We start from the raw sequence: 72,089 nt of genomic DNA on the forward strand, positions 1-72,089 counted from the left end.
CAGGCTGCCCAGGGAGGTTGTGGAGTCCCCTTCTTTGGAGATTTTCAAGACCCGCCTGGATGCAGTCCTGAGTAACATGCTCTGACAAGCCCTGGGTGGTCCTGCTTTAGCAGGGGAGTTGGACTAGATGATCTCTATGGTCCCTTCCAACTCTAAAAATTCAGTGAAATTCAGAACAGGAGCTTTCTCAGTTCACTTCTGTGACAAGAGGACTGAACTGGAACACCTGCACTTATAGCTGGGGAAGGGTCAGCTTGAATGCTCAGTGCCCTGTATCACATGCATTGATTAACCACTCTTCCGCATGAGTGTAAAACAATGTTATAACAGAATGCCTCAGTTTTATCTTGCTTTGCTGCCTTTTCAGTGCAAGCCCGTGAAGTGCAAGTTGTCGGTTTTTCACCCTGTCTATCAGTTATCAACCATGAAACTATGAAAGATGAGATTTTCCTCACTCTTTCCCTGAGGAAAGTAGCCCATCTTATGCTGTATGGGGGGCTGCAGGCTGGCAGCAGTGCCAGAGGAGCCAGACCAGGCTGCAGCCTGTCTCTCACCGTGGGAAGCAAATTAAGTGTCAGTCATACTCACACTCTGTTCCAGTTCTGTGTTGAAATGCAAGCTTAAATTGAGGATGAATAAATTCATATTGGTAGTGTTGAAAAACTGCACAAATGGCAAAAGTGACTAGTAATTTTTTGCTGAAGTCAATGTCACATTAAGCAAGAGAAACACAGTTTAGTGACACCTAACACACAGTACTTACAGGGAAAAACAAACAGATCAAGATAGTCCTTTTTTCTTTTTCTCTTTTCTCTTATCTTCAATTTCATTATCTCCTTTATCAAGCAGCAAAGCAGAGATAACAGAACACACTGCGCAAGTTTAAAGTTTTGTTTTGAGCAAAATGGATTCTCTCTGCTCCATATGCATGTTCAGGCAGCTTCTTTGGACAAACATTTTTCTTTCCAAGGAGGGAGGAAGAAGATGGAGGAGGGAGTCAAAACATGAAACATACCCACCATTTGTAGATGAGACACTTCTGCATGTCACATATCCTCATGCAGAGATGGGAGCTGCCATAGCTGGTGCTGTGCCTGCACCCACGACCCAGTGGTAATAGTCTTGCCAGTATGGCCATTAAAAAGGGCCCCCAGAAGGTCATGTTCCCCTGCACAAAATCAGAGGTGACTATTCTTTAAGACATTTTTACTGTGCCAGATTATATTCTAACCTTGTTCACCATGTTTAGGAACTTTCTATAGCATTTTAGTGAACAGATTCCAGGAAGAAGATATGGGCCACATCGGCTCATACCCCTATCAAAGGTCATGAGCTTATCTTCACTTCAAAGACTACATATTTTCTTCCTCTTGACAAGAGGTGCACAAGAAAGAACAGGCAGAAGCTCAACTCTAGACCTCCTCTGTATTCCCTCCCAGGGAAGGCATGACTTTGTCTCCCAAAAGCCCTCTTCTCCACAGGCAGACAAGGCAGCACCTTATCCTCTCTGTATCCAGTCTGGAGGACTCCATGCCAAGGACGAGGTCACAGGGCAGGTGAGGGGGGGGACCTGGCAATGCCAACCCAAACACTCGTCCAGCTGGCATGCCTTGAGAGGTCAAGGGAAGGATGTAAGAAGGGGACAAGCCTAGCATGCAGCCTCCCCTGTCTGGCTGTCTGTAGCTCAGGGGCTTCCTGAGTCACAGCACTGTGCTTAATAGTTCTTGATGAATCAAGGATTGCTGTATGAGATTTTTTAATCACCTTTTGACCCGATGTTGAATGTCGACATCCATAGCACTCCTTGGCAAAGATTTTTACAGCATAACAATGCATGTTGTTGGAAGAGATGTATCTGATTTTTTTTAATTTATAGCCAGTTTTTTAGTTTATAGCCTGTATAACCATCCTTCCTCTTAACTACCTCTCTTCCAGACTGAAAGAACCTAGTGCCTTCTGAGGTGCAAGCTATTTCACACCTTTCACCACTGTTGTCTTTCGCTTTATAGATTTATTGTATTCCTTTTAGGTTGGAAAACTGGACCTGCATACAGTTTTTGAGCCACTGATACACCCTGATTTTTTACAATGTCATTATAATATTTTCTGGTGTGTTGTTTATTACCTTCTTAGTAATTCCAAACATTTTTGAAACAAATAGATAAAAAACACACCCACACACCGCATAGGAAAAAACCTAGATAGACCATCAATTTGTCTTGACAGGATGTTTGTGTTATGATCCAACAGACCAAATTGCTGCTTTATATCAAGTATCATCTAGCTTCAGCAAAAAATTAAACAAAACAGAAACAAAACAAAACCCCAGAAAACAAACCCCAGCCAGTCAACCAAAACTAGTATCTTTTAATCTTGTCTCCTGTGTGATTTCTGTAATATTGAAATAACATTTGCTATTAAATAGCTCCTGCTTGCACAATTTTATGGACTTTTTAAGCCATGGAAAATATATAGTTACCCTGATGTGATACTCAGGTGGTATCTACCTCTCCTTCCTTCTATGGAAGAGTCAGGACTCTGAAATCAGTCTCTACCTTGCTGTGCTGAACAGACAAGCTTTGTGCAAGAACCATACGCACTTCCCAGTGTTTCAATGGAATAAAGAAATTGCATATAATCAGTGAGAACTTTGTTATTAATTTCTTTGGGAACAGTATTGGTGTACCCTCATAAAATTTACATGACAGCTTGATTTGCATTCACCAGAAGTGCAAAAACTATATTTTCATGACAGAGAGCAGTGAACACATCTTTAGGATGTGTACTACCACAGAAACGTGTTTTATGCTTTTAAAATCAGATATTTAATAAAAGTGTGTTATTTCCAAACAGCTCAGTGCTTATCCCACTTGGTTTCTTTGACATATAATTGTAAAACTATTAATTTTTTTCAGAGAGCCCTTTCACTCAGCTTCACCTAAGAAAACATCTTCTTCTACAGAGGAAAAAAAATTCAGCATTTTGAGTAAGTGAATTCTTTTATTCCTTATTGATTACAAAAATAGAATTTAGTCTTCAATGTTATATTAAGTACAAAACATACCAATCACTTCATTTGCTGAATACAAAATGAATGCATAGTATATTATGATTTTGATAATTTCACTTTTCAGAGTAGTGTGTCTTCAAGAATTTTGAGCCTGATTTATTAGGTAAATGAGGTTGGACTGCTCATGCTGTGTGTGTATATGGACCTATGTCTCTCAGTCACCTCTTCTTTTTTCCTTTGAATCCTGCTAGCCAGCTTCATCCAGAGTTTGACTGAAGGTAAAAGACTGATAAATATTCAGTGTTCACAAACATTAAAGAAGTAGTCATCAAGGGAGAGGGTAGAGTCTGTGTCAGGCCAATTCATTCAACCTTCATAGCCATGAAAGTATCCCCATAGGCAAAGGATGTAGAGTTCTTTTATTACAGTGCTCATTTGTTTTACTTCAGCAGTAAAACACCAAATTCAGCCTCATATAGACAGTTTGGAACAAAAGACACACATGATAATTTGGAAGGATATAGTTTTATGCTTATGGCTGTATCTCACAGATCAAATCAGCTTAGTATCACATGCTTCATGTTCTGAACTCCGATTCCAAGTGAGGCATAGACAGTACTTGTGACACCAGGTCGATCTTAGGCTTCAAGAAGATAACGAGCCCAAAATTTATCTCCCTTTTCTGAACTGACTTTAGATGGAGCCATAAATGACTATTTCAAGCAATCAGGGGAACATTTTTGGTGACAACTATCAGTCTTGCACCTGCTCAAAAGAAGAATTATGAAAATGACAGAACTTTCAAATTAGCAGGTATATATGGTCAAGATAGGGCACCTTCTGATAACAGGTCTGAGGACACAGGGCACCTGAGAGCCATTATCTTATTCACCACTACACTGCTTTCCCCCATTTTTTCCTTTTCTACCTTTTAACTATGTTTTCTGTTTGTGCTTCTACATCTTTGATTTAGCTAATGTTTTCCCCTTATTTCCTTTCAACTACCTTTAAGTGCTGAACTACAACTCTTGCAGTAAGCGGGAGAGTATAAGGGAGCTCTTGCAAATCTAAGGGGAAAAGCAGAAGGAACCAAACATCCTCAGGGGGAATGAACCATCCTTTGGAAGTGTCTGTCTTCCTCCATTGGCTACAGAAGGGTTCTGGTTTTCTAACAGAGGCACCTCACTTAAGTGGGATGAATCTGTGTATAGGTGTTTGCATATTGCTCCTCACAAGGCAGCCTTTGTCTTGGTAGAAGGCTTGCTATACAAATATGTCTAGTTTTTTATTGATTTGAGGGGCTGTCATGGCCATCATGATGATGTGCAGGTGAAAAACTACCCTGAAGTAAAGGGAACAAGGAAAGATATCCAAGTGATCACAGCAGGAAGACAGGTACATAGATGAGGAACTAATTCACCTCTGTTTCTTCCCATCACCAGGAAAAAAAGTACTAAAACCCTGATGTGAGATCAAACAAACTAAATAATATTAAAAAGATCCAAATGCAGTGATCATCTAGACTTCAAAGGGACTGGTTCTCCAGTCCCCTCGCCTTCTGCAGTGACCTATGCTCAGGCGGGATGAGTGGAGAGTGGGTGGAAATGCAACTGCTCTCGCAGGGTAGCCCTGCACATGGCTGTATTCTGCCTCACAAAGTACAGAGCAGTGAACAATCCAGCTCTGTTCTTTCAGCCTTATGCTGTTACCTGCCTCCTCTGGCAACATGTCCTCAGCGATTCTTCATCCTGTGGATTGACATGTGCATAGAGCTGGACTAACCCAGCCTTTGGTACCCCAGGATCAGGTAGTTGAGAGCAGCATAAGCCTAGGGTCCTGAGATCTCAGAGGCTGGATGAATAAAAAATGTATGCTGTGGGGTTAGCATGTCCTAAAATTTATCCTCAGAGTCTCATGGCAGAGATGCAGAATTTTTAAATATATGTCTAAAAGAGTAGAAATCAGAATTGTAGAATACATTTCTTCATAATGCTCTGGAGCAAGTTTCCATTTGAGCTACACAAAAGCATTGAGTGTTTGAAATCATACTTGTGTATGGTTCCCGGAAAGAACGATAGTCTGAGCTTGTTTCAAGAATAGGTAACAGATTCTTTGAGGAGTGTTGAGATTTCTGAATCAAAATGTAGCTGAAGAAAATAATAAAAAACTCTGTAACTACGTAGCCAAATTTCAGACACTGGTTAGATGACCCAGAGGATGTTTGTGCCCTGACATCTAGTGGAGCTGTGAGCATTTGAGCCAGGTCCAGGATGCAATGGAAAGGGAAAGCTGGGTGCCCAAGTCACACAGTGGAGAGGCAGCAGGATGCCACCCTACATACCCATGCTGGGAGCTCAGTCAGGACATATTAGTTCAAGTCCCGAGGCAGTATGTCTGCAGTTATGCAGCAGCGCTTAAACAAACAGTTCCTCTTATATATCATTTTTCTATGGAGACAGCTCGGGTATATCTCCAGCTCTTGTGGTACAAGATCACTAAAAACCAGTGCCACAAAACTGAAGAACAGCAGTGCCTCTTTGCTGGAGGCAGGAGAACTGGCAAAAGGAGCAAACTAAACTTTATTGTCAACACAAGCATTTTGCTTAAATGGCCCTCAGTTGTTACAGCGGTTTGACTGCAGGCATAAGTTTCTGTATGCCAGTGATGCTCTGTGGGGAGCAACCTCTGAAGGTCAGAAAAACAAGAGGAGTCCGTAACTTCATGAAATGCAGAAGCATGACCCCTTGCCCAGGTGTCCTACCTTGGCTAGGAGGAAATGCAGAAGAGCAGGAGCGCTGCTTGAACTCCTGTTTTTCAACCTAGCTGACGGTTTCTAAAGAAACTTAAGTTTTTTTACAAATGCTCTGAAAGCTGGAGTAGCATGGGTGGTTCACCAGAGGAATTTACCAGTCACCAGTACCATTAGACAGGGGACTAACAAGGATTTTACAGAGACAGTGTGAATACTCACTACAGTTGTGTGCAAGGGTCTTTTTACAAAAGGGTTTTCTCCCCATTCCCTGGCTCTGGGATCTCTGTGGCTGCTAAGCTGGCCTGTGAAATAATTGCTGCAACTGGCACTGGCCTTACTGCAGTTATTATTTAATGTGTACATCATTGTACATTCTCCCTTTAAAAGTTTTTGCTGCCAAAGACAAATGTGCTACAGCTTGAGAGCTTACTTTTGTGAGGTGAATGACTGACACCTAGTGTTTAAAATCTATTCACATGGAAAAAGGGATACATTTCCTGAGAAGAGCTTCCAGTTGTTTCAAAGTACCACCCCATCAGCAATGCTCCAAGTAGAGGCCTAAGGTGTCCTAGAAAAGTAGTATTTACTACACAGCAAATGGGTAATGGGTTACTAAATCAATAATCACCATGGCCTGATAATCACCATGTTTTTCACTTAGTGAAAGTCTGGAGTGTGATTTCTCTACCCCAAACTTCCCCATGCCACTACAACTAACCCATAGATCTACAGCTGGGAGGGAAGTGACCTGCCACTAACCAGTGGGGTAGCCCTGGCATCCTTGTGGTCCCACAAAGCCCAGCAGTGCCCCAGTTTCTACTGCTGGGAAAGTGGTTTCCTCACCATTTTTAGAACAAGTCCGTGTGCCAAGGATTATGGCAGGAGATGAACAACATAAATTCCGCAAACAGGTTATCTTAAAGCTTCTTAATTTCAAATTACCAGAACTAACAACTGCTCACCAGCCACAGCTTTTTCCTTTAACATACACTGTCTTCAATCTAAAGGAATCCAAATTATATGCTACATATGGGACAGGTATTCTGTTATTTTATTCTTTATTTGTTTTCATGAAGGAATGCAAATAATTTACAGTTTTTTATATAACCCTGAATACCTCATATTTCACAGACTCTTCAATCAAGTAGAGCAGGATTACAATACATCAAAGCTGACTACATTCACAATATAATGAATATATGTTACTGTAAATTCTCCTTTACTTACACTGCTGAAAGTGGGCACAATTTTGCTTGTGTCCATCTCTTTCTATTGTTGCCAGATGTTCAAACACTCCATGGTATATGCATCACTATTTCTTTTTATTAAACGTCCAAGAGGGATCAGGGATAAAGCTTTCCCATCCTGTGTGTTTCAAATAAAACATTTTGTTCTATAAAAAAAACCCTGTCATTCAAGATGCTACTGAAATTATGTAAATGGATAAAGCCCCTCTCCATACTATCACTGGAAGTCCAGGCTAATAAAGTTTCCCCACATTCACACAGTGAAGGTGAACTGGGTGACTTTATGAACCCACCCAGTTCTGAGGTTTTCTGGGTTTAGATGTTGGCTGAGCAGTATGTTTTGCTTATCTCCTGAAGACAGAAGTCTTACACTTGGTTTCAACACTAGCAGTGAGCTAGTCTTTTAGTTGGGAAACACATTATGATGCCTCAGCAGTTCCTCCAACTGCTCTGAAAATATGGCTGTAGTTGATCAGTCGAAAGGCTGACCTAGACCAGTGGTCCATTTTCTCTCTAATAGTGCCTATAGCAGGTGCCCAGGGTACAAAGTACAAAGAGGGCAGATGCATTCTCCCTGTGTCTTGCAATTTATGGGTGGGGGACCACATGAGACAGAGCTGACTTTGTATCTAGCAAGTCTTTGATAGATATTTTTTCATGCTTTACTTCAGTTTCTTTCTGAACCCATGTATGCTTTCAACAAGCATACAGCTCTATAGTTTAAAAACTGAAAAAAAGGTTTCCCCACATAGTAGCCTTTTGCACAAAATGAATGATGAAATGAGTATCTGGTAGCTATTGTGTTCTAGAATATTTACACAATCATTGCATTTCTCATTTTCTCCATTGGTCAAAAAAACAAATGACACCCAGAAGCCAAAACAAGCTTTAAAGTACAATTATAGTTCATCTGTATGAATGTAAAGTGGCAGCTTGCTGGATCCAAACTAATTTCGTGAGGTAATGAAAACATAATATTGCTGTATGGTCTGGAATACTAATTCTTTCATTCTTTCCCTCTATTTCCATCTCTTCATTCCTTCTTTTTTAATATCTTGCTTTACCCAGGTATTATGCATGTATTTTTTTATGCTTACGTGTTTTGGATTTACTGCAGATAGATAAGTGTCACTGTGTTTTTTTAGAAGTTTTTACAAACTTAGAGAGTGAATAATAGGAAAGCTGAGTAAAACTATGGTAATTTTGACTCAAAGGTGTTGACTGCTTTGCTGGGTCTATGTTACTTCAAATATTTTCCTGAACTAAATGCCAAGATCATAATTCTCTATTTGTCCAATGGTTAGGGGTTTGATCACTTGCCAGGTTCCAGGAGAACCAGAAGCATGGTGTCAGGCTTTACATGCAATTAGCATTCAAAGCTGTGACCTGGATTTTTTCTGAGATTATCAAAGATATGCTGACATTAATCTATTCCGATGAGATGCAGTAATACAACTCTTAGTGTAACGCACTGCTGTACCAGCTACCACAGCGTTTTTATCTTCTCAATGCATCTTTATCTTCAGAGCTACTTTGTAGGGGCCATCTGGTTCTTTTAGATAGAACAAATTGTACCAGTTAGCTAGCATTGGTTATTTAAATGACAGCAGATAATGTATATAACTTTAACGGGGAAATACAGGCAGTGTGATAAGAAGACAACATGCACTGTACACTTGGCCCTAATGAATATTTTTCCATACAGACAGCATTTCCTTGACCACGTTCCTTCCACGTGCACACACACATACCACACTCACAAGCTTTTTATCTGTTTGATACATTTCGCTTTGGTGAAACTTATAAAGATATAAATTATGTGTAGATAAAATGCTTGCGTCCTCCAGCATCTCCACTTGATAGTGAGAAGAATAAAATTGTGAAGTTCGGCCTAAATACTGTGTCTCAAGATTCGTTGCCCTTGATCTCGATCAAGGTTGTTTCTCAGCAAAAATGCTGTTACTGGCTTAATAATATTCATCTGAAACATGATGAGATATGAACTGTAACTTCTTTAACTGTATTGGAAAAATTCCCAAAAGCAAAGGCTACGCCTTCCAAGCCATTCTTTGGCTGAAGTATCTCCTTTCACCTGGGTAGGGAGAGCCAGAATAACTACATCAAGAAAAGCATGTTTTGCCAACGTAGGCATTTGAACTCAGTCTGATCATTTAGGGTCTGACAAGAAAGAGACCCCATCTCCAGAAGGGACAGTCATCCTGTCTTGGACATCTGTTCTAGATTGAAATGACTCATTTGCTGGAGGTCTTCTCTCAGTACATATCACAGGGCCCTGGCCAGCTCTGATTAGACACCCGACTTTGAGAAGGCCAAAATTAGGAGAGATGGATCTTGTCCCTAATGAAGGCCAGGTCTTCATGGTAGAGAGGAAGGTGGACTTCTTTAATTATCATATCGCAGTTAAAGCAGCAGACCTGCCTTGAGTTAAAGCAGTTTGAAAACATCAGGAATATTTCTCATTAAAAGCAGGTTGGTTGTACAGTAGGTGGCAGCAATGGACAACCTGACCAGCTTTCATGCAGAGTCCCAAGTCTGAGGGTTGCTCTGCTGATACCCTTCATCCTCTTGCAATTATCCTCCTTTCAAAGCAAAGGCAAGGGACTGTTGTGCCTTCAGAAGCTAAAGTAAGGCACACCTGATATCTACATAGTCACTGATGTTCAGGAAGAATCACAGACGTTGGATAATACCCTAAACCTAATTCCCTGTGTGCTATATGTACTCAGAATTGAAAGCATAAAAATAGTTAAGTCATGATTTCCCCCAAGGCTTTATGATCCAGGCAAAGGGATTTTGACTCCAGAGCCCTCTGCATACGTGTAAAGAGCAATCTCTCTATGTGCAATGAGCTGACCAGTGTCTCATCAGGTTGTGCCAGAATACCAGAAGGTGAAATCTTGTTCACAGGAGCTTCATTCACAGACAAGATGAAGGCAAGCACTTCATTTACAGGAGCAAGCCAGAAAAGCTGAGTAAGATTTTGAATAAAATTAAATGTTTATTGCCATACTGAGGGTTGCACAGTTTTGCTTTCAGATATTTATATTTCATCATGCATATATTGCACATTAATCCCCTATTGCAGTATAAATCTAGGATAGGTTTAGAATAATATTCTTATTTTAAGGAAAAATTATATTATTTTGTAAACAAATTGGACAAGTTTTGCTCATAAAGATCCAGGTACAGATTTTTTTATTTAAAAATTTGCACTTTAAGATTAATTTTCCATACAACTGATACTATAATATTACTTTTTATGTGGTGTGTCTCTGCAGGTGCCATGTATATACGGGCAAATTGTGTTTATTGTCAGAAACTGCTTGTAAGAAAAGAAATTTTTATGTAAAAGAACTCTTCTATTTTCAGGTGAAATAGTAAAATTACTTTTATCTGTAGGTTCTCTGTCTAATTTTGAATCCTGGCACTGGTTGTCGGCTTAAGTGATGCAAGCCAAAACTATATAAAATATATGTATATCAAATATATTTTAAGGAACAATATAATATTCACTGTGGCCTCACTTCTCTATAAAAAGTCTGGATTCCAGATGTGTTTGGCAAATGTGTGGTACTTCCCTACTCAACTTAGCTCACATATGTTCTGATTCTTTCATTATATCAGCTCTATATCCTCACCAAGAAGGGAATATGTAAGTTCATGACACTTGTTTTCTAATTACCTCCTCTAATGATTTTTAAATGAAGCAGTAATTCTTCCCCTTTTCCTGAGAAAACATGCCTGGACCATGGTTGATGGGATAAACTGCCTTGTTTACACACAAAGATAGTAACTGAGCATCCAGGAGAAAAATGAGTGTGTTGATTGCGGGTTTTCCCATCTGCACTCAAGACAGAGAAGGACAGATTACAGGAGTTGTCATTACTAAAACTTGATTCAGCACCTGACATCTTCCTCCTGAGGATTTGCATAGGCGTCAGGCTGATATGCATGGGGGGAGGAGGGAGGAAGAGCACTGATGTTCAAAGGTAAGACCATCCTTACCTTCTGTAAAAAATTCAACACAACAGGAAAGGTAACACTGCCTAGTAAAGTTGATTGTTTTTTCCTGAGGTCATGAACTTGATCCTATGGCAAACAAAGATAATGATAGTCCTTTTATTCTTCAGGCATTTCCAGCTTGGGCTCTTGGGATTTTACCAGCCTTTCTTACTATTAAAGAGAAAGAGTGCAGTCTTCACCACTGTGATGAGGGAGAAATTTTAGCGAAAAAAAAAGCATATTCAGGTGAACCAAAACTCTGTATAGCAGTGTATCTTATAAAATGAATGTTTCAAAAAAGCACAAACAGAAGTTTTATATTGTCCCTTACATTAATACAAAATATGTTTTTTCAAGTGTAATCAAATACTTACTTCAATAAATATTATTCTGAGCATGGAGAAATTTTACCATAAATGAAAACAAGATTTTTTTAGGTAGTTTCCAAGCTTTCCAGAAAATTAAGTCCATCATTTAGTTGTATTTCCTGCCCATAAAAAAAGTCTGCAGAAATATCTTCCTTGTAAAATCAAGGCCATATAGTCCTTCCTCTGTAGTCAAATAAATGCTACCTCAACTAAGAGTTAAGATAGTCTGCTCTGGTTGTGTACCTCAAAGTGAACTGTTATGGCTTACCATCTCATGGAAATGGAAAGAAAATTTTCTTTAAAAGGACATGGAAAAATAAATAGTAATAGTTGGTCAGTTCTGAACTTTAACTTCTCTGAGTTATACTTATTTAAACAATCACAATACAGCCAAAACTTTTGTTTTCTTTAACTTGTCTAAAGTTTTCTCCTTTTACTAACTTCAAAGGAATAAATCCGTCGCATGAAAAGGCCTTACTTACATCTTCACACCCCACTCTTCCTTAACATTGCTGTCTGCTTACACAATGCAGTGCCTCAGAAAGTATTATTTTTTTCAGCTTGAGAAAACTCTTGTGATCTTCTTCTGCTATTTCCAGAAACATTCATTGTTTCCACCATTCGTCATGACCAGTCAGATGTTGAATAACTAGTATGAGATTTCTATGAACAGCCAGTCTTCAAAGACATTGATTATCAGACAGTTCTTGGAAGCTATTGCAGCATTACGAAACACTAACTCTAGTTCCATTTTAACCCTAGTGGACCTCAATATTAGATCATATTGTCTGAGGTGCTGTAATTTTATTCGGCTGAAGATCAGCTGTTGTGAGGTGCAAACTGCAAGGTACTGCTTTGCCTTTGTGATCCAAAGTTCATTTTAAGAGTTGCACAATGTCAGAGTTCAAAATACTTCAAATTATTGGTCTCAGCAAACTCCAGTATCAGCTGTTCTTAGATCTGTCTGAATATTGTCCACCTCATAGAAAGGTAACTCTTGCATGTAGATTTAAAAAAGTGCATCCTCCCTACCGGTCTTCAAATCCAGATTCCTTCAAAAATTTCTGTTCTTGAATGCTCTTGTCTCTGTTCTCTTCTAGTATTGCCATAGTAACCTCTGAGTGCATCTCCACTTGCATTGACATTTGTTTCTGTTGAATAAAAGTAACATTATGCACAACATCTGCATTCAATGGTATTGCAAATTCTGCATATTGTTACAAACATGCTACTTATTTGGTGAACCTGGGATTAGTACAAATTACTTACTTTGTCATGATAAATGGAATACAGAGATCATATGAGTTAATCTCTCAAACAAAAGGTTGGTCACAGGCAAATTTTCTTAGTTTTTCTGAACCTTAATTTTGTTGCTTTTCCCACTCCAGGTTGATATAACTATGTACCTAAGGTTTATGTCAAAGACACAGTCTAGCTTTCAGGGGTTACATTTATTTGTTGGATAAAACAGATTATCTCAGCACCCAGTCTTCTTAACTCTTACAGTGTGTCCAAAGGCAGTGTCTTTGCTTTTTTAGGTACCAGCAATATTTGAGATACTGGTATGTTCCATACATTATATTCAATTTATCTTTCCTAGAAATGCCATCGACACTCATCTCAGCCACCTGTTGTAATCATCTAGACACTAATTACATGGTTATGCTAAGGCCTTCCTGTCAAAGGTATATTCAGTGCTTGTAATGGCTTGGGGACAGATATGTCTTCTTTCTCTGTTAGTGATATTAAATATATTTTTTGTGGTGATCATTGATTGCTGTGATTTTTTAATTCATATGTTGAATACAAAGACCTCTTAAACTGCAGTGTATGAAGTTGTAGGTTGGAGGGAGATGCAGAATGTAAGTTGGTGGTGATGATTTTATCTTTATGTTCTGCCTGTCCATATGTGATGGTCATAAAGAGTATTATTAATTAATTTGCACACCACTGATGGTGAAAAGAGCGCCAAAGGATTTTTGCCCAGAAAAGGTGGTAAATATGGCATCTTTTGGGTCTAATTTGGTCAAATAATTTTGGCCAGAAGTGTCATAGAAATTACTTTGAATATTGAGAATAAGAGACTTGGCTTTAATCCAGTTCTGGAGCTCTTGAGCTTTTCTTTTCTGGAAGAATGACTGTAAGGAAGAGGAGCACAGACTGCTCTTGAGACCCTGCTCAAGGCTTGTGGAATGAACTCCAGGTGCAAGTTCAAAACACTTCCATCTTTCTGTTTATATTATAATGTATATGCACATCAGTTTTTCCATAAATTTGCCTTTGAGAAGATAAAATAAACAAAACAAAATATCCCACTCCTCTTGCCTCATAATTCAAGTTGCGATTCATGAATTGAGATGGTCCATGGTGTCTGTCAGAGTTTGCAATCATGTAGGTATATTCATACAAAACCCCAAATACAATAATGGAAGGCATATATTTTATGCCTGGGAGAGAAGATGGCATAACTGCTCACATTGACAATTGTTAGTTACATTGCTGAATGCTTGCCTAAAAAAGATTTGATATTGCAGCATAATTACAGTAATAAAGTAGGAGAGAGTAAAAGTAATAGAAAACCTGCAGAGGCTTGGAACAAATGTTTTGAGTACATAGGATAGAGAAAATCCTCGTTGCAATTTTCTATTTCAATGATGTTTCCGCCCCCCCAAAAAAGAGAGTTTGAGCACACCTGCACCTTCTCGTCATGTGTTCCAGAAGAACCAGGACAGAGGCAATCTTACCAACCTTATCATGACTCCTGGAGCACATCTTCACCAGAGTTGTAGGGATCTAGAGCTCTGCCTGACTAGAGCATTTTTTCCTCTAACTTACACAATGACAAACAGTGATAAGAAGCATTGAATCTGCCAGTCAAGGTGCTCCATTAATGATAGCTACACAAATACTGCAAATATTTATATTCTGTTTCGCTCAATTGAATAAAGACTTGCAATTTGCCATGAGATAATCTATCATCTGAGTTTACAGCACATTATCTCTTCCAAAGTAAACACCTCTGTACAGGGTATCCTGCTGTATCCTGCAGTAGGTGCACAGGTGGGGTAGTTTATGTTTTGTGCTTTGAGGATCTTCCTCTTATTTGCCATAACAATGGAGAAATATTTTATTATATTATTTAAGAATGGAGAATTATCATTAAAAACATTTACAACAACATAACCTATGACTTGCAGATCTCCACAAAAACTTTCCTTTTGGTGACTTTCCCACATGCTTATACATGTAAAATCCCATAACTGACTATTCTGCAGGGAGTCAGGGTGATTGCTACTTAAAGCCCATTGAGTGTGGATATGCTGAAACACTTTTTGAGACAATGCTACCCTGAGGGTTTTCTCCATCCTGTCTACTGAGATCATTGTCTTGTAATCTCCACAAGCTTTCTCTTCTCTTTTGGCTTCACTACAAATATTCTCCATACTTTTTTCCCAGTTTGTCTTAAAACTGGCCTGCTGCTCCAAATATAATATGTACCATTCCGATCGCCAGTAGTATCTTACGTGTCAATGTAGTGAAAGAAAAAAGACAGACACACTTTACCTGCTGGCAAGTCTCATCTGCAGCTAACCAAGTTTTGATATTATCTGAAGGATGTGGAACAGGCATGGTTATAACTTCCAGGCATCTATACCTACAAGAGAGTGATACAGACATGCAACTCTTAAATGTCTGCAGGAACAGATCATTCAATAATACTTTGTAAGACATATGCTAATTAGACAGGCATCTACCATTTCTAAAGCCATTCTACCCTTTTTTGTTTCACTGCAGACCTTTTTCTCAGCATTTTTCACAGCTCTTCTTCAGCCTGACTGTTTTTAGTGGGAAGAACAGAATTGCTCTCTTGAGGGCAGTCACTTCTTACTATTTAACCAGAATATTGTTTTATGTTCGGATGCAGATGGCTTTCAACTACATGCTTTGTTTGCTTTGAGTATTTGTTTACTGAAATAAGATAAGAGACCATCATAACTTCTTTAATCTTAATCGAGAATCATATTTAGTCATTAATTAAATAATCCTATCCCGAACAATTTTTTTTTTCAGTTCAAGAAAGCCCTCTCAGGCATGTTGATAGGAAAACTATATAGCCGGGCAGAAAAACAGTGGCATGAATGCAGATGGCTGCATTAAATATTGGTGGGTGTAGAACCACTACTACTTGCTGTACTCATACAACAGCAAAAGAAATTCCTTCCATTACGTTGACTTTCAGTTTTACTTATTTATTGTAAACTGTCCATCTTAGAGTAAAAGACTGCTCTCAGTAATACCCACAGATTATGAAATGAAATTGGGCAATGTGGCAAATGTAATTCATTCTTGGTATGACTAACATCGGTGTCCCTGAATGCAGAACCCACAAAAGCATGGGGCAAAGTCACCCTAAGAGTGGAGAGACAGTAGTCAACGGTGAAAAAAGTGCCATTTATAGAGGCAGAGAGACAGCTGAGAGTAGGGTATGACCCTGGAGCTCCAGAGACGGTGATGGGAGCTGTGAGATGGCATTCTTTTGTTAGAACAATAGTTGGAAATACACAATGAATTGCTTCTTGTAAACATAACTTATCTGAGACTTTGTCTTTGACTTTAATCCATTGTATTGTTTGCTTACTCTCACCTTCACCTTTCTTCTTCCCTGACCTTTGTTCCACCAGAAATTTATGCTACCTTCCAGAAATGTACATTACCTTCTGCAAGCATACATCATCAAACCTCCAAGGAAAATCAGGAGGCAAAACAAGGTGAGGTTTAGCAGCATGACATCCACAGTTTTTTCTTAAAAAGAAAAAGGAAGGGCAGTGTTAATAATGTGGGAAAAGGTACTTCATAAGTGGACAAATTAGATATTAACTCATAAATATTGCACTATTCCTGAACTGCTACAGATTTAAAGAAACATTTCCTTGAGCTTTTTTAGGGGGAACAGGGGCTTCTGATTTCAGCACTGTTCCTTCCTCTTCCTTTTAGCCCTCAGCCTTGCTGCTGCCTCAATTCAGCACTTTCGCTGGCTCCACTACACTCCATCCTCTCCTTTCCCTAGATTTCTGCCTTCACATGCTGGGCATGGCCTGTCCTGCCACTGGATACTTCTGTCCAGCTTTCATTCCTCTGGATATCAACCCCTCTGTCCATCTGCTATTGACACATCTCTGCTGCCCCAGCTGCTTCTGGGTTCTTGCTGTTGCCACCTCCCATCTCCATGCACCATGAACACCTGACGCTACCTCCTCACCCTTTTACAGCTGTGACTGGTTTAAGGCAAAATGAAAATAAAAGCTTTTTATCAAATAAAATATTCTTTTTGACTCAAGAAGAGACATTTGGTTTTCATTATATTTACCTTTTTTATCCCTGTTAGGCACAGTCCTAAAGAAATGCCAGCAAACATTCTGAAATATGTATATATAGTGTTCAAAAAATAGTACTGTTCTATACCTTGCATTCCTTCCTCCAAAATACCACAATACCAAAATAGTCTTTGACTGATTCAAAAATGCCTTTTTGGTAAATTTTTTGTGTTTGTTTAATGCCTAGCTTTAGAACCACAACTAGTTTGGATCACTTTGATCTAAGTACTTTGAAGAAAAACAGGAACAGCTCTTAAAATGTTATAGACCGAGGCCAGTTAAACAATAGTTTTAGGACTAATCTAGATCAAATTCAAAAAATAAAAGAACTGAACAGGTGTTCATATTTTGAACCCATCAGCAGTTCAAACCAAGGATATTATGAATTTCCACAAATTTGATGTGAAATCAAGAAAAAACTCACAAACCTCTGAGTGGAACTGTGCATAAAAATAACTAATAATTAAGAAGAATTAATGTTCTACTAAAATAAGAAGCTATTCTTTTTTTAATTTAGGATGAAAAGAAAGTTTTTCCCATCTTGTCTTTTGAGGTGAGGGCTCAGAAAACATATTCTGAACAAGGTCTGGACTGTGTGGTAGAAATTCTTTTGTTTGAGGTAATTGTTCTGCATCATTCCACTAACCCCATATCACGTACACACCCGAGAGAAGAGGAAGCAGTGGTCTTTACATCAGCCAAACCACAAAGAGGTTTGCTTCTCTTGCTTTCTTGCCTCATGCATTTTGGAAAGGAGGAAGAAAAAGAAGCACATATATTCTTTTATGTAGACCATTTTACAGTGGGTTTTTTTCACATGCAAATGCTCAAACTTAGTCACAGATAACACTACTTTGAAACCAAAACAAGTGGCTAGGTTTGCAAAAATGCAGAACACCTCTGAATTACTACTAACTTCAAAGCAATCTGTGAATGCTCAGCAGCTCTAAAAATTAGACCAATTATTTCAGGTTTCTATATATGAAAAAAGCTGATCAAACATTTCTTTTTCAGCAGAAAGTTTCTATACTAAATAGCTCAGTTCAGTTTAAATTGTGGTTATTTTTCAAGGGCATATGCTAATTCCAATGGAAAATGAATGTGTTTCCCATGAGAAAATTAACAAATTCTTTTCATGTCAAAGGAACATTTCAGAACAAATATTTTGGTTATGTTTTGAATTATGTTATTTCATTTTGATGTTTCAGCTTTTTTAAATGGAGGCTGAAATGCCTCTTTAAAATGCATTCTTAAAGAAATGTAGCACATTTCCTGGATGAAGCATTGGAATGTCATGTAGAAGCAAACAAAAAGCAGGTCATTGCATGTTCCTTCAAGGCTTTCAGCAGAATATTTGACACATTCCAAAATAAAAAAAAAAAAAAAAACTGAATGGATGTTTTTCCTTTCAAGTTACTCCACGGAAAGATTCAATTTTTTCAGTTCACTGTGTCTATAAAATTAGGTACCTGACTTTCATGGAGTTGCTGTGAGTGATACTACTAATAACAGGTTTTTTTTTAATCTAGGCAATATTAGAACACTGTCCACTTATGTATGTTCCCAAAGTAATTTTCCTTTCAAGTTACTCCACGGAAAGATTCAATTTTTTCAGTTCACTGTGTCTATAAAATTAGGTACCTGACTTTCATGGAGTTGCTGTGAGTGATACTACTAATAACAGGTTTTTTTTTAATCTAGGCAATATTAGAACACTGTCCACTTATGTATGTTCCCAAAGTAAAACAGGCAGAAAACTTTCTCTAGGCATCAAAAGAGCTGTTTAAAGAGATTTGCCTGAGTATGCGACCCCTGGATGTAATCTACTCATAGATTCCTTTTATAAAAGACCACCGATCCTCTCCAAGTACAGGCAGTAAGGAGGGAAATTGCTACATCATATGAACTTGTGCGTATGTGCAGTGTGCTCCAGGAGAAAATCAACATGCTGCACTGAACACATGCAGATATTATAACTTATATGCAATGGTGGTCTTGTCTACCATAAACTTTTCTGCAGCATAGAAAACATGCTGTGATTGCTCAGCCTCAACAACAGCTGCAGCGGAAGCTGGGAAAGCAGCGGTGTTGAAAACCGTTGGCAGGAAAGTTGCAGCTGCCGAGAGGAAGGTTGGTAGGCTGGAACCAGGGTGGGTGACTGTTCAATTCCATTTCCTTCTTCTGGTGAGGGGCTGGCAGGGAGTGATTAAATATACATTCCCCCACCAGGGAAAGTCCTTCTAATTTCCCTTCACTCCACGGCTACACATCAGCTGTGTCTCACCTGACACGAGGCAGACCCCTCTGCTGGCCATGCTACGGTCCTAGGCTCTCTCTGTCTTCAGTGAGAAGAAAGAAGCATCTCCAAAGGGCAATTTAAGTCTCTGATGGCCTGAAACGTGTTCTCTCCTTCACTACAGTGAGTGTGTGGATCTCCCTCCAAGCATTTCATAAGAGAGATGTTTTTGAAATGAAATCAATGAATCTGGGCCAAGAAGGTTGGCAGCCGAGAGATACCAACAGACCAGTGGGATGTGGTGAGGCATCTGACAAAGTAGGGAGGCAACATCCTATAAACCCTATAACCCTATAATCCATTGCAAAAATAATAATTTCTGGCCTTGTATTTCCTGTGTCTTCAGAAAACTATGTACCTGAATCTCAATAAATCAAAAAGACGTATTCCAAAATACAGTCTTTTGCATTAAAGATATTTATCTTGTTTTGTTAGATTACCAATAGTATTGCACTTGTTTTTGCATGTCAATGTAGAGACAAGTCTATGCACCAGTTTCTCTCAATAAATATAGCAGGCAACATCCTATAAACCCTATAACTGAATTTACACTCAATCCATTGCAAAAATAATAATTTCTGGCCTTGTATTTCCTGTGTCTTCAGAAAAATATGTACCTGAATCTCAATAAATCAAAAAGACGTATTCCAAAATTCAGTCTTTTGCATTAAAGATATTTATCTTGTTTTGTTAGATTACCAATAGTATTGCACTTGTTTTTGCATGTCAATGTAGAGACAAGTCTATGCACCAGTTTCTCTCAATAAATATAGCGTCATTCCATTATACTACTAAATGGATATACTACTAAATGTGCCAGAGCACATATATTTAAATGAGAGCTAAACCATTTCCTACCTCTGTCAGATAGGAAATTATTCCCATGTTGTAGTAAAAGAAATGTGAGGCTTAGTCCTTAAGGACTATGTGATTTGATGAATTTGTGGATGCTTGTGCTGTCCACTGCAGGGCAGGCAGGAGAGTGTTGTGAGCTTTTCGACTGCTTACCATTACTATTTTCTAAAGGCTGTAAAGAGTCAGATGCAATTTACCTCAGGAGAACAGCCCTGTGCTAGACTGCCTTAGGACCAAGGAAGTACAACTCTTGACCAAGGACTGTCTTTCCCTACAGCACCTAGAGCTGTGTGAGCCTGGTGTGTGCCATGGACCTCTAAGTACTATTACAGTGGAATAATACAGCAAGGATATAAAACAGGCACAATAATGAAGTAAATACATTGAATGGTAATAACATATGATAACGGTTATGAATAGTAAATACGTGATAACTTACCATTGTGAATAAACACTGGTTCACTCCATTCACTCCAAATCTTGTTTCTTATGCATACCTCTTTCTTTACCCTCACTTGTACTGCACATTTTTTTGCTGGTTTATGAAATGGAGACTCGTATTTCTCTGCAGTGACATCTACAATCTGTCAAGATAGGTTTAGGGGGTTATTTTATGTGATTTCACATTGCAGTTCAAACAGCTATAAATCCGGGGATGTGAAATGCGATTCTTTACATCTCTATCCTAGTAGGAGGAGATTTTCAGAACAAGCGTTTTTGTCCAAACACAATCTGATTTTTATCTGGTATGTGTTAAAACTCAGGACTGAAAAGGAAGGAGAGCCTAGGACTAATAAGATGGAAGGAGGTACCCGCTACAGTAGGACAGTAAGATTTTGAAAACACTGATTCCCCTTTCATTTCTTATCACATCAAGAGTAGGATGAGTACAGTAACTATGGAACTTCTAGTTTTAAGGTTGTGGTATGGATAGTGTGCTATACTTGCTTGGCTGGTAAAATAAAATCCTGCATTTTTCAGCTGAATGGTGGTGAGGGATGCCCACCATTTTAATGACTATCTCAAAACGTCTTTAATTGTGCCTCAAAAATAAAGCATGTCACTTCAAAAGATGAAGCCAACACAAGGAGTGTCACTGTTTAAATCATTCATTCCTTTTGAAAACTGAAGCAAAGTGCTATAATTAGAAAAGGCCAAGAAATGAAGTAGGTAGGAAAAAAAAAAAAAAAAGCAGGAAAAGAAACTCTTGCTTGTAAAAATTAAAAATAATGTTAGGATGTTGAAAAGAAGTATAAAGTATGCATCTTGGACACAGATGGGCAAAAATAGTTCCAAAAGTTTACATGCTAAGTTTTTCAAAACTAAGAAGTGGGAATGCTCTTGGGCTTTCAAAAGCACACTAAAGTGACTACAAGGGTTAAGTGCTAACTAAATGATGTGCCTGAAAATTTCTTCTTAAGGAGCAAATAAAAAGCTTATGTCATCATAGGAAATTTCCAAAGCTCAGACTGAAAGATTTTTTGTAAAATTACATACTTGCAATTACTGCAGGAACTTGCAGTGACATCTACCCAGAGCATCCGTGGAGGATGTTTATCCAATCCATTGTTTATAACTCTATACAGAGCCATCCTCAAGTGGCCTCAGAAACTTGTTCCCATGCTGGGCTTTCCTTGGAATTAGGACGCTTTTCCCAACTTTTAGCCTATGTTTTCCTTGCTTCAAATGAAGCCAGTCACTTTTAATCCTACTCACAAGTTGTAATGGATAAGTATGATCCCTATGCTTTTCTATTTACTAGAAAATTAACACAAGTTACACTCCTTTACTCTAGACCATGACCCTCAGCCTTCGATTCCTAGAGCGCGTTTTCACAGCTTATGTTCGTTTTAATAATTCACATTTATGTTCTCTGATTTTTTTTTTCAGCATATTTATATTTTGTGGTGGTACCCAAAGCACAGTTTGAAACTTCAGGTGAAATTCAGTAACTAGAAGGGCAAATTGGTCACAATCCACATCTTACATGTGACATGCCTGTCATATATACTTGAATAACATTTGACCTTTGTGTAATAACATGGAAAGATTGACTCAGTTTGTGGTTCAGTGTAATCCACAGACCCTTTTTGTTCTGTATTGCTGCCTACACAGGAATTCCTTATTTTGTGTTTGCACATTTGCCCTGTACTTCTCAGTCATAGGATTTTCCTTATTACTGAATTTTGGCTTGTTGATTTCAGATTTGCACAACATTTCTAATTCTAGTCTTATTCCCCTTAGTACATGCCAACCCTTCATAGATTCCTGTCATCTACACACTCACCTCTCTATTTTCAAGCTTTATCAGTCTTCATCACAGTGTTGTTTGTGCTCATAAGTATTCAGCGAATCATCTCTTCAGGTATTCATTATAAATAAATATAGACTCATATATTTTAATCATTATACTCTTACCTGTTTTTTAACAAACATCTACAAGCCTACTTAGAGACACTCTAATACCTCAACTCATTAAGTCTTTGACCAGGAAACAGACCTTTGGGCTTGCTCCATTCTTCTCCCTCCTGTGTCCTCTGTAATACTGCTGCAGTTTTCTTCCTTAACTTTGCACAGATCCCCTCATCTTTTTTGCTCCTTGGCTAGGTAACCACAGTTTTAGTCATTACCAACTGACAATGATTCTCCTCAAATCTACCTTAAGTCCCCTCATTTATCTCGTGCCCTCATATGTCTTTTTTTTGCTTGCTATTGCAGCTGCCTCTCTCCTGTATTCCCAAACCATCCCATCTGTGGAAAAAAGGAAGCCATGATTTTCCACTGCTGTGTTGATTCAATTCCATGCCCAAATGACTTTGCTTTGCTTTCCTCTCCCATGTTTACATCCTGCAGATGTGTACAAAGCAGAGAAGCAGTTGTATAAGTCAAGGAAAATGAAAGAAGTTTATTCCATTTAAGTAAGGATGCTGAACTATTTAATGTATTTGAGATTTCCTTCCAGAGAATGGAAGGTGTTAGGAAGCTGGAAACCAGGCTTGCAATGGCCACATGAAGACTGTGGACTGCAGGATCTCCCTGCTCACCTTGGGCACATCCCAGCCCTGCAGAGGGAAGGGATCCCTTTACTCCCAGCTCTTCACACTGCCTCCACCCTTGTTCTGCGCATTGAAGCAGGAAACAAAACTGTGTGCATGGACAGGAAGGGATCAGACACATGGTCCAGCATGTGTCTCAACAGGATACCAAGGGTCCAGCACAAACCTCCCTTGCTCACTCTGCTTGCAGCCTTTGGTGACTACGAGTTTTGTGAATGGAGAGGGATGAGCCCTGAGACGTCTCTGGCAGGGGTTTTGAAGTACTAGATTTTGGAATGGTTGAGGGGATGATAACTATTGGCAGAAGTGGACTAGAAGTAGGCTACCCGCCTTTCTTCTGGAAAAATGCAAAGAGAACTGGGAAGCTTTGGCATGACCATGTAGAGACCTGAGCTCCTTTTCCACATGCTGCAATGAGGAAAGGTGGGAAGAGCCAGCCCTATTCTGGAAACTACCTATCAGTGTTAGTGCTGCACCTGAATTAATAAACCCTGCTGTAATTTATGAAGATAACATTATGTGATCAATAACATGTCTACTTCACTGCACTTTTTTCTGCTGTGTCTAACAAAGTGTGCATGCACATCAATTTAGTCATGCGTTCTCTCAGCCTTAAATTGTCTCTTAAATGTTTGCAGCCAGCTTAGATAACACTTTTATTGTTAGAGTACTGTGCGCTGAGATGTCTATTAGCTAAGTTTTGGGTTCTTTAAGAAACACACGGCATCAAAGGCAGCTTGAATGAAAACACCAAAGATTCAGAAAATTCACATTCCAATATGCATCTGAATTTCATACCTATTGTATTCTGAATTAAGTTTTCTGCATGAGAACTTCTAAGCACTTATTTCCAGGTAATTTAGAAATGCCACCTAGTAATACCAAGTGGCATTTAGTCACCATAAACTATAACACTGTTCTATTTCTTACTGGTAAGACTAAGAGAAGCTTCTGATACATCATGAAAGATTTTAAAATATATTTAATATATAAGGTATGTAAACAACAGGGGTGATTCTTTAATGATGTATGTAGATATAGCAACAATAATGCCATTTTTTTCTTTAAAAATATTATCAAAGTATCTGCTAAATTTTTCTTCTTATCAATATAGAAAAAAGTCAGTAATTGTGCTAATGTACAATTCAAATTCAAGATGAAAAGAAAAAACAATAATCAGTCCACCTGAATGCAAACATGACTCTGAAAAACTGCATTAAATGTGTTGATTTTCCATTTTTGACCAGAAAGACAAGAAAAGTTGGATTCTTCATGAAAGACTTTGAAATTTCTATAGTTTGTTTGAGTTTTAACTCTGTTAAATTCAAGGGATGCCTAGTTTTTATGAAAGATATGCTATGAAGATTGAATGCATTACCAGAAGCATGATTACCTTACGATCTGTTATTTTCACTTGATACAAAAAGCACTTGCTACTTGCAGAACCAATAGTAGGCGGGGGTTTCCAGTGAATTTTAATACTTCCGTTTTCAAGGGAAACAGAGACGTTGATAGGCGGGTTCAGTTTCTCTGAAAAAAAGAGCAAAGAGAGACCTTCTGTACCTCAGGCACTTTCTCATATTTATGCTGATGCAAAGCAAAAACAGCGCGTTAGTCCCTGAAATACACAGCTGACTATTTTTGGAGATTGTCACACCCAAAGAAGGCATTCAGTGGGTGACACATTTTCTTTAAAAGTGCTGCTAACTAACTGGCATCCATTTCTCTCTCAAAATAAAACAAGCAAGGTCTTTTTTTTTTTTTTTTTGCATATCTTTCCAGGAACGGTAGCGAGGGTGGGTAGGAGGAGCAGGCCCTTTGAGTTCACCCTTCAGAGTCCGGGTGGGTGTTGAAGAGACCTCCAAGCTGCTACAGGCTCCCTGCCATGTCAGGCTATTTCCACATTGTCTTGTGAGATACCTCAAGTCTGCCCATGAACCTGGCAGCGTAACTTGGAAAGAAATGGAACTTCATTGAAGTTGAACCCTTCACTGAAGGGCTACTGACAGAGTACCGATTCCTGGAAGGTCTTACACAATATATGTTTTCTACACACCTGTTAGAAATCTTTCTGTCTCTTTTATAAATGAGCCAGTGAGCACTTGCTACAAAGGAAGCAAGATGTGCTTAAGAGATGTAAACAAACAAACAAACAAAAAATATTCCTCCCGCCACTGTACTCCAGTCACAAAGTGCAAGGAGTGTGGTGGCAATGTTTTTTTCAGGGAGGGATGGGGTACAGGGTTGGAAGCAAGGGACGTTTAAGTTCCCAGGATTTTAACATTTAGTTTAGATAAGCAAGCCTATAGCTGCTTTCTAGCAGTTGGGGTTGTCCAGCCTGGAGAAGAGAAGGCTCCGGGGAGACCTTATAGTGGCTTTTCAGTACTTAAAGGGGGCCTACAGGAAAAATGGGGAGGGACTCTTTATCAGGGATTGTAGTGGACAAGGAGTAATGGCTTTAAACTGAAAGAGGGGAGATTTAGACTAAATTTTAGGAAGAAAATATTTACTGTGAGTGTGGTGAGACACTGGAACAGATTGCCTGGAGAAGTTGTAGATGCCCCATCCCTGGAAGTGTTCAAGGCCAGGCTGGATGGGGCTTTGAGCAACCTGCTCTAGTGGGAGGTGTCCCTGCCCATGGCAGGGGGGTTGGAACTCGATGGTCTTTAAGGTCCCTTTCCAACTTTAACCATTCTGTGCTTCTGTGTGTGCTCGCTGAAAGCTCACTTAGATTTTGCTGTGCCCTACCAAGACTTGGCAACAGTTGAGCAACCTGCTCTAGTGGGAGGTGTCCCTGCCCATGGCAGGGGGGTTGGAACTCGATGGTCTTTAAGGTCCCTTTCCAACTTTAACCATTCTGTGCTTCTGTGTGTGCTCCCTGAAAGCTCACTTAGATTTTGCTGTGCCCTACCAAGACTTGGCAACAGATTTTAGAGGCAAGGCGCGCTAACAGCGTTTGTGTTTGGTGCTGAGACAGGAGGGGAAGCTGTTGGCTGAACCACCTGTGACTTCTGAATACTAGAGATGGCTAAGGTGGGAAGGGAAGGTCAGTGAGGAAACGCTGGCAGTCTGGCGTCTGCATAGAGAAGGCAGTGGCTGCTGTAAGCAGGAAGAAGGAGATTGAGTGGATGGAGGGAGAAGCAGGGAATGGACATCCTGTTTACTCCTACTTATCCTCCCACTCACTTCTTCCCACCCCAGCTTGGTGCTCCTCGGGAAAACCTTGGGTGGGAAGGTTGCCCCAGGAATAGCAGAGGGGTGGGAGAAGGCATGAAACTGCCAAGGTGAGGCTGGGTGAGCACTCAGGAAGTCGTCAGCCAAATTAGAGTAGTTCAGGCATCACCTCTGAACATCACGTGAAATCTTTTGTTGCTTTGTGAAGCATTTGATCCTAAGACTGGATGTATTATAGCAGCTCTCTCTCCTGGAGTGTGCAGGTGGGATTAGACCCAGGCAGCCAGTCTGGAAGTGGGCATCCTCCCAGCCAGCTATGAAAACACCTAATACAGTCTTCCTGCAGATTAGTTCTACCACCACCACCCTTTTCTTTTTTTTTTTTTTTGGCTTTTCAGGAAAATCTGATTTTCTTGAAAATGTTTTATTTTGCTAAAACAGAACATCTTGCTTATCGCTGGCTCTGATTGCAGTATAAATATTTGAGCAAAGCCAGTAATTCCAATAACAGAACAGAATAAAGGAGATCTAACTCAGAATAAATATTTATACTTTTGAATTACTTTTTTGCTATCCCTTGAGTTATGACTGATTCCCATGTTACAGGTCTGGAATATGATCAACATGTTGATAATTTAAAAGGTATTTGAATCTGCAGTCTGTACTAGAACTCAGGTGAATTTCTTACCCATGAGATTAATTAACTTTCCAGAGGAGTAAGGAAAAGTAATTTCATATGACCATTCAAAACTAGTGATAATTAAAAATAACCATCAAAGTATTTTTAACTGAAAAAATGGTATAATAAATAAACAGAAATGTTAGTAATATTTGAGAATATTCATATTCTTAAATTCAGTTACGAATTAGATTTATGTCTATTTATGTTCTATAGATACTATAAAAGAAAAAGGAAAGAACAGGAAAGAGAAAAACTGGAGAAAAGAAGAATATAATGTTTTTCAAATTGCATTTTCTCACACTAGCTTATCAATTTTTTTAAATACCAGCTATAGATAAACAATGATATTACATCAGAGAAAAAAAATTAAAACCTTTGAGCAATAATCCATTTTGTTTAATATTTGTGCAAAATTCCCAGAATCATGAATGCATAAAAATTTAGAATTAATATTTTGACTTTTTCACACTTCCCTCTTTCCTTTCTTTGCTTTCTGGACAAATGAAATAACCAATAAATGAACAGGTAATAATAGAAAAAACTTACCTATTGTCTGAGGTGTAAAAGCTTTGTAATAAGACAGGCCTCCTGAATTATGTCTCAGATGTCTTATGGTTATGTTTAAATTGATTTTTCTTGATGGTTGGAAATATATTTCTTTCATATGGCATCCAATATTTTTCTTCCTTGCATTTTTTATATATTGCTGGCATTCAAAATCTTTTCCTACGTGTCTGTGAGAAGGAAATATGAGTCTTGTAAATCAAGGACTTAGGTACAAAAGCATAGCTTCATAGTTATTTTGCACAAGACCATTACCTGTATGAAAAAAATATCTGAATATCTTCAGGAGCTTCTGCTTTAATAAGCCAGGTGCAATTGAAGAAAGATATATTATATATGATGCATGAAAAATTCTGAATATATACTGCAACAAAGAAAGGGGGAAAAAGAGTGAGTGATGGTTATTTTCATGATTTTTTAATAACAACATGATGGCCTTTACAAATCCATTTTTTGTGCTTATTTCTAGAAGCATGAATAAGTGGTACGTGAGAGCAAGTGGGTCTTTTGAATTTTTGGACAATTCCAACCGAGAGGCACATCTGCTACCACCACCAAAAGCCTTACTAACCCACTTAAAGGACAAAATGTCTGAAGCAGTAAAAGCTTCAGAAAAGCTTGAAAAGCTCTGCTCTTTTAAGATACAGAAGGCAGTCTTCAAGAGACATGAGTTACTAGGGAAAATGGAGAGAGTAATCGGGTGGTTCTGACATCTGGCTTAGCAGAGCTGCAGTTTTCTGAATCTAAACATGTCTAATAAAGGAAATAATTCTCCAATATTCCAAGGTGCTATGTGTCATCTTAACAATTCTGAGCCAAAAAAAGTAGCATAAGATAAGAATGAGCTTTCAGAAGTCATATGTCTCTAAGTAAGACAGAACATTATCAAGAACGCTTGGATGTCTTAACATGTAAAAATAGCTAACCTGGAGGTGCCTTGTAAGTAAATTCTGTCCAGTCACTCTCCTTAATTACATCTTCTGTTTCTTTTGCGAAAAGTTGTGTTTTAACTTTAGCATTAAAACCAGAATGTAACTCAAGAGGTATTACCTTTTTCTTTTCGCGCAGTCTTTCCTAAGAAGAGGAAGAAGGAATTGCATGATGGCAGATGGTACTAAGTATTGAAAGGGAAATTATGCAAATTCATCTACTGAATGAAGCAATATCTGATTTCACTTTAAACTACATGTAACCATTGAACGACTTACTTTCTTTTCATGAGTTGTATTGAAGAATTTATAACTCAAAATATACTTCACAGTATACTTCTTAGTTTCTTCTTTTGTCAGGTTATTGTTCCAGGATAAGATAACTCTTGACCCATGCTTGGTAATCCACAGAACATTATGTGCTCCAAGACCATCTGCAATTACAAATTACATAGAGGAAGAGAGGGCCCACCACTGTGTATACAAAAGATTTGGCTCTCAGTGAGGCTTGCATTCCCAGGAGCAGGTGGTTGCTGAGCTCTGTTGGATATGACTGAATTTAGCAGTGAGTTTCATGTTTACCTATCTGCAGCTCTCAAAACGTTGGGCTATTCACTTTTATCTGTCTTGGACACCTCTGCTAGCACAGGTCTCTGGAGAAGAGAAGGCTCCAGGGAGACCTTATTGAGGCCTTTCAGTACTTAAAGGGGGCTTGTAAGAAAGATAACAGACTTTTTTAGCGGGGCCTGTTGTAATAGAACAAGGGGTAGTGGTTTTAAACTAAAAGAGGGAAGATTCAGACCAGATACAAGGAAGAGGTTCTTTTTGTGCTGAGGGTGGTGAAACAATGGCAAAGGTTGCCCAGAGAGGTGGTAGATGTCCCGTCCCTGGAAACATTCCATGTCAGGTTGGACTCAGCGCTGAGCAACCTGATCTAGTTGAAGATGTCCTGGCTCATTGCAGGGGGGTTGGACTAGATGACCTTTAAAGGTCACTTACAACCCAAACTACTCTATGATTCTATGATCTGGGATGTCTAGTATAGGATGAACTGTTACAAAATATTTTACTTACCCACTACATCTGGTTGTCCACTTTCCAGGCTAGTGGAAAATAGTATCTTATGCTGGAAAAAAGTTACCATCAGAATGACAGGAGCAACTGTAATACGTGCCATAGTAAATGGCTTGGGCCACAGATCTGCAGAAATTGAGACTCTTTAGTTCGAAGTTCAGTTGAAAAAGCACTTAGAACGTGATGTCTTCATTTTGCTTCTGTGAAATAATAAAAAACATCCACTTAACCACTTAAGTGTTGTCTGAAGTATAAGAAATAAATATGAAATTACATATGTTTAATGGGTCTTGTTGATCAGTGCCTTTAATTCCCAGGATGTTTGTACCTAAGCACACTCTTTAACTGGGTGCCAGGGACAAAGAGAAGAGATATGCCATGCTGCCAGCCGGTTTTGAATGACAGTGCTGCTTAGATTGCAAGGCAAGACCACAGATATGACACTACTGATCCTCAAACCTAGACGACAGAAATTAAGCTTACAGACACTGAAAGCAGACTGTTTGGGTTGGAGCCACCTGGCATAACTTTGACTAGATACAAAACCAGCAGCTGTATCTGTTATGAGTTAGCCAGCCTCTAGTGGCAGTAGAGCAACTGTCTCTTCTAGGTGTGATTCATGTTACCTGGTTTAGATATCTGCTTTAAAAGGGTATGAACTGTAACTATCTGAGGAAAGCTGAATCTTGCCATTTGCAGAAGTGACTATCTACAAGTGTATATCAGGTATTTGCTAAATTTGAGATACAGTGAGAAGAAAGATTCTTTCTGGTGAAAGTTGGTTTTAAAAAGACACGATTGCTGTTTGATGGGTGAGTATTCATTCAATGATTGCTTTAATGTAAATCAACCTCTGAAACCTTACCAGTTCTTCACAGAATTAATAACTCTCTGTGTTCGGGGTCTTTCACTCACAGGCTAACTGATTTATCTTGACTCTGATTGTTTTCCATACTAAAATTCTCATACGCACTCTATGTTATCCATGGATCAGCAAAAGGACCCCTGGAGCCATATCAAGATATTCACAGTACATTGACTGACAAGAGGCATTGGTCATTTAAAGGAAAATGTGTGAATGTTCAGCACATCAAAAAGTCTGCAATGAAGTTACCTGGGAAAAAAAATATACACATACACTTTGATTTATAATGCTATTTTAGTATAATGCGGTGAACAAGAATGTTGTCATTGTTTATGAAGTACTGTGATGGTGAACAAGAGGTCATTTAATGAATGTTGTCATTGTTTATGAAGTACTGTGAAAAATCACAAGAAGATGCTTTCAGGCAGAGATTCCCCGACCTGGTTCATTCTGATGCTGATCTCAGCTGTAGCAGCAACAGTAGCTGTGGTGTGTGTGCCACACCAGTGTGTAAATTCTGCTTGGTGTGCCCAGGAAAGGAGTCAGTTCTAATTGCCTGGAGAGGGAAGTAGTGATCTGTTCTCACTCTCACTTCTCATTAATGGTGCCCCTAGAACGGTAGGGTGTGTGGCAAAAGTCAGGGAAAACATAAAATGAAAACAAGGATTTTTCAAGCGTTTATAATTCAACATGCAGGGGTTGTAAAGGGCTCATACATTCTCATCAGATGGAACAATCAAAGATATTACTAGGAACGTGTGTATACTTTATTTAAATTTGGAGAAAGGAAAGAAAATGAGGATGGAAATAACTAAGTATGTTAAAATATTTGTGGCTGTTAGTAACATGGCTACTTTTGTGGAAAACACAAGTCAAAAGGGGACCTGAAACAAGAAAAGGAACAAAATAAATCTTAAAATAGCAACAACTTTTGGTGCTAGAAACGACAATAGAAATCATCTGTGAGGTAATACAGATTCGTTCAGTCAGAGAAAGGAAACATAGCGGCAGAGAAGCAGGAATTTTAAAGTAAGTCTGAATAAACTTAGAAAAAAACCAACTGTCTTGAGTCAAAAAAGGCATTTCAGGAGAGATTATCACTGTTTCCTGGAGGTGACCTCTTCCTAGAAGTACCTGTCATACAGCACTGAAAGACACTTTGCCACTCAGTGTGCAGTGGACTCCCGCACCTTGCTCCCACAGGTACATGCCATGGCAGAGGGTGTCAGCAGGCTGAGAATAGGACTAGACAAATTAGTGGAAAGCAGATCTATGAAAAGGTTCTAAAAAATCTTAGAGACGGATGTACCCTCTAACAGCTCTAATTCAGCTGCTGTAGATGCTGGGGGAGTACTTGGAAAATGGGATGCAGGAAGTGGCCAAAATTGTGGATGATATCTAAGTAGCACCTCCTATTGCTGCTGCTACAGACAGACCAGCAGATGGACCCCTGGGCTGACCCCATAGCGTATTTCTTATGTCTATATGCAATGAATTGGTCCACAGAAAACAGCAAATCGAAAGAAGAACAACATAAGGATGCCCAAGGTGACCAGGAGGGAATGAAAAGCCATCCATACATAAAAGGCTTACGATTCACAACTTGTCAAAGAATGCTTATTTCCATAAACCAGCATACCTGAGCAGAAAGACAGGAGATTTCTTCTCAAACATACGTAGACAGGACTGAGTGTTTCTAATCAGCCAATGCCGCTTGTTCGCTGCCCAGAAATGTCTGGTTTAATGGGTTGCTGGAATAAGAGAAAGGGGAGGTAACATTAGGGAGCTGCCAGCCCATACACCACAGCAGCTGCAGAGATTGTAAGGGCTTGTGCAAAACCCACCTGGTGAATCTGGGAAGTAGACAGTCAGGGCAAGAAAATGAAAGCAACAAAACCAATCTTCACAAAACTTAGAATAGTTAATTTGAGTGTGGGGAAAATCAACCATTTAATGTCAAAAATTCAAGAGACCTGAGAGTTTCCTGAAGTGTAGATCTGTTCACTACCCATGTGTCTGAATAAAGACATTTTTCAAAAGCCTGTGGGACTCATTATTATGTCTTCCTAAATATAAAAGTTAACATATTAAGAAACAGTATTTTAAAAATATTTTCTTTGAAAAAAATTTTCCAAAAACACAATTTAAAGTGCACTTGAAAAATATATTTTGCCTAATTTAGAGACTAAATTCAGTCATTAAACAATGAAACTTTTCATATATGGCACTAATGTACATAAGAGTAAGGGAAATCACTACCTAAAATTTATACTGCATTTAAGACTGTTGATTCGTATTTTTCAAAGCTCCCATGTTTGCTAGTAGACAAAGTTGAAATTGATAAAGAAGTAATGAAATAAACAATATAGGTCAAAGACATTTTAAAGGGCTGGGTAGCTGAAGAGTCAAAACACCAGTACCATTTACATTCTTTTTTTCAAAACTTACCTTCTAAATGCATGTTACATCCTGGATACCTATGCATCGTTCGGGTTGAGAAGCAGGAGAAGTCAGCATTGGAGAATGTCTTGGTTTAAAATTATAAGAAGAAATTGATTCAGGAGACTTCCCTTTTCACAAGTCACCCCCTCAGAAAAGCCAGTTTCCACTGCCACTTCCCACTATGGGACGAAAGCACACCTCTGAATATGCAAACACCAACTGGAACCTTTCTCAAGTTCTTTGAAATACCTTGAAAGAGGTGCACCTCTGAATGACTAAGTCAGTGGTCACAGCTTTGCACTTCCCCTTTGCGCACGAAAGAGAATGATTTCAAAACTTTTTACGTACTGTATGAGCTTGCATCTTTTAAGGAAAGGTGAGATTATACAAGAAATTAAATTGCGTAGTGCAAGTGGTGGCTATGAAACTAAAACCTCAGAAAGATGACACCCTACTTGCTATTTTTCTGGTTTTTTCAGTGGCTAATAAGCGTTTTTCACTGCACACCAATTTAAAAAAAAAAAACAACAAACAAACACAAGCTAGACAGATAACCAAAAATCCCAGCACTAATGCAGGAAAAAGAACAAATAAATCTTGTACTTTGAACAAGGTCTTACTGTCTGCTTTACTCTCTGTTTCTGAAGCTTTACGCAGCCTAGCCTCTAAAATTGTCCTACTTTTGCCTGTTATACTTTGTAAATGGGTTAAGTTTGAAGTTATTACATATGTGAATGCAAGCCATACTAGCATGTTATGAGTGGCATTCTGGTGGGTTTGACTGCCTTGATAATGAGTGGGTTTGAAATCAATTTACTACTTTATTCATACAAATTCATATTTTGCATTCCAGCTTTCCACCTTAAGATGAATATAGAAGGGGAATAATGGATAAAATTGTTCATTCTTTTTCTGGGAATGTGGTTTGGAAGAGATATGCCTCTTCATTCATGCTAAAAAGTATATTTGCTGAGAATCTGACCCCAGTTTTTGGTGCAAAAATAAGCCTAAGGTGTTAAGAATGCACTATTTACTGCCTTTCAAAAAATTTCAAATTTGGTCAAGCTATTATCCTCTTAAAAGTCTAATTTCACAAACACTGCTACAAAGGGCTGAAGAGATCAAGGAATATATTTCTTTCTTCCAGTATGCATGTTAAAAATACATGTAAAAAACCCCAACCAAACAAAACAACCAAACAAAAAACCCAGCTGGATATGTCATACAAAAGCCCAATGGAATGTTTCAGCTTCTTACTATTAAAGCCTCAAATACTGCTGCTTTGTGTCTTGGGTATACACCATATGCCTCCTTCCTTTATTAATACATTTTTTGCTGTGATTACTTTGACTGCTTTATACACAGATTTCCCTTATACATAGATTCTATAAGAAATCTTGGTTTTAGATTAGAAAATAATGTATTTAGGTCCATGTGTTATTTTATTGTTAGCACTAGATAATGCAATTATACAATGTAAGACCAAACCAGCAACCTTTATCTCTGTTTTGAAGTTTATCAGACATGAGCTTAAGGTTGGTGCGTACGAAAAAAACCCCATACTTTTCTAACTATGGACTAGATGAAGGGAAGCAAATGATTCTTGAGAACTTTGACTATATTTAGAAGTACACTGTATTTTAGTGAGAAGAGGTGTGACTTAGAATCTCAATTCCAGTGGTAATCATAGCAAACCTGACCATAGGCCCAGTATTTCATTTTATAAGATGTAGAACACTTATTTTCCTGTTGTTTCTCCTGCTTATTAACAAAACATGTAAATCTTATCTGGTTTAAGCGTCTTGTACATTGAATTAATGGTAGCACATTAGTAATTGCAGCATGTTTCTTCCAGTTTTCTTACATCAATAAAATACTACCATTGCTGAATTCAGATAAAAGCCATTCATTATCTAGTGGCATGTTTTCTGGAGTTTTGTCTTAATTTAAAATAATTAAAGATGAAAAGGAAGAAAGCTACACTTCAGGGATTATTTTTTTCTTACAAATTTTCACACATTGTTAATTTATTCATAAAAGCAAGAATGATAGGGATTCAAAACCTTTTTCCATCCTTAGCAGACTCTCACACTGAATTGAATAAGAGTTCCAGTTCATCAAAGTGCTGCATTGGAACAGCGTATGGAATTGGGCTGATTAAAATGGCGTGTCATATAATTAAGAATATCCATTAAGCCAATGCAGTGTGGCTGTACTTCACCCAGGGTTTAGTTGCCTGTAAAAAAAGTGACTGCTAACCATCCATAAAGCCAGTGCTCTAAGCAAACCTCAGGACTTAGCAGCCGTTTCTTTCGTAGTTATCTGAACCCCATGTTAAGCTAGTTCCAGTGAAGTCCCATGTGTGTGACTAAAGGACATGGATTTTCCCTTCTACTATTCCCTCAAAGCCTAATTTGTTGTTTTAGCACCCTTAGTGTTTTTAATCATGTGATGGGGGCATTTGGGGTGCTCTTTAGTTTTACCTTTGTTTACATCAAAAGAGGAATAGGGGAAATCTTATCTTTTGCTTTGTGTTGATGTGAAAATGAAGTTTTAGATATTTGGTCTGTTGAAAATGAAATGTTTCCCTGCAAAGGGGCGGTGAGGCGTCTTGAAAGATATCAGTAAGGTAAAAGGAGTGTCCTGAAAGCAATACGTTCTTGCTAGCAGAAGGGAGTTTTGACATCATAGTTTTCTACTGCAATGACTAAATTACCACCATTTGGTCTCTTAATCCTGTTTTGAAGCTGATCTCATGTTTCTGTTTCACATAATGGGGATGGCAGCTGTCCATGTGGCCTTCTATTCTGCATCTGCAGTCTCAAAATGAAATTCTTTTTTTGTGGATTATGTTTGTAACACTTTCCAAACTAGATAGATGCCTATGTACGTATACCAATACGAGGTTTGCCAGAGAAAGTAATTTATTGGAGAAGATGCCCCTTTACTTTCCAAAAATTTTCAGCTACAGCAAATAGCAATCTGTTCACAGTGAAAGTAAACTTCAGACACAATGTCTCTGATCTGGTTTCTCTGCTTTTCTACATCCACAGAGGTTAATGTCAATTACAGCCGATTCCAACATGCAGAGATTTATGAGACAGCAATGTGCAAGTTTGGGGTCTGCTGCAGGGTACACTGACTTTGCATCAGGAGTGGGAATGAGCCCTATAAAGGAGTGTAATACCATATAGACACGCTTGTTCTCAGGTAATAAGAAGGAATCCATGAAAGGTTTGAATTAAAAAGATAGTGGTGATAATATTGTGATTACAAATACATTAGACTAAATCAGACTCATTAAATGCCTACTGTAGGATATGCACTACTTTTAATGGGGGAGAGAAAGGAGACGAAAAGATGGGAAAAAACTAAAGCTCTAATAATTTCCAAGTGCGCAAATGAGGCATGGAGAGATTGCACCACTTTTCCAAATCACACCAGAAATAGATGAAATAACTAGGAATTTTCACTAATCTGAAATCTCCATTTTAAACTTTGTCAATACATAGAAAAATTTAGAACACTGGTCCAGAGCTGGTAACTCATTATGCATAGAAATTCCTCTGGGGTAATGGGGAGATCAGTGATGAATCACAACAATTGTGATGACAAACAGCCTAGGAGAGTGAGGTTTGAAAAAAATTACATATCTTTTCACATGAAAACAATAGATATGCATCCTGAATATTTCTAGGAAGAAAGCCTCCTGTGTTATAAAAGATAAGCTGTATTTCATAGCCATTACCCTTCTTTCAAGGGAACCAGTAAAACATAGCCTTACACAGAGAAAACCTAAACATTTAAGAGCATATATATTGGCATCTGATTGCTATTTCATGCAAATATTCCATCATACATTCAAGCACTGACAACAGAATACTTAACATATATTTTATCACCTACAAATTTTCTGGAATCAAATCAGAGACTAACATTTTATATTGTCATATTAGCTTTTATGTTTAGCTCTTAGAGTCAGTTTGAATCATTTGATGGCTGTTGTGCCTCAGTAGTTCCAACACAGAAATGAGCACAGCACACACCTGTGACCATGCAGAGTTCCTGTCTGAGATCCGTGTATAGCATTGGACACCTCAAGGAGGAGCAGAGACCTCAATGCCTTTAATTCTGTTTATCACTCTGCATTCCCAATTAACAGGATGAAACTGAGCTACGAATCCACCACATTAGTCTGGAGTATCTTCCTGCTAGACCTGTTCTCCATTCCTGCAGGACTTTAGCAGCTACCTGGAGTGCACAGTATATGGACAGAGAACGAATGAGGGAACAGACCCCGCCGGGAGGAGGCGGGTGGGGAGGGTGTTAAGATACGTGCTCATTTTCTTTTCTCAGTCCAAATTCTGGGGATTGAATTAATCCTAGTTTAGGACTAGGATTCAGAGACCTGCAAACAAGAAGTTAGTTGTCCAAGTTTCCATCACAGCTAATAGATATCTAGTGAAAGTATGAGTGAACTACAGAGAGAGAAAGGGGTTGATGAGGAGAAGACTCCTCTGTTCAGGTAGACCCATACATGATAAATCAAACTGTAAGATGTATTGATTAGGTCTCTGCTCATTACAATTGAATTTCAGACACCTAAAATTGTTACAGATGCAATGCCTGCTCCCCCTGATTGGATAAAACTGTGGACTGAATAAAACCCATTTTTTTTCATTCCATATCTTTAATGGAGCACAGCTAATTTCTCTCCATGATTCTTCTACACAATTCACTTAAGAAGGTCTTTCAGAATGGTTCATTCTATACAGAAAAGATTTCAGATGCTCAAAAACCATCCTTATCCTTATAACATCTTTAAACTTCAAGTCTTTTCATTCTTCCACCATTTAAAAGCTAGGACTGGCTCCGGCAAAGCTTCTATTGATTCACAAATCATTATTAAAAGACTGTTTCTTATCTAGATTACTAAAGATTTTGTAAAGTGCTGCCTTCTGCATCCTCCATCTGATTCTTTCAACTCATAGAGCAGTATTGATAAGGAGTCTTCTAGGGCTACCATGGGGCACTTTTTGCCTAGCCAAGAAAGACAACATATATGAGCAGATGATGTGTTCAGTGAAGACAAGCATATTTGTGTCCTTTACACAATTAAATCTGGAGGGGAAAATTATCTATCTGCCTGCTACAGCCATCACTTTTGGAAGAACTTGCTCACCATCATGACACTCCTCCCCAACCATACTCTTGTCGCTTATGATCACAATAGTGAAGAGCAGCATTTACCACTCGGTTGAAAGAAAATTGACTCATTCCCAAATAGTCTGATGATATAAAATTCACTAGAGACAGGCAGAGGGAAAATGTCTATCCATCTGCAAAATGCAAGTAAATAAACAACTTGTGCAACAGCTTTTGCTAATCTCGGTTCCAAAACATGTCAACTTCTTTACAATTGAATAGTCTAACAAAATCATTGTCAATGGTCACTTCACCTAGAGAGATTTTTAAAAATTCATTCTCTATTAGAGAAAGATACGTTTATAGGCACTCCACTCAGCACTGTTAAATATTGGACAACATTGATAATTGTGCTTGTTCAGACTTTTATCTCCTTATTACTAATCTGGAGCTCATCAACCAAACCTCTTCCATTGTGTTCTTGTGGTCTCTCAGTCTCCTATCAGTGAGAATACACTGAACAAGAAATCACACTGAAAGACAGTGAGCTGCGTCCATTTGTCACGACACTTCTGAAACATTGCCATAGCTCAGCTTGGAGCAACCATTACATATGCTCTTTGAAACAACTCTATTCTCACCCAAAAGACTTGTCTGTTATTTGCCATTGGTAAAAAAAAATAATCAGGAAATATTTTGATAAAATCTTAAATGTTAGATATTTTTACAAATGTGTTTTATTCTAAATTTTAGGAAGTTTTGTAAGAAAAGTCTTCTGAAATTCACAACTTTGCCTGAAAATAGTTTGAGAGGCCAGGGTTTTTTTGCAGTTTCCCAGTGAATGGTGCTTGATTTTCTGGTGAAATAATACATTTTTACTTGAGGATTACTGGACAGAAAATGAAGGAGGTGAAGGAGAAACATGTTAAAATCCATCAAACAGAGGATGCAGCACAGCCTTGACTTCCTTGACAAATGAGGAGGCAAGGGTTTCTGCCTCTGGGAAGAATTTGAGAGAAGGGAATTGAACCTTTTCTGAAGTTTAAAAAAGGAATGATGTTAGGACCTACCTTTGAGAGAGGTTCACAGCTGTTGCAGTCCATCCACGATTCACATCTTTAGTCCCACAAGAAGGGCACATGCTTTTATGATGGACAAGATGAGAGGACACAGCCCTCTACAGTGTTATTTCCAACTGCAAAGCTTGGGTAATTCCCCATTTAGCATGCTGGAGAGTCCCAACGAGACATGCTTCTCATTCTGAGGTGATTTCTCAAAGCTGTAGCTTCCACTATGGGTCAAGCTTGCCAAACATTTCCGAATCCTCTCCTCTGCTCAGTCCAATGTTACTTGCCCTTTTCCCACAGATCAGCTTGCTTACTTCCTTCCCTGTGTGCAGGATCTGATAGATCAGCTAACTAGTAAATCAGTGAGATCCCTATTCAGCCCTAGGTGCTACTTCTTTTTCCAACCCTTACTGGTGCACCTGATCACACAAGCAGTACCACCTCTCTTGACGTAAGAGGACTCAAAGTTTGCCTGGCTGAGTCAGGGTTCTCATCACTCTGTTCAACTGCTCCCTGTGTTAGGCTGAGTCACATTAATTTAAGCCACTTCCATTTGGTTTTATGTGACAAGTGTATGTGGCTAAATGTTTTCTTCCTTTTTAGCAGTTGTTCCTGAGGTTAACAAAGGTTTATTTCTAAAGAATCATCGTAAGTGTTCCAATAGCTAGAAAAACCTAAAGGGAAGAAAAAGTAAAAACTGTGGAAACACGACAGCGCTAGTTAATTTGCAGTAGGTAACCTCACCACTGAAACTGCCAGTACTGGTATCAGCAGAGGTTGCCCAGAGAAGTTGTGGATGCTCCATCCCTGGCTCGATGGGGCTTTGAGCAACCTGTTCTAGTGGGAGATGTCCCTGCCCATGGCAGGGTGGTTGGAAGTCGATGATCTTTAAGGTCCCTTCCAATTCGAACCATTCTATAATTTTTTGATACTCAATGTAGTCTAGACTGGAAATGACTGAAGAACTTGAGCACAATTCTCTGTGAGTCAGAATATAAGTCAGTACATGGGAAGGAAATTAATGTACTTACATTGCTGCTTTACAACCACAGTTTCAGACCACTGCATGTCACCTTTCCGGGAATAATCAGAAGATTGTCATTGCCATTTAAATGGCAAAGCAATTCTGAAATAAAGAAATGTCTTTTCAGTGGAGTTATTTATATCTGCACAAAACAGGTTCAGTTATCATTACTGTCAATGAAAATAAATACACTCTGACAAAACAACATTCCCCTCACCCTGTTCATTTTCATCAAGAAAGTATCCATTTCTCCTCACAAAGTCTGAAGTGAGCACAGTCATGTAACTGAAGTATAGCTGACTACAATATGCAGTTTTAATCTACACTACAGAAATTAATCCCATCCTTGAAGTCTTGTTTAAAATTTACTGTATGGAGACATAATGTATAAAATTACTGTAAACAGAAACATAATTTAGTCTGGTCAGTCAACTGGCCTGCAAATTCAATATTGCTCTGCTCCTTCTCAGTATATAAACAGAATATATTGCAAACAGAACTTATGTTTTGGTAAAAAAGGTTTAAGAGCTTTAATTCTGGCAGAAACCAAACAAGAGGAAAAAAAAAGAGGGGAAGGGAAGGGGTCCCAGTGGTGAGCTCTGTTACACATAGACTTAGGTTTCTGCTGGGATAAAGGCTGTCTTGGATGTCCAGAGAGATTCAGAAGCCCAACAGCAATGTGTGTAAGTTAAATAATCCTCACATCAGAAAGTGTTATTTGGGAAAGGGAAGGGAAGGGAAGGGAAGGGAAGGGAAGGGAAGGGAAGGGAAGGGTTATTAATGTCTGTAGCTAACAATTTTTATCTAAACCATCTCCGTTCTTCCACTGTATTTGCACCACAATAAACATTCCGTTTTGTTGGAGACTGAATTTAGATTTCAAATCACAATAGACTCTAACAGATTATTTCCTGATTAAGAGCTCCAACAAAGAATTCAAATCCATTCTGCAATGGATATATTAAGTATGTAGTTTCTTTTAAAATGCTATTTCCATTAGTACATGAATAAAAATTAGTCCAGAACAAAAGCCCTTATTTGGCACAAAGTTTTGCTCCACAGTATAGGCCTGCATTTGCCCTGGAGATCTCTCTTCCTTTCCTGACAGCTGCAAATCTATAGCATCTGATGTTTCCATGTTTGTCTGCTTTGATTCACAGTCTGAAATAATAACTCAGAAGCATGAGCTTTGGAGAGTGTTTGCTAAAATCATATTTTATATAATGATAGAATAACAGAATTGTTTGGATTGGAAAAGACCTTTAAATATCATCTAGTCCAACCCCCCTGCCATGAGCAGGGACATCTTTCACTAGATCACATTGCTAAAAGACCCGTACAATCTGACCTAGAACATTTCTAGTGAAGGGGCATCCACAACTTCTCTGAGAAACCTGTTCCAGCATCCCACCACCCTCATTGTAAAAATATTATTCCTTATGTGCAATCCAAATCTATCCTCTTTCAGTTTAAAACCATTGTCCATTGTTCTGTCACTACAGGTCCTGGCAAAAAGTCTCTATCTTTCTTATAAGCCTCTTTTATGTACTGAAATGTCACAATAAGGTCTCCTCTGACCTTGCTCTTCTTCAGACTGAACAACCCCAACTCTCTCAGATTTTCTTGAGGGGACAGGTGTCCAGCCCTCTGATAATTCTTGTGGCCACAACATGGACCTCCACACTCTAACAGATCCATGTCTTTCCTGTGCTGGGGACCCTAGAGCTGGATGCAGAACTCCAGTTCTGGTTGCACCAGAGCATAGTAGAGGGAGAGAATCACCTCCCTCGACCTGCTAACCATTCTGCGTTTGATGCAGCCCATGATGTGACTGGCTTTCTGTGCTGCAAACATACATTGCTAGCTCATGTCCTGTTTTTCGCTCACCAGTATCCTTAAGTTCCTCTCTTCAGGGCTGCTTTCAATCCATTCATCCTTTAGTCTGTACTGCTACTGGGAATTACCCTGACCCAGATGCAAGACCTTGTACTTGGCCTTGATGAACTTCATGGCATTCAAATGGGCCCACTGCTCAAGCCTGGAAAGGTCCCTCTGGATGGCATCCCTTCCCCCTAGTGAATCAACTGCCCCACTCCGCTTGGTGCTATCTGCAAACTTGTTGAGTGTGCATTCAATCCCACTATCTATGCTACTGATAAAGATATCAAATAATACTGGTCCCAGTACAGACCCTTGAAGGACACCACTCATTGCTGGTTCCAACTGGGCAGTGAGCCATTGACTTCTGTAAGTCTTTGGATACACTCATCCAGCCAATTCCATAGCCGTGTAACAGTCTGTCAAACTGGTAGCTCTCTGATCTAGAGGCAGAATCATTGTGGGGAATCATATCAAAGGTCTTACAAAAGGGTTTTACATAGGGATGATTTGAAATTCTGAGTTTGGAAAGTGTGAGCAGAAATGCCCAGCATATACAAACGCATGTCTTAGAGTTTAATGCATGGAGTGGCCAAATGATGCTATTTACAGAAAAATTTGCACCTTTTCTTTCTGAAATTAGGGTATGTTTTGTCGGTATTTGGGGGGAAGGAGAAGAATTAAAGGAGAGAAAATAAACACAAATTTAGACACAGAGTGTCTAAATAAGGGATGACTGAACGCAATCAAGAAGGAAAGTTAAGCCCTCTGAAAACTGCATGTGGCCTTCATCTTGGATGCAGGCAGTATCTTGCTGCTTTCCAGGCTGAGTAATTAGTCTTTGTTACTGTTACTTGGGAAGATTCTCAAAGTGGCCACATGATGGTAGCCTAGGATCAGAGAGAAGCAAGCTAAATCATGAAAGCAAAGGAAATAGGATGAAAAATTGCTTCTTGTAAACTGAAATCAAGACGAATGTCAAGACCGGTCACCGCCACACAGTGAGGAGCTGAACTATATTTCAGCTTCCAAGCAGTGTAATATCCATGATAGGGCTATACAATGTACCTACTGGATAGCCCTATACAGATATAGGGTGTCTGGAGCGCTGCACTGTTATGGACAAATTTATATCCAGCAAACTTCTGTTTGCACTTCTTTTATCATGTGAGGTCTGCATAGCATCAGATACAGTTGCCTTCAATTTTCCGTTTTCTTCTAAAGTGCAAAACAGAAGGAGTAAAATGCTTTGTTGGGGTTTAACCCCAGCTGGCAACTAAGGTGCTCTCTCACTCGTCAGTGGGATTGGGGAGACAATCTGGAGACTAAAAGTGAGAAAACTTGTGCGTTCAGATAAAAACAGTTTAGTAAGTAAAGCAAAACAAGGAATTTATTCACTACTTCCCATCAGCAGGCAGGTGTTCAGCCGTCTCAAGGAAAGTAGGGCTCCATTGCATGTAATGGTTACTTGGGAAGACAAAACACCATAACTCCTAATGTCATCCCCTTCCTTCTTCTTCCTCCAGCTTTATATAGTGAGAATGACATCATATAGCACGGAATACCCCTTTGGTCAGTTGGGGTCAGCTGTCCCAGCTGTCTCCTCACAACTTTTTGTGCTCTCCCAGCCCACTTGCTGGCAGGGAATTGAGAGGAGCGGAAAAGGCCTTGACTGCTCTGCAACAATCAAAACCACTAATGTATTACCAACATCACTCTCACCTCAAATGCAAAACACAACACTAAACCACCTGCCAGCAAGAAAGTCAATTCTATCCCAGCCAAAACCAGGAAAAGTTTAGACAAATCTGCTTGCTACAGCTTCAGAGTGTCTTATTCATTAGAAAAACAAATAGCTTTGACCATATACCACAAATAAAGGAAAAAGAGGGGTTGGGAAAAAAATCAGACAATTATATAGTTTTAGGAGACCTGGTGGTATTTGCAGATCTGAACAAAATTCAACCAATAGATTCTTAGCCCTGTATCTTGGAAGGGCATAAACTCTGCTCATAAAATTTGAAGCATAGCTTGGTCGTGAAGTAAAGGTGAAGACAATGGTTGTGTTTCACAGAAAACCTTACTGGCCCTGAAGCCAGCTTGGGCCTCGGGAAATTCTACTACATGGACATGTGTAAAAAAAAAAAAAAAAAGTCAAAAACTAGTTCTAAGCGATATCCAAATTGCTAATATCATTTGTTTTTTGCTTCAGCTACCTTCCACCTTTTAAGCTGAGAAATTTAAAACAGATTAAGCCAGAGAAATGAAAACAAAAATAAAAATCTTTTTTGATTATCAATTTCTTGATTATTACAGTGATGTTCTTTCTTAACATTAACCATAAAGAAGATTAAATGTAAATCTTTGAATTCCTATGTTTTAAATTAAAGGTTACAAAGGTAGTCATACAAAATTTGTACAATTAGTCTGGTTTTAAGAAGAATCCAGATTGACCCAAGAAGTCTGTGGTTAAACATGCTGATCCAGTAAATCATACTTTTAGACTACTCTAGCATGCAACTTCCCTCCCTTTAACTAAGGGAGGGAACCAAATTGGGAAACCAAATTATCCTTAAGACTGCACAGCAGCTAAGTGGAACTTCATCTTCAAGTTGACTGGTTTGGTGAAAATATCCGTGTCTAGGTCAAATACTGATCATGAGACTCTGAATAACAAGACCGGTGTGCCTATGTAGTATCCCAAGTCCTCCGCAGAGGTGATCTTTGGCATTTTGTGAATTCTTATTAAGTCATGCTTTCTGTATAGTTAGTTAAATTGCCTGTACTGAAATTGATAGCATATTGTTTACCCTGTATAAATATTGAAGGCTTTAACTTTTCCAATCTATATGAAAAATTTTCATAATTAAGGAAATTCACTTGACAATACATTAAGGCTTTTATAGAATCATCAAATTATAGAATAGTTTGGGTTGGAAAGGACCTTAAAAGGTCATCTAGTCCACCCTCTCCTCCTATGATCAGGGACATCTTCAACTAGATCAGGCTGTTCAGACCCCTATCCAACCTGACCTGGAATGTTTCTGGGGATGGGACATTTTCCACTTCCCTGGGCAACCTGTTCAGTGTTTCACCACTCTCATTGTAAAATATTTTTGTACCGGCCCAGTTTCCTGTATCCTAATTTACTGTAACCGTTACATCGTGACCCAGCTTCTTCAGTGCTGGGACTCAGGGTTCCAAGAATAATTCTGTTCTGAGAATCTTCAGGGTACAGTTTCAAGAATTACAGAAGCTGAGTAGACACAATAGTCTCAGCATTATTTTTATTCTTTAGCTCTTTCAATTCCTCTACAGATAAGCAGAGTTTTTCTTCTATCCCTATTCCTGTTTTATGAAAACAATAATTGTACTGAATAAATGCATTATGGGCCCTCTCCGGAAGGAAACAGGAGACCTGGCCACCCAAGATACGGATAAGGCTGAGCTACTGAACAACTTCTTTGCCTAAGTCTTCATCGGCAAGGGCTCAAACCACACTACCCATGTCACAGAAGGCAAAAACAGGGGCTCTGCAAATGAAGAACCGCCCACAGTACAAGAAGATCAGGTTCGAGACCTCTTAAGGAATCTGAACGTGCATAAGTCCATGGGACCTGATGAAATCCATCCATGGGTCCTGAGGGAGCTGGCGGATGAAGTTGCTAAGCCGCTTTCCATCATATTTGAGAAATTGTGGCAGTCTGGTGAAGTTGGGATGTGGCAACTCCAGGCACAAATACAGGTTGGGCGGAGAATGGCTAGAGAGCAGCCCTGGGGAGAAGGACTTGGTGGTGTTGGTAGATGGGAAGCTCAACATGAGCTGGCAACGTGCACTGGCAGCCAAGAAAGCCAACCACATCCTGGGCTGCATCAAGAGAAACATGGCCAGCAGGTCACCGGAGGTGATTCTGCCCCTCTACTCTGCACTCGTGAGACCCCACCTGGAGTACTGTGTCCAGCTTTGGAGTCCTTAACACAGGAAGGACGTGGATCTGCTGGAACGGGTCCAGTGGAGGGCCACAAAGATGATCAGAGGGATGGAGCACCTCTCCTATGAGGACAGGCTGAGGGAGCTGGGGTTGTCCAGCCTGCAGAAGAGAAGGCTCTGGGGAGACCTTATAGCGGCCTTTCAATATCTGAAGGGAGCCTACAGGAGAGCCGGAGAGGGACTCTGTCAGGGAGTGTAGTGATAGGACAAGAGGTAATGGTTTTAAGCTGGAAGAGGGGAGATTTAGATTAGATACTAGAAAGAAATTCTTTACAGTGAGGGTGGTGAAACACTGGAACAGGTTGCCCAGGGAAGCTGTGGATGCCCCATCCCTGGAGGTGTTCAAGGCCAGGCTGGATGGGGCTTTGGGCAACCTGCTCTAGTGGGAGGTGTCCCTGCCCATGGCAGGGGGGTTGGAACTCGATGATCTTTAAGGTCTCTTCCAACCCAAACCATTCTATGATTTTATGATTTCACAAGGTCTCTCAACCTCCCAGACATTTCCAAAACACAATTTGTCGAAATAAACTTTTGGGTTAATTGTGGACTTCTATTTACCCACTGTTTATGGGCATGCTTGATGCAAGTATTCTTTTAAGAACTAGAAACAGCCACATAATAAAGCTTTTCTCAGATCAGAGCCACTATCATTCCACATGCTCTGGCATGTATGCATTTCAGCCCCTCACTTGCTTCAGCAACATGTTTCTCCTGTTGAAGGGTCTTCAATAAGAAGCAGCATCAGTCGGGTTTGGAAGACTAAACAAATTCAACAGGTGGTGGAAGCACACATTTTAAAACTTTTTCTCTTGAGAGCTTGCCAAGGATAGATTTCCCCCATTTCTTTTGGAAATGACTTGCAAGTCTAAATAGAGCTTGAAAACTAGTTCTTCCCCGAAGTAAACAAATAGTACAGCATACAAAGAAAGTTCTCTGAAAGACAGACAGGCACAACCAATTCTGTGTGCTGAGCTCCAGGTGTAAATCACAGGTGACTGTATCCTAAGTCTTTCCGCAGTTTGTGGGAGAAACATGAGTAATATGAAACATACCTGTAGTAGCTGCATCCATCAAGAAAGAGTGTTGTTCTATGGGCCCTTGCAGAGGTTTGGAGGGAAGCCATTCTGGGTACTTACTTGCCAAAAACATGTACTCTTCCCACACACATGTGCAGGATGTAGAAATGCTGATACGAAAGAGAAAGGCAATAAAAATGGTGCTTGGCCTTGCAGCAGAAAACTACCGCTTCTTGCTTGCATTTGTTTCTTTATCTCATCAGCAAACAGAGCATGAGTAACCATGCTGGACTGTCATGAGAGCACTTGTCTTACAAAGTGTTAGAGTTTGTCTGGTGCCAGTTTGGCATCCTACCATGGATGCTACAGAGGCATAGTTCGTTTGACTTAATTTTCTCTAGTCATAATAAGGTTTGAACAAAATACAAGGAAAATTCTTCCACTGTCACTGCTGAGAAAGAAAACATGCCTAGTTTTATTCTGCATGATCCCACTGCTCTGCTTCCATGAGTGGTTTCCTCTGAAGGTTCATGTGTTCAATGATAGATTACCTAGAGACGCCTGTGGTTCTGTATCATATTTTTCCTCCTGGTTGGTATGTAGAGAGTATATATCAAGTGTCCAATTGTCTTGGAGTTTGTATGTACCACTGACGGGATTTAGACTCTTTCATGCTCTGGCTTTACCAAATCCTTTAATTTCTGTAACTTTCTTTTTTTTTTCTTTTCTTTTTTTTTTTTCCCCTAGACAATCTGCCCTTAACAGGTTCAAAGTCACAGTGGCAATGTCCTTTATCAATAAGTTCATTAAAAGTGCGTGTAGAATTAACTGACACTTTGGAAAGCAGCAATCCTGCCAACGGACTAAAGAACATAAAAAAAATCCAAGAAATCACTGGACCATAATATTTTTTTTATTGGATAATTCATCCCTTTAACAATGTTAAATGTTCTGAAAAATTCTCATTTATTAAACTAGAAAATAATAGTAACAAGGTTTCAAATTGTGTCCACTACACAACAACTAGTATTTCCTGCTATACTGAAAAGCTTTGACTTGATTAAACACTTACATCCTTTTCACAGAAGACCCATTTCATCCTGTGCAATTTATGGATGCATATGAGAATCAGCTGTTTAGCTTCCAACCTACATAGCTCTATTGTCATCTAGTTGGGGAGGTTGTACATACCTTATAGAAAATAAGGTTTCAGGTTCACTGATGCAGATCTGTCCCAAAGCCATAATTCACTCCAATTGTACAGAAGTGTCTACAACAGAAAGTGAGAAAGAGAACAATAGACCTTACTTCTGCAGCTCCTGAAATGAAATGTCTTAACAGGGAACATGTAGACTCCTGTTGTCTACTGTATGAATAAAATTGAGGAATTGAGACCTGAAGAAGAGGAAACATCTTCTCAGAAACCTCCTGATTCCTCCTCTGCCCAGACGAGCCACAAAAACAGAGGCTGATGGGAATGAAGCTATACAAGAAACAGGCAAACAGGAGTAGGACAAATCTGATCTGATTTACCACTCTTCAGGTGAGAGATAACAAATACATATAGTAAGACTGGCATACTCCGTGAATATTATAACTAATCAGATTTAAATGCTGCTGTTTACTTTAATCACTTCATTTTCCTGTTCAAATGATTTAAAGGTGACCCGTGCTGTTTAATATATTCATCAGTGACCTGGACGAGGGGACAGAGTGTATCCTCAGCAAGTTTGCTGATGATACCAAACTGGGAGGAGTGGCTGACACCCCGGAGGGCTGTGCTGCCATCCAGCGAGACTTGGACAGGCTGGAGGGCTGGGCAAAGAAGAACCTCATGAGGTTCAACAGGGAAAAGTGTAGGGTCCTGCACCTGGGGAAGAAAAATGTCAGGTACCAGTATAGGTTAGGGGTGGACCCGCTAGAGGCAACTACTGAAGAGAAAGATCTAGGGGTCCTGGTGGACAGTAAAATGGCAATGAGTAAACAGTGTGCTCTTGCGGCCAGGAAGGCCAATGGTATCTTGGGTTGTATAGGGAAGAGTGTAGCCAGCAGGTCAAGGGAAGTCATTCTCCCCCTCTACTCTGCACTGGTGAGGCCACAACTGGAGTACTGTGTCCAGTTCTGGGCTCCCCAGTTCAAGAGGGACAGGGAACTACTAGAAAGAGTCCAGCGTAGGGCTACAAAGATGATTCAAGGATTGGAGCATCTCCCTTATGAGGAGAGACTGAGAGAGCTGGGACTCTTTAGTCTGGAGAAGAGAAGGCTGAGGGGAGACCTTATCAACGCCTACAAGTATCTCAAGGGAGGGTTGATGGAGGAGGGAGCCAGACTCTTTTCAGTGGTTCCCAGTGAGAGGACGAGGGGCAACGGGCACAAGTTGGAATATAAGAGGTTCCACTCAAATATGAGGAGAAACTTCTTCACGGTGAGGGTGACGGAACCCTGGAACAGGCTGCCCAGGGAGGTTGTGGAGTCCCCTTCTTTGGAGATTTTCAAAACCCGCCTGGATGCAGTCCTGAGTAACATGCTCTGACAAGCTCTAGGCAATCCTGCTTCAGCAGGGGAGTTGGACTAGATGATCTCTATGGTCCCTTCCAACTCTAGAAATTCAGTGAAATTCAGTGAAATTCAGTGAAAAGCAGAAGGGTCTGTAATCAGACTGTACTATGGATAGATGAAAAGGCAGGTGCAATATTTCTTAGTTTGCAGAAAGTTGCTTTGCTGGAAAAAAACATCTTTCAGGACCCAGGCACATTCTTCAGCATCAAAAGCAGTCAAGACGGCAAAAAAGGCTGGGGTTTACTCATTTTGGAATCTGCTAGCATGGGTAGCTGTGGATGTCCATGCCTGGGAAGTGCACAATCTGTGTTGCACTGTGCTAGCACCACACAGTGCGCGCTCACATTGTTGAATGCAGTTGGAAACAAGACGTTCAGACTCTGCAGCCAGAGGGCAAGGGGGACTGCACACCTTCCTGGGGCCAGAGCATGAGCACAAACAAGTGAGGTAGTGTTGATTTGGTATACGCAGAGGATTTGCACTCATGAAGAAAATTTTCCTAATATATGTGCCCAATTCATCCAGCCCAGAAAAATGTGTACACATCAAGTGGAAAGGTTGTAGAAGCTGGTAACATTGGTTACCTGTCTACGGGAAATGAGGCTGGCTAGTGCAAAGCTGGGAATGGCTGTTACGAAGTCCAGAGCACCAGATTTATTCTTCTATGCAGGGCGGTAACCCTAAGCAATAAGCAGGAAATTGTGGCGTGGCTTGAAACAATGCTACTTTACCTATACAGGAGCCAGAAGGTAGACTCATACATTCACCTACCTTTGAGGCTGTGCCCTGTACAAACACCTATATGAAAAATATGTGACAAAAATGAGTGAAACTTACGTGAATGAACTGAGAAGGGTGAGGAAAAGGCTGAGGTGCTCAACACCTACTTCGCGTCAGTCTTTAGCAGTGGAACTAGCTGTTCCATGGACACCCAGCCTCATGAGTTAGGAGACAGGGAAGGGAAGCAGAATGTGGGCATCACTGTTAAAGAGGAAGAGATCAGTGACCTGCTAAGCCACCTGGATGCACACAAGTCTATGGGACCAGATGGGCTGCACCCAAGAGTGCTGAAAGAGTTGGCAGACGTGCTCGCCAAACCGCTCTCCATCATTTACAGGAAGTCATGGCTAACTGGAGAGGTTCCAATGGACTGGAGGGTGGCAAACGTAACACCCATTTACAAGAAAGGCAAAAAGGATGATCCAGGAAACTATAGACCTGTCAGTCTTGCCCCTGTACTCAGCACTGGTGAGGCCACACCTGGAGTACTGTGTCCAGTTTTGGGCACCTCAATACAAGAGAGATATCGAGGTGCTGGAGCGAGTACAGAGGAGGGCAACGAAGCTGGTGAGGGGCCTGGAAGACAAATCGTATGAGGAGCGGCTGAGGGAGTTGGGACTGTTTAGTATGAGGAAGAGGAGGCTGAGGGAAGACCTCATCACTCTCTACAACTACGTGAAAGGACACTGTAGAAAGGTTGGTGCTGGTCTCTTCTCACAGGTAATTAGTGACAGAACGAGAGGGAATGGCTTCAAGCTCCAACAGGGTAGGTTTAGACTGAACATTAGGAAAGAATTTTTCACCGAAAGAGTGATAGGGCATTGGAACAGGCTGCCCAGGGAGGTGGTGGAGTCACCATCCCTGGATGTGTTTAAGGGCCGTTTAGATGCAGTGCTAAGGGACATGGTGTAGGGGATGACTTTGTAGAGTAGGGTAGATGGTTGGACTCGATGATCCCAAGGGTCTCTTCCAACCTAGACGATTCTATGATTCTATGATTCTATGAGAAAGAGGGTGTCCTTCTATTCTGATCTATTTGTCTCCCTGTACAGAAACAATGGCTGTAACTATGCTTTCCCCCATGACATTACAGAATTACACAATAAAGGAAGTGAGTAAGACGTAGGCGGGACTTTTTCACCCTGTAACACAAGCGGTTTAGAAGAACTTAATAATGAAATCACATTGTCAAAGCACACCAATATATGCCACCAACACTAATTCACAGCTTCCATCCTTTTTGTGCCCAATTACTGTAACAGCCACAGGGAAACGGATTTTCAAGGAGGAGGTAGGTTTATTTTTGTCTTTGTCTGTTGTTTATTTTTACTCCAAAGAAGTTACAGCTTTTTGTTATTTGTGCTAGTTTTAATGTTGTTAAAACAACTGTGAGGGGTGGATAGACATAACCTGGAAATCCATGCTTTTATTCGATGAATGCCTTAGCCAAAATTTTCATGGTGTATTTTTTCTACAGTCTGAAATATTCTACAGTCTGAAATTAAGTTTCAGCATGCTCTGAGAGTGTCTTGTGCTGTAGCACAGAGTCTAGTAGTAGACAATTTTCATCGAAATTTTATAAGCTCCAGCGCAGAAATGAAACAACTTCACAAAGAAATACTTTATGTTTTCTTAAGATTTTGATCAATAATCTGCCCAGGAACTATTTGAGGTGTAAAAGAAAGTTTGGAACACCTCTGAGGAAAATGCTACTCTTTTTCTGAAGAAAAATGTTCTAGATGTTCTGTTTTTCTAAAGTACATGATTCTAGCACAGGTATAAGAAAGAGGAGGAAAAGGCATTTTCAAAAATTTGCAGTTTCAGTGAGAACAGTATAGTGACAGCATTTCTACTTAGTATTTACATGTGGATTGCAGATGATGTAAGAGAGAAAAGGAATGAATCCTTATATATATATATATTTATATATATAAATCACCTATCACCATATTGATAAACATTCTTTGGAACAACTCTGACAGCAGAGGTAAGAACAGGAGTTGGCCTGTTGGTCCCTCAGCACTTCTGTTTCCAACCAATTTAAAAAAAAAACAAACTTATTCACCTGACCAAGGTGGATAACAGTCTTAGAGGGATCCCTCTGGGCTGGTCACCCTGGGCTATCTTTTCAGTGACTGTCAGGAAATAAACATAGTGAAGTCTGTATTCATCTTGTGCTACACTAGGGTGAATAAACTATGTCCTATGTATCTGTTTCTTTCCAGCCACTATTAAGGCAGTGTAGAATTATTGGTTCCCCTGTGAGCATACCTGTACAGCACTTGGGTAAGTTTAGGCAATACAAACTCCACCCCACAATTGACAGCATCTTCAGAGTTAGTTAAAAAGATTAAAGCAATTTAATTTTCTTTTATTCATTTCCAATTGCAAGTACGTTATTTGCAATCCTTTATAAATTATCTGATCCATTGTGTCCAAAAGTTAAGAGCAGTTTATGCATTTTCTATTCAAGAAATACTGAATAAAAGTAAAAATTCTCTTGGGCTCAAGACCCAGAGGTGAGACCCTGTCTTTCCTTGTTAATAATCCTGATTACCACAAAGGATTGCAGAGCCGAAATTTCTTTTCTCTGGTATTTTTCTGCAGCTACTACTCCTACATAGTTTCTAACAAGAGATGGAGGTAATCTAAGTTGGCTCAAGAAAAGTAAATAAATAAATAACAGCAAGCATTGTGTGTGTTTAAAACAGTAGGTTGTTATGCAGGTGTGTGCAATCACAACCATCACATCTGTCTCAGTCAAGCATATTACCTCTTTCACAAAAGGATATAAAGAATTTCAAGAAAGATTTCAAATATAGCTAAATGTATTAAAAAATACGGGAAAAGAAGTTATTTATGTATGAAACAAAGGATGCTTGTGAGGATATCAGTATACTTGCACATGTATTTTATTGTCACTATTTAGGAACACAGGTGGCAGTTCAGAAGAAAGAATGTACTACAGAGAAATTACGCTGTTGTCTGCATCAGAGTTCACAGAAAAGGATCAAGAGATTATGTTCCTTCCTATTTTTAAGGAAGTAATGATAAAGAAGTGACAAATATGTGGTTATTAAAAGAAGAGTTATTAAGCAAGAAACCACTAGAAAAATTTAGCTAGTACTCAAGTATAAACTGAGAAGAGAAAAATTTCAGTGTCTCATTGAAATAATGGAAGAAAATGGGAGAAATGTCTCACAAAGACATGGCTCAATTCCAGGTGTTGTGAAAAGTAAAAATAAACTGTAACACTGACACTGTGGGTGAATACAGTAGGCTCAAAAATAGACCTTAAAGGAAGGGTAGTCATACTTGTCTAGTCCGCTAGATTTTCTTTGGCATATGCCCAGAAAGGTGAATAAAGCAAAAATTAAACCTTCTCAAAACCTGGGAAAAAAGTCCTGTCAGAAAAGGCAATAATGTGACCCACACATATCTGAATGATCTTCCCAGCATTTGCTTGATGTTGGTATGAATGTAATACTGTGCAACTGATCATGGCTGTTTTGTAGGCAATGTTCTGGCTGTAGGACTTAAGCTAATTAAAGAATGTCTGAGTATATCTCTATATGCTTCTCTTGGATATAAAAGACTGTGTCCATTGCTGAAGAGGCCAAGGATGTGGTTTCATTTGCTTTTTACTTGACTACAGTGTCAATTTTTGAGTCCCTGTTTCCTATGTCACCAGCCAACTCAACTGCTTGTTGGGCCACACATGAACCAGGCGGTGATCTGATATGAAATCAGAATAATCCTTTTTTTCTTTTGATTTGCAGCCTTGCCAAAGTCTTTAGGAAGCCCATCTCCCTAAGACCTTTGCACAGCATCTGTGATCATACTTCAGATTTCTGCATTTACCTCACAATTTCTTGATGAAAAGAAATCTTCTCTCCTCCTTTTGTAAATGAGGAGGTGAAGTACAGATTTGATTGACTGTCAGTCATAAAGTGAATCTGGGGAAGACCAGAGAACTGAGCAAAGCTCTCCATCACCTTAGTACAGTACCATAAGCACTGGACTCTCAGGCAAGGTGTGTTATATATATAAAAAAAATTTATATATATATAAACTTGCACAGAAGTTGGATATAAGCAACTCCATGCTGAAAACCTAGATGCCTCTAGTGACTAGATAGGGGCCAGCATTATTGCTGCTAACCCACACTGTCATCTCAGATGAGCTTGTTCCACTCTTTGTGGTAAATAATGTTAAGCCAGATGAAAAAATGAGAAGAAACAAAAACTTCTGGAGTGGGATGAGCATTATTCATTTTAGTGATGACCTCTGCTTCAGAGCTACTATGAGGTCCTACCATAAATGGTTCTAGCACAGGCAGGGAGGCAGGATGGAATCAGGAAGGAGAAGGACAGGGATTCTTAGACCAACAGTGCAGTTGAAAGAAATGCTTCTGGACCAAGCTCTTGAAACAGCTTCAACATTCCTCTTGGAAGAGAGGAAGTTTTGTAAAAACCCAGGAGTATTATGGTACTCCTGTACCATCCTGTACTTTGTTGTCTCTTGAACAATTCCTTTTTTTTTTTAAATATCTAAGAGTCAGAAGGTTGCTACTCTTGGGACTCCTTTGCAAGGTCCTGTCCCTGACAGTGTTTCTCCTAGCTCATGCTGAGTCCCAGTCTGATGAGTGTGAATTGAGCACTTCCACCAAGGTGTTCTGAGGGATGGGTTTTAATTCATCCAGCTCTATTTGTAGCCAGGCTACACAACATCATATTAGGTCAGGTCTCCTAGATAACAGCTTTCCCTCTGGAAACTGTGAGCCTAGCCACCAGAGGCGGGGGTTGGTCTCTTCTCCCAAGTTACAGATGTCAGGACAAGGGGCAATGGCTTCAAGTTGCGCCAGGGGAAGTTCAGGTTAGATATTAGGAAACATTTCTTTACTGAAAGGGTTATCAGGCATTGGAATGGGCTGCCCAGGGAGGTGGTGAAGTCACCATCCCTGGAGGTTTTTAAGAAACGTGTAGACATGTTTCTTCAGGGCATGCTCTAGTGCCCAAGATTATTGGTTTGTCATGGGCTGCTGAGTGGGTGGGTGATGGTTTTTTGGTTTGGTTGTTGTTGTGTGTTTAGGTGGTGGGTGGTGTGGTTTTTTTGGTTTTTTGTTTGTTTTTTTCTTTTTTTTTTTTTGTGGTTGGACTCGATGATCTCTGAGGTCCCTTCCAACCACCACAATTCTGTGATTCTGTGATTATGTGCCTACACTTGTAGTACATCCAAATGGAAGAATCTTCATTTGGTAACGTAGTCCCAAAGGGCTCCATACAGCACAGCACCTGCCTGGAGCAAGCCACAAACAAATATTAGGTACAAGAGTGTGTTTGGACTCCTTTTCCAGAGAAGAATTACCTTTTCTCACATTACAGCTGAAGAGAGAAAAGGAGCCAGAAGGAAAATAAACTTTTTTAATTCTCCTACTGCTAATCCTATTGGCAATGGATGTAGTAAAGGCCAAAAAATTAAATGGATTCAAAATGGATGATGGAAATCAATGAGGGACTAGGTTTTCTTGGACTTCTATGCACAGTGATTTATGAGGTAGCCTTCAACTTTGCAAGTCCATAGGGCACTGCTTACTGGTAGATGAGAGAGCATATAGGCAAAGGCCTGCTTGATGCTTTCTCTCTCCTTATACTTTTCTCCCTAAGCATCCACTGATGTCAGAAGTTTTGGTCTGCTCAATAACAACATTTCTTTTGAAATCAGTGCTGTCAGCTACATGATCAGATGCTTGTGGGAATATAAGGAACAAGACGTTTCCAGCTTTGATTACAGTGAAGCCTGGACAGGAGACAGTCACTTGGTCTCATAATATGGCAGCTTCTGGTTCCCTTATTTGGGAACCTGTGTTAGACGAGGAGCTTTAAGGCAGTCTGAGGAGGTACATGTAAAGGTGGGAGGGATGGTGGGCTTAAGCTTACTGTCTTGGAAAGCTGTGACCCAGTCCTTCAATTAATGATGATAGTAGTTAAGACAAGGTACTGCATGATTATTATTTCCTGTTGGAGATCTCACCTTTTGGTAGGGAAGAAACACACAAGGAATGAATTCCTCATGTGAATACACAACCTGAACACCCAAACAGTCTTTTAACTTAAGCTTAAGTTACCAGCTTCTGCTTCAGTTTTGTCTTGTTTTACACTAATGACATAAATAATCAAGCCTGCTTCTATCACGTTCAGTGCAAACAGAATTCCCCCTGTCCTTGAATCCAACATGTCAGAACAGATTAGCAACCATTTTCAACTCAAGATTGAAAAAGATGTCATTCTGTCTTCAAAATCATAACACTTCTGCAGGGAATAGCTTCAGAAAGCAGTCTCGAAGTTAGATTGTAATCACCCAGTTGTTACACAGTAGAAAGTGGTGGACAGGTAATTTCAAAGCCTTAGTCCTGTTTAAGTCAACCAAGGGTCAGAGAACTTAAGACAAACACTTGCCTTGCTTACGGTTGTACAATTTATATTCCACTGTAGACTGGACCTTAGATAAACAGGGGATCTAAACAAAAGACACAACAAAGACTGTCTGTTATTAACTTCCACTACATCCCTGTGGCTGAGTCGATTAAAGAGCTGATTAAATCCTAGTCACATCTTCAGCATCTGTAATAATGGTAGATAATTCTCATGGCTCAACACAAATATAACCATTGCTGCCTTAAAGTAAGGCTGTAAGACCCAAAGAATATTAGGTTGGATTTACTAATCAGGTGGCTAAAAATTATTAAATGAGCTTGCAGACATCTACATTGTTTGAGCAGCTGTACAGTCTTTTGACAGAGTGGACATGGGATATTATTGCTGTGATTGCAGGTATGGATGGAACAGCCATTGAAAATTTTGTCTGTGTCATTTTTAATGTTTCCTTCATGAACTGCACTTGGCACGCGGGCCAGACTGCTTCAGGAGATACCCAATACTTTCTGTACTGGAAGACCTCAGAGTAAGTAGGTCTGATGGAGTCCAGGGAATTTTGAATTCTAGTCTGATATGTGTTATTGTCAATATTTAACTAATGAAATATGTCATGTAAAGGAAAGAAGATTTTACAGGATGCCAGAATTACATCAAAGATAATTATGGAAGGCACACAGGATGCAGTTTCCAAAATGTGACAATAAAAAATACGAAAGCTCATTTCCTGGTAAATGGGTCTAGAAGTGGACAAAACATTCAGTCATATAAGAAGAAGATTATTCTCTACAGAATTGGTAAGGATTTTTTTTTCGAGTTATATTTCCAGTTTTATGCTAAGGGAATGAAGAACTCATCCCTGGAGAAAAGTATACATTTTTAATATACCGCTCCTCAGAACAGATTTTTTCCACCCGCCTTTTCCCCAGCCTTGATGGCTGAAAAGTCAAAAGTACAAGAATGAACAAAACCAAATGAATGCAGACACAATCTGAAATCTTAGGTCGGAGAACTGTGAATGATTCAGTCAAATATTTGTTCTCTGAAAGAAAGGTGTCATCTTTTGGGATTAACTAGTTAAGGATGCCTGAGCAGGACTATCTAGATGTTGGTCTTGTATCATTATCTCAAAATTCTGTTCATTCACATAATACAAAAGAACTAATTAACTTAACACTGTGAGCAAAACCTTTCATTTTGTATGTGCTGCTAATAAAAAATACTTCTATTCAATATTAACACTATAAAAAAACAAAATCTGCACCAATTACATGCTGAATTGAGTAAAATCTAACAAGTGGTTTGTTTTTTACTTTTACCTACCTGCTTCTGAATTTAATAACTCTGGCAAAACTTCATTGTATATTTTTAAACCAGTTGCTTGAACATCTACTTATATTTTGAAAATGCAGAGTGAAGAGAGCTGATTATTAATCAATAATATTTCTGATTAATTTATTGTAGAAAAACTTACCCCTCCATTAAATGTCACTGTGAACTGCACAGAAGGTTCTCATCTCTGTGACATTTGGTGGCAACCACCTCGCACAAGCCATGTGGAAAGAGAGGATGCTTGTTTCAAATATGAAATTGTCATAGAAAACAAGGTAAGAATAATTGTTACTCTTAATAGTATTTCATATGCTTGTATTTCCACACATACTACCATACAACTAATACCCTGCTCTCTTTCTCTACTTGACTAATCTCTCCTTTTTGATATGCAGTGTCTCTCTTGTGCATGAGCTGGGGACTGCTGTCACTTACGAATAGGAACAGCAAGTTGAGGGAATGCTTTCAGTCCACTGTACACTGGCTCTTAAAGAAACCGAGCAAGGGTGTCATGGCTTGGGCCAGGTTGGCCAATGAAAAAACAACAGATGCTCTCTCCCACCTCTCACTCCACAGAGAGAAAGAAGAGAGATAAAGAGAGTTATGATTTGGGAAAAAAACTACTTTAATGAAATCCTAACAACAAAAAATAAATTTAATGAAATTGATAAAATATATATAAATATATACAAACCTGTATCAAGTTCCCAGGGAGATGTCACCTGCAGGTACTGGGAAAGTTCCAGACTGGACTCAGTGATGAATGGGAGCTGGATTCTGGAATACTCTGATCAGGATCAGAGGTAAAGAAACTGATAGGGTCTTCCTCAGGCACCAATCATCAAAGAAAAAGAACCACTTAAAAAAATAGCCACTAAAGAAGAGCCAACCTGACTCTTTTCATCCGTCAGCTTTTATAGTGAGCATGGTGAATGGGATGGAATACCCTACCCTATTGATCAGTTTGGGTCACCTGACCCGTCCACACCTCCCCACAGGCGTAACTCCTCTACAGGGCAAACACCCAGGTGAGCTGACCCTGATTGCTACAGCAACAAATATAAGCAAGAGTCTTTCTCACAGAACAGAAAGTTGGCTCTGCTCTGCCTCACACCAGGACAAAGGGATTCCCCACACTGAGGGTGAATAGTTCTTCTAGCACAGATAGGGGGATAGATTGTATTGTCTGACAACTTTATCATGAAGAGTTATAGTTCATTAAATAGAACTCATAAATGGAGCGTCTTAAGTGAGCTCTAAATATACTACAAAACCCCAAAGTTACTGTTAAATTGGATGCAACCAATTTTACGTGTCCCTGTAAGGCTGTATGGGTCCCAGTGTAGTCTGTCAGTCCTACTGCTATTTTTTGATGAAGTTAGGTCAGGACCTTCTGTTCTGGGGTTTTTCCACTTTGCAGTCTCTTATCCCATCTGTCACCTTTTATCATGTCTTTCACAAACTCACTTTGCATTTGTGTTCCTACTTCTTGTAGTCATCATTACTGCTCAGTCAGATTTATGGTATTACTAAATTAGGTTCAAAGAAGTAACACATGCTTTATTACAAAGGCACATGTGTAATTTAGAATGTGCTGCAAGAGCACTTCAGAATCTCCACCCTTGTACATTCCACCCTCCCCTTTGTGTAACCAGCCTTGCCTCCTTCTCCTATTGCATCCATTTACTCACACTAGTGTGGTGTTGCTGAAGGACTTTAGGAGTTTATGTTTATCTAAAGCAGATCTGCAGCATACACAATTAAGATGGTTGCACCACAGCTGTCAAAATCAGAAGTAAGGGGCAGTAATACAGCAGCTGTTCACTGGGGGGGTTTATTAAGTTCTGTGTCCTTTCTTGTAAACTTGAAGTGGAAAGACCCATCCACATCTTTGAATGAAAAGAAATATTCTGTCAGGTTGTTGGAACAGAATATCCAGGTTTTCAAGGTCTTAACTGTGTATAGTTGTGTTGGATCTGGCTGAGTTAATTTTCCCCATAGCAGCCATCATAGTGCTGTGCTTTGTATTGGTAGCTAGAAAGGTGTTGATAACACACCAATGTTGTGGTTACTGCTGGGCAGAGCTCACACAGCATCAAGGCTGTCTCTCCAGCATTCCCACCTCATGAGTAGTCTAGGGGTGGGCAAGATCTTGGGAGGGGACATAGCCAGGAGAGCTGACCCAAACTGACCAAGGAGATGTTCCATACCATATGATGCCTATTCAGCAATAAAAGCTAAGAGAAAAGAGGAAGGGAGAGAGGAGGAGTGAAGGGGCGTTCATTACTTACAAAGTTTGTCTTCTGGAGGAACTGCTATACATCCAGAAGCCCTGCTTCACAGGAAGTGGTTGGACATCACCTGCTGATGGGAAGTAGATAATAAATCTTTTGTTTTCCTTTGCTTCTATGTGGCCCTTGGTTTTGCTTTATGAAACTGTCTTTGTCTTGACCCACAAGGGTTTTTTCTTCCCCCTGTCACATCCTGCTGAGGAGGAGAGTGATAGAGCAACTTAGTGGGCACCTGGCGTCCAGCCAAGGTCAACCCACCGCAATGGTTGTATTATACATTTCAGTAAATGCATGTATTTTGAAGATTTGGATGAATATGGAAAGTAGTATTATATCCATCAAAAACAAAATTTGAAACATTTTTTGAAATATTTGTGAGTTTGTTATTTTAACAGTAAACAAATGTAAAAAATGGTGTAATAATATAGCTAAATTAAAGGTTTAAGAATGTAAAAGCTACACAGACAGAAGTTTTAATGGAAAAAAATCCCAGTTTACTAGTATTTTTTTAGATACTTTGTTTTGTAAAGGTAAAACATACAATTTTAATTGGTGGGCAATCTAAGCCTTTTTTTGTTTAGTCCTTTGATACTCAGTTCTGCAATCAAATTTAAATGGAACAGTATTTTAGAGCATCAGTGGTGAGGAAAAAACTTTCAGTGGAAAAATGGCTTAACCTCACTGTCTTTAAAAGAAGGCATTTAAAATATGACATGTATTCTTTTTTCCCTTAAAATCAAACATTCATCAGGCAGGAGCATTTATTTTATAGTAACAAAAAGAACAATCATAAAAATTAAATTTTTCTCTTGCTGATAGGTTGATCCTAAGAAAAACATCACCACATCTCGAACAGTAAGTCATTATTACCATATTAATCAATTAATCGAACATTTATGCTGGGTTGAAATTTCATCTATATCAGGACATTCTCCAATCAAATTGTTTTGGTTTCACACTACCAGTTTCGGTATGCTACATTTGTTCTTTATTGGCAAGTTTCCTGAACTCAATGTTTTAAACTGTTAATTATAAAACATGGTACAAAAAACACCTGCACATGTGGAACTTTATATTGCTTCTATGCAAGTCAAAAAATCTTCCATTTTACAGTCCAAATTCATATATATGTAGAAATATGGATCGTATTTCCACATTACACTTAGATACACAAAATGTAGAGAATTTTTTCTTTATTAATGGTCTCTGAAAGGGGTTGAGATGGAAGAGGTAAAAAAACATCACCAGAAAGTGATTTTCTAGTTGTTATTTCACTCTAGTATATTCACTATGTGACAACATATTCACAACTATGTGTAAACTTTTCTTTTGTCATTGTTTGCATCATTAAATGAACCTGACACATTCCTAACATCTGTACATCTAGTGAATAAAAAGTTCTCAGTCTAGCTGTTGTGTATTTAGAAAAACTGCTACGAATTTGAGAGCTTCAGTGCAGAAAAAAGGTACAGCGTCAAAATCAGAGCAACCAACAATGACTGTTTAGTGAGCGAAAGCTGGGGAGAGTGGAGCACACCTGTAGAGTTTGGTAAGAATGCAGATCACTTCCTTGACTTAGTTTTCCCTCAGTTATTACTTGTCTGCCTCATTTATTACTTCATGCTTACAGATGGAAATACATTGATATTTATACATTAATTTGCTAGCATATCTATTAATAAGAGGGAGGTACCCAACAATTCTGGTGTGACAGTGGGTGCTTCTTGCAAGTAGTCAATAACTAAGCAGACCTTTTTGAGGACTGTTGCCAGCCCTTTTCCTTCTTCCATTTCTACTTCTGGCTTTATAAATTTCTCTTTTCCCCTGTTGCTCTCTGCCACCTTGGATTTTTAAGTACTCCGTAGGTCTCAGTTCCTCACAAAATGCTTAGTAAGGTCTTGAGTTACTGCAGACAGTCCCTATACTGTCAGCCATCCCATTCCTTCACATGTTATAGGCCAGTGAGGTGCCAAGCTAAAGAAGCAGCCACTTCATACCGTTGCTTGACATTTTCATGCAAGGCAGACTGCACAGAGCTGTCTAGTTGTTCCTGTTTTGTGATGCTGATCAACACTTTGATGATTGCTTGTCTTTCAGGAAAAGAACAACTTACATCTACTTCATCATATATGTTATTTCTGGTAGCAGTGCTGGCAGCAAGTCTCACGCTTTGTCTCTGCACAGTGTAAGCCTTATTTCTTGTACAAAATTTTTATTCTGTAGTTGATACAACATCTCTTTCCCCAACAGAAAATTTCTGGCCTCCTTTTAAAGGAAAGGAGGGAGGGGGAAAATTGACTCTGAGCTATAGCAGGAATCATGAGCTGCTAGATGTTGCTCAAGTGGACTCTATATTTCTGATTCCCAACCTTTTTACCCCCTTGGTCAACCATAATACACCACTTTCTAATAGTGAGACAAAACCTTACAACAGTGCTGCTTTCCTGCCATGAGACCTTGTAATGTAGATGGGTGGTACATGAAATTGTTTCCTTGTTTTGAGGATAATTCCCTTTCAAATACTTAAAACAGCAACTTCCTATTATTCTTTAATATGTCATAAAATAAATTATTATCATCCAAATTCTGAACAATTAAATGATACCATTGTATTCAGCCTATGTAATTTTTAGTTACTTCTTCACTTTGTCTTAGAGGGATAAAATAATACCTCAGGGGCATTATTGTATAGTACATCCTTATATATTTGCATGCAAAGTCTTGTCTTCACCAGCAATTTTTGTCTTTGTAGAAGCATTTATTTGAAAAAAAAATCTGCCACAGTACTGCAGCCAAGAGACCCATTCCATGAGATCTCTCCAAGGGATTTTGAGGTATGTTTTCTTTCCATTTGCCTGAAATTTTTTGTAAATAAGGGTCCATTGCAGTCTCTAAAGTATGACCTAAGTGTCAGAAAGATGCACAAAAACAAGGATGAATTTTCTTTCTTGTTCTTGGGGTATTGAAAGACAAGGTCCATATGCAATAATTCTTTTGGTTTTCCTTTTCCATTCTGAAACACTGGTCATCTGTCTAACAGGAGCACTGGAGATCACCCTGCTCTCCCTATAGTTCATATGCTATCACTAGAATAGTGCTAAGCCTAAGCTTCTTTAAAAAAGAAAGATTTTTTAAAAGACTTTTAAAAAAAGAAAACTGCTTTACTTTGAGGGTAACAGAGCACTGGAACAGGCTGCCCAGAGACACCGTGGAGTCTCCCTTTCTGGAGAGATTCAAAACCTGCCTGGATGCATTCCTGTCCTGCCTGCTCTAAGTGACCCTACTTTGGCAAGGGGGTTGGACTAGATGATCTCCAAATCAACTGCTTTCAACCCCTACCATTCTGTGATTCTGTGATTCTCAGCCCAATAACAATGCAGAATCAGACTCTTGGTTGGCTATGGGGAGAGAAGGAGCAAAGTCGTCTACTGCTGGCCAAAAATAGTTGTGCCATAGTAGACAACATTGAGACTTACTGATGCATTTGGCAGTGATGCTGAAGGAGGAAAAGTTTCTAGGGTTCAGTAAGAAAGAAAGTATAGGAGAGAGCTGAGAGGTTCTAGCCTATGCAGAGAGCTGGAGAGACTCATGAGAAGAAGAAGAAGGAACAGACAGACATTGCAAGTAACAGAGGGGAACTGTCAGTCTAAAGAGAATGTTGCAAAGTTCGTTGCAATTTTCTGAAAGTCTTTAAGTTGACTACAGCCAGGTCTGGAAGCAAGAATGTGTCTGCAAGGACATACTGGATCACTGGTGAGCCTTTATAAAACCTTTTCCTTTCTGTTCCTTAATCATGTTGACTTTCGTATGTTTAGAAAGATGAGTTGTCTGGCTTTTGAGTTTGAAAAGTCTTTTGCTCCTCTTTGGAGAGCTCATCATGGAGGGTACACCTAGACCTGTCTACTTCAGTCCTCTCATTGACAAAGTCCCACTACAGCTTCTGTATAATAAACAACAACTCTCTGAATAACCGGGGATTCATAAATTGTAAACTCGTGAATAATCTCATGCATGAAAAACTGATGATATGTTTTATTCTTCCTTTAATAGAGAGAATATAAAAATCAATTGATGAAGCATGAAACTGAAGAAATAACAGTTATTGAAGAAATGACATAATGGCATGCAACAGAATCGAGCTATTTGAATTTTTCAAGCATATTATCTTGTTGGCAGTAATTTATAGGTTTTTGTTATTCTCTCCCTCTTGCAAGAAGAGAAAGTAGTGTTGCCTATAGAGATGAATCCCCAAGAACCTATCTTAAAAAGCCTCTTTATATTTGATTGAATTTTCCATAAATAATTTGAGTTCTTTGGGCTACTTTTGTTTCTTCTTACGATGAGTATTCTTGCAATGTTTCAGCAAAAATATTTCAGTAGTGCTTTGGAAGTTCTTGTACTGCTCTTCAACATCACGCTAAAGAGTAAAATAAAACCAACCAAACAGAAGGGTTTTATACAGGACCTCTAGTGGTCCAATGCCCTGGAAAAGGTACAGCTATGTTGAAATTGTGATTAGGAATAAAAATTTGTCATCTGTATGAAAAACCACTGAAAACTGACCGAGATAAACTTCTTAAAATTATTATTTACTCATACAAAATCAATATTGTTAAGGTGTTCAGGAGACATTTTCTCATAAGCCTATTTGTGGCCTTCAAACTATGTTGCTACATCCTTCAGCACAGCATGCCCTAGATGTTGCTTACAGCCATTTACAAACACAGAAATTTCCTCCCACTTTTCAGCACTTCATATCTGTGGTAGATGAAAAAATAGCTTAAAATGTGACTGCTAACAGGTAGCACATAACTATGTGTATTTGTGTGGGGTTGGAAATGCTGGAAATTTAAGTTTTTAACTCTCCAACAGAAACCTGCCACTTGCTAGCTGCAATTGGTACAAGCTGGTTGTGTGGTTTTATAACATCTGGACAAAACAGATGTGGCACATTGTGAATCCTCCAATTGGTAAGGAGATATGAGACAAAACCATCAACCCGGGGGCTAATCACACATTGTGCTTCTGTGGACAGATTATTTAGTATGGGAAAACCAGGAGTTAGAGGCTATTTATAGCCATGAAGTCTCTGGTGTCATGCCTGTGTCCCACCTCTTATCCAACTCCATGCCTCTACACCTCTATGCCATTTCCTCATGTCTCCACTTCTAAAGATCTCTGTCATCCAGGCCTACACTGCATCAGTGCATTAGAGTTGTAAAACCTTGATGGTACCATACAAAGATAAACAAAAGTAAAACAAATTAGTCACAAACACCTGTAAGGGACAACCTGTAAACTCCCTGAAGAGGGGGAGAAGACCCTCCAAGTCTTCTATGGAATGCCTCAAACACTCATAAATAATGCAGGCCTGACATCCAAAGAACTGATAAGACTCACAGGCCCTGGAAAAATGGTAGGAGGACTGTATTTTGGAGACAAGATAGTTCTGCTGCTTGTGTGGTGAGCTTGCTAATTCTGTGTTCTCAAGGCCATTGTGTCCAATAAGTGATCTTTGCTTCATTATCCACAAAATGCATATAAAAGCACACACACCTGCAGATGCTAATGAAGATTATAGAGATCAAGCTAAACATATGACCATGGCACTCGTCTCTCCACCCAAATCATGCTACACGTCACCTGAGAGAAGGAAGAAACCTGAGATAAGGCTTTCCTTGGCAAGGGCAGTGAACCATGTTAATTCAGCAAACATAAAAGGGGAAAATGACTAACCCTAGAGGGAGCAAAGAAGATCGTGCATGGGAAGATTTTTCCAAAAAAAGATGATTTACGCCTGGGAAGATTCCCTGAAAAAGATGCTGGAACCGGGACCGGTGATCTCTTTATCTCTATCTTTTTTTTTTTTATCTTTTCCTTTCTCTATCCCTCAGTTTCTCTTTTCTCTTAGAGTTGTTAAGTAACGGTTAAAGTTGTTAAGTAATGACCTTAAATACCGCTTGCCATAAGTTGTTGTATACCTGTTGTTAAGTAACACAATGCATATTTCATCACTCGTTGTAAGTTGTGATATACCTAATGAATTATTGTGGACTTCTTAAGACCTATACTAATCATTTTGGGAAACTCTAACCCTAGAGGGAGCAAAGAAGATCGTGCATGGGAAGATTTTTCCAAAAAAAGATGATTTACGCCTGGGAAGATTCCCTGAAAAAGATGCTGGAACCGGGACCGGTGATCTCTTTATCTCTATCTTTTTTTTTTTTATCTTTTCCTTTCTCTATCCCTCAGTTTCTCTTTTCTCTTAGAGTTGTTAAGTAACGGTTAAAGTTGTTAAGTAATGACCTTAAATACCTCTTGCCATAAGTTGTTGTATACCTGTTGTTAAGTAACACAATGCATATTTCATCACTCGTTGTAAGTTGTGATATACCTAATGAATTATTGTGGACTTCTTAAGACCTATACTAATCATTTTGGGAAACTAATAAATGTATATGGACCCTGAGATTTATCTCACATTCGTCAATGCCGTTGGGGATTTACAAATCTGAAGTCACTTACCCCAGCTCTTTCCTGAGAGTGGGATGTGACAACACCCGGTCAAACAAAATTACAAACAGGTCAAGAAAAATTCAAGCAGAGAAAACCTGACAAACTTCACCCATGAGGCCTTGCAAACTCATTACAAAGCTTACAGCCTGTTGCTAACAATAACAATACCATATTACCAGGCTACATAGTGGAGTTACAACTACTAAATTCATTAATGCTGCTGTTCCAAATTATCTGGTTTTTCCTCACCTCAGCATTACTTGGAGAGTGTCTCTACAGAATAACCACTAAAGATCATGCATCCCTACTAAGCAATTCTGTTTCTGACTGGCTTTTCCAAACCTTTACCTTAGGCTGCTAAAATGACTTTTTCTGAAATTTTGATCATTGCTTTTGCATTTCTGCCAGAAAAATAACATAGAACAGACTCTAGCACAGAGGAAACCAGAGTTTTTTTTGCTAAAAACTAGGAAGTTCTTGCTGCAAGGACCAAAGAGAAGACCTTGTCTACTGTTTGTATTTTTGTGGTCTACACAAAAGCTGTAAGATACTGGCATAGCAAAATGCCCAGCCAGTTTTTGTGAGGACTCCTATGGTAGTTGGAGCAATAAATTATTCTTAAGGCTTTGGGGACTTTAAATCATAGAATCACATAGGTTGGAAGGGACTTCTAAGATCATCTAGTCCAACCTTAAAAAAAAAAAACAACCGACCAACACTAAACCACATTCCCAAGTACCATGTGAACTCATCTTTTGAATATCTCCAGGGGTGGTGCTTCAACTACTTCCCTGGGTAGCCCATTCCAATGCTGGATAACCCTTTCCATGAAGAAATGTTTCCTAATATCCAATCAGAACCTCCCCTGTGGCAACTTGAGGCCGTTTCCTCTTGTCCCATCACCTGTTCCTTGGGAGAAAAGACCAACCCCCCCTGGCTACACCTTCCTTTCAGGGAGTTGTAGAGAGCGAGAAGGTCACCCCTCAAAGTCCTCCAGACCGAACAACCCCAGCTCCTTCAGCTGCTCATCATAAGACTTCTTCTACAGACCTCTCACCAGCTTCGTTGCCCTTCTCTGGACCCGCTCCAGCACCTCAATATCTTTTTTGTGGTAAGGGACCCAAAACTGGACACTCGAGGTGAGGCCTCACCAGTGCCGAGTACAGGGGGATGATCACCTCTCAGGTCCTACTCACCACGCTGCTCCTGATACAGGCCAGGATGCTGTTGGCCTTCTTGGCCACCTGGGCACACTGCTGGCTCATGTTCAGCCTGCTGTCGACCAACACCCCCAGGTCTTTTTCTACCAGGCTGCTCTCCAGCCACTCTTCCCCAAGCCTGTAGCGCTGCCTGGGGTTGTTGTGACCTCAGTGCAGGACCTGGCATTTGGCCTTATTGAAACTCATCCTGTTGGTCTCAGCCCATTGATCCAGCCTGTCCAGATCCCTCTGCAAGGCCTTTCTACCCTCCAGCAGGCTGACACTCCCACCTAGTTTGGTGTCATCTGCAAACTTACTGAGGGTGCACTCGATCCTCTCATCCAGATCATTGATAAAGATATTAAAGAGAACTGGCCCCAGTACTGAGCCCTGTGGGACACCACTCATGACTGGCTGCCAAGTGGATTTAACTCCAAATCATGTTCTTGCAGCGGCTCTAGCCCTTGTAGAGCCAAAAGTTGGAAAATAGCCCTGGCATATCTGCCCAGCTTTCTCTTCTCTTTCTCCTCCTATTTCTCTTTTCTTATCCTCATTTCTCTTCCACCTTCTGGCAATGCTATTCAACACTAATTTTCTGGCCTCTAAAAGATAACATACTATGGCTGCACCACTTTTGCTTTGGATTTTTTTTTAATTTGTTTGCATTTTTAAAGCCTCAGGGCTGATTTCCCCTAAAACAAGCAAAGAAATCCCCCGTGTAGGAGAGTTTCTTTGTCTGTGGTAACATCACTGTCCTTGTGGGCTGTTTGGATTGTTCTGCTGCAGTATATTCCAGTTTAAAAACAAAAAGTACCCAAACCCTGAAACCTCAAAACCCAGACTTCCTCATTTTGTTATGGAGGTGCGTAATCTGAGGGAGCACCAAAGACCACAGTGCTCCTCTGCTGCCAGTTCCACAGGCTCAGGACATCTTCAGAGAGGGAGCACAGGGCTTTGCACAGGGTGCAGTTGGGAGTTCAACTGGAGAAAGAGAACCCACCACTGGACAGATGTGTTTATCTTTGTCTATTGCAAGATGCATAATTAGAAGATGCATAATTGGGATGACTGAAAGGTTGAGGGTTGATGGCACTTCCCAGTACCAGATTTAGGCACAGAAAAAAAACACAATTGCCCAGGTCAGTCTACATCCCACCGTATCAACATTAAACAGTGTGATGAAAGGGTGTCTCAGTTACAGACACCGCCCAGAAATCCAGCCACAGCCATCAGTGGGCACAACATTGTGTCCCAACTGCTTCTGCCATGAAATCTCCATAGGAGTGTGCAGCTAAACCCCCCTTACAGCAGCAGCTGCCCTTAAACACCACCCCTAAAGTGGTGCAGGATTAAGAAATGCAACTTTGGTGCAATTCGTTCTCCTCCTCCCCAGCCCCATCTCAGGGCTGTATGGATCACCTCAACTCCCTCTCTTCTCTGCTCCTGCAGTGTGAGGTGCCAGAGGGTGAGAAATTCTCCTGGTTTGGACGTGTCTGCTGATGGAGTAGACAGGAAACTGCTTAGCACTCTGGGAACTGACCCATGGAGACCAACGGAGGTGAAAGGCTGGGGGAAAGGACAGAGAAAGGCAGATACACAGAAACTCTGTCTTCCTTAACTTTGGGGAACACCATTTGATTCTCTAAGACATTTCCCAAGGCTCTGATTTTATTTCCCTGGGTACTCTCCCCCCTCCATTCTCCATGAAATACAGTCTGTTATCACGACGTAGAGGATGGAGACCAACGGAGGTGAAAGGCTGGGGGAAAGGACAGAGAAAGGCAGATACACAGAAACTCTGTCTTCCTTAACTTTGGGGAACACCATTTGATTCTCTAAGACATTTCCCAAGGCTCTGATTTTATTTCCCTGGGTACTTTCCCCCCTCCATTCTCCATGAAATACAGTCTGTTATCACGATGAAATCGAGTGCTTTTCTTCCAAAGATGAGAACAAAATAAAGTGTGTGGGTTTTTTCATTCTTTGTGATTAGAAGTCCTTTCTTCCAGTAACTATTAAAAAAATACTTACATGGGTAAGTGTGGAATTCCTTTAATCTGGAAGTGCAGAGGAACTTCTGACGATGGACTATTTTTTCCTCTGAATGACTATCATGGGCTGAAGACCTGAAGTCTAAACTTCCAGTTGTTTTGTCTGTTGACAACTTTAATGTGATGGGGATAGTGACAGTGACTCTTATCAAAAAGAGCTTCTTCTGTGACTAAATCTACTTTTTAGTAGAATATCCACTTCTTCTTATTTGTTCCACGTTCCCACTGTTTGCTTCATAACTATGCTTCAGGAGAACTGTGTTTCATTTTTAATCTCTCCTGGCATATGAAGAAAGTCAACTCCCATGAATTGGTCCTTATAGAGCCACCGCTGTCTTAGACCTTTCCCTCTTCCAGGCCAGGATCTATTTGGTTCTCTTGTGATTGCTGTTTCTGTGGATGACTGGAGCTTTTATAAGTTGTGGATACTCAAGGAGAATTGTTCATCTCCTCAGTCAATACTGAGTTATTGACAGACATGATCAAATGCATGAACACAACCATAGGGAGTCACATACATTGCTTTTCAGTTCAGGACTTGCTTTATGCTTCTAGTACTGCATGTGACCAGAAGTTAAGCTGGTTCAACTTTTATTTTTGTATAAAATACTTTTGCAGTCATAAATTTGTTAATGTGATGAGTAGACTTGCTGTGCTACACCTGTTCCCTTTATACTGTATGAGTTATGGAGAAGAAAGCAGATCAGATATCAGCTTTGATGTGTTGGCTGGTCTCAGTGACAGCTCAGTATCATTCATGTTTACAAGCAACATAAGAAAATGAACCTAGCAAAAGACAGCAGACTTACAGCTCATAAATCTCACACTCTATCAGGAATCTAGGAAGCAGAAATACTCATGAGCCTCGGCTTTTCTGGGTGTGTAGAAAGTAAGCCTTCTTTGTACCCAAAGGCAGTCAGCACAGCACTACCTTTGAATTTCTGTTTTGGAAATAACTATATCTTAGTTATGTGTGAATAAGGCTGCTCAGAAGTGTGTCCAGCAGGTCAAGGGAGGTGATTCTACCCCTCTACTCCTCCCTGGTGAGACCCCACCTGGAGTACTGCCTCCAGCTTTGGAGCCCTCGGCACAGGAAGGACATGGACCTGTTGGAACAGATCCAGCAGAGGGCCACAAAGATGCTCAGAGGTCTGGAGCACCTCTCCCATGAGGAAAGGTTGAGAGAATTGGGGTTGTTCAGCTTGGAGAACAGAAAGGGAGATGTTATAGCAGCCTTCCAGTACCTAAAGGGGCCTACAGGAGAGCTGGGGAGAGACTTTATTAGGGACCAGAGCCATAGGATGAGGGGTAACGGTTTTAATCTGAAAGAGATTTTGACTAGATGTAGGGAATAAATTCTTTCCTGTGGGGGTGGTGAGGCACTGGAACTTGTTGCCCAGAGAAGTTGTGGATGTCCCATCCCTGGAAGTGTTCAAGACCAGGCTGGATGGAACTTTGAGCAACCTGGTCTGGATTTTATGAATGGCTGATATTTAACTACTGCTGATATGGTTATTTCACTCCATATGTCAATAAATAAGCTGTAGGATAGGAATGAAGTTGGGATTTTGATAAACATGAATCCTGCAGCATTCTGGAAATGTCCTGGGCAGCAGATTACTTTTTCCAAATATAGTAGGCAAGAAATGGGATTGGTAGAGAAACACATGGACAATTCTCTCTCCTATAAGTTTTTATCTCCAGCAGAACAGATCTGCCTGTTTTTAAGAGAAAAATGTTGACACATCTTGCTGTTTGAAAAATGTCGTATTTTCTAGTGATGTTTCAATTCCAATACGTGAAGAAATTAAATTACTTTACATGGATTATGAATCGCCATACTAAGTAAATTACATTGTCTTCTGTGAAGCAAAGCCTTTCAGGGTATAAAGGACTTTTTGATGTTTTATACTGTTTATAATGACCTTCTCCTTTAGAAAATGCACAGCTGTGACCTGAAAAGGGAACAAATGCTCAGCAGCAAGCCCTGGCGTGGCTTTTTGCCCCCTGAGCTGGACCCACCCGTGGGCCAATGTCCTGGCTTCAGCTCATCCCCAGGGAGGTGTCCGATGCCCAGGTCTGGGGCTTCCCACT

General features: G+C 39.7%; 2 protein-coding genes across 3 annotated transcripts; one reads left to right on the plus strand and one right to left on the minus strand.

Annotated features, from left to right (window-relative positions):
• Nucleotides 1-11,582: 11,582 nt before the first annotated feature.
• Nucleotides 11,583-32,015, minus strand: LOC106898783 (interleukin-5 receptor subunit alpha-like). The gene is made up of 11 exons (XM_014960224.1): nt 31,910-32,015; nt 29,406-29,605; nt 28,611-28,765; nt 28,329-28,476; nt 27,658-27,766; nt 27,385-27,572; nt 24,376-24,512; nt 20,366-20,510; nt 16,116-16,203; nt 14,965-15,055; nt 11,583-12,551 (listed from the first exon to the last, which is right to left on the minus strand). The coding sequence occupies exons 2-11, from the start codon at nt 29,506-29,508 to the stop codon at nt 12,429-12,431; spliced, it is 1,287 nt and encodes a 428-aa protein (XP_014815710.1). The 5' UTR covers nt 29,509-29,605; nt 31,910-32,015; the 3' UTR covers nt 11,583-12,428.
• A 19,318-nt stretch (nt 32,016-51,333) lies between these two features.
• On the plus strand, nt 51,334-64,547 carry LOC106898726 (granulocyte-macrophage colony-stimulating factor receptor subunit alpha-like). Of its 2 annotated transcripts, XM_014960146.1 has the most exons (10): nt 51,352-51,463; nt 52,398-52,458; nt 57,006-57,135; nt 57,228-57,403; nt 58,071-58,213; nt 61,049-61,084; nt 61,655-61,778; nt 62,327-62,414; nt 62,982-63,063; nt 64,280-64,547. In XM_014960146.1, the coding sequence occupies exons 3-10, from the start codon at nt 57,008-57,010 to the stop codon at nt 64,346-64,348; spliced, it is 846 nt and encodes a 281-aa protein (XP_014815632.1). In that variant the 5' UTR covers nt 51,352-51,463; nt 52,398-52,458; nt 57,006-57,007; the 3' UTR covers nt 64,349-64,547. The 2 variants fall into 2 exon arrangements, with proteins under 2 accessions (XP_014815631.1, XP_014815632.1); XM_014960145.1 differs by lacking the exon at nt 52,398-52,458 and having other exon boundaries at nt 51,334-51,463.
• Nucleotides 64,548-72,089: the final 7,542 nt, after the last annotated feature.

This window comes from Calidris pugnax, unplaced genomic scaffold (genome assembly GCF_001431845.1).
Source record: "Calidris pugnax isolate Ruff unplaced genomic scaffold, ASM143184v1 scaffold188, whole genome shotgun sequence".
NCBI classification, from domain to species: Eukaryota; Metazoa; Chordata; class Aves; order Charadriiformes; family Scolopacidae; genus Calidris; species Calidris pugnax.

Bases quoted from the DNA above. Each gene is read 5' to 3' on its own strand.
- LOC106898783 (XM_014960224.1), bottom strand. From the start codon at position 29,508: ATGGCACGTATTACAGTTGCTCCTGTCATTCTGATGGTAACTTTTTTC. The intron at 15,056-16,115 runs GTAATGTACATT...ACTCTCTTGTAG, and splicing joins ATGATGTATGCTTGCAGAAG to GTATAGATGCCTGGAAGTTA. The intron at 12,552-14,964 runs GTAAAGTGTGTC...TTTATTCAACAG, and splicing joins CAGATGAGACTTGCCAGCAG to AAACAAATGTCAATGCAAGT.
- LOC106898726 (XM_014960145.1), top strand. From the start codon at position 57,008: ATGGATGGAACAGCCATTGAAAATTTTGTCTGTGTCATTTTTAATGTT. The intron at 57,136-57,227 runs GTAAGTAGGTCT...TGTCATGTAAAG, and splicing joins CTGTACTGGAAGACCTCAGA to GAAAGAAGATTTTACAGGAT. The intron at 57,404-58,070 runs GTAAGGATTTTT...AATTTATTGTAG, and splicing joins GATTATTCTCTACAGAATTG to AAAAACTTACCCCTCCATTA.